Raw genomic sequence first — 72,089 nt, 5'->3', positions numbered from 1 at the left:
AAATTTTCATTATTTGAATCTCCAATATTCGGAGCTGAACTTCTGAAGATCAAACATCTTTGACCAAGAAATAATGTCATGTCAAGTCACATGAGAGTACCCTTGTAAGTTGGCTATTCTACGGACGAACAAAAGATGAAGATTACATGCATAAGCATGGCCAGTGTACATCTTCCATGTCACTTCATTTCTTCAATTTCACGATTCTTCCAGGAGAAGAACAAGTCATTGTCTCCCTGTCCTGCTTCTAATTCATGATATAATCATACAGACTGTCAACATATGTCTGTACGGTCGTGTTCTACACAGAAGATGGCATTCTGGTCAACGGACAACCACGCCAGAGATGACGTCGGGACACCTATAAAACAGGGTAGCGTACACTGAATAGTTCCGCATCTACAATTGCTGTGTACAGAGTCACAAACAGTGCAGTATGGCATAGAGAAGACGCCTACCACACTCTGCGGTGGAGGGCCATAGGAAGAATGGAAGCAGAACAGTCCAAAACTGAAATGGCGCGACGGATTAATCTTCTGTTGTTTCTCGGACGTGGCGACAGTTTATAGAGACCTAAACTACATCCCGGAGATCAGGGCAGGACCGACCAAGTGTGACGTCAGAAAGAGAGGACCGTTATTTGGCTGTAAGGGCACGACGGTACTGCCTTAGTACTGCACAGCAACTACTATGTGAGCATCCTCTGAAGGCGTTGTATTGAGGCAAACGGTGTGCAGAAGGCTTTGGCAGAGTGGCCTTTACTGTCGAAGACCTGCTGTATGTCTACCTCTGACTCGTCTTCACAAAAGGGAGCGACTAGAGGGGAGTCGTCAACATACCACCCCCCTCCCCCCCGTCTGCGAATGGCCGATCACTGCGTCGCTAGTGATTGGTAAGGCGATCTGTGGCAAAGTCGATGTAACTTTGTGAAACATTCAAGAGTTGCTGTTTGTGACGTAGTGCGGTGGAGAGAGTGGGCAATTTCCTACTTTCTCTTCATTTTGCAGCCCTTTGAAGGAGAAAAGTGCATAACCACTATTTGGGGACTTATCCTCTCTCACATTTATAACCACCACCCCCTGCCTGTTACATCCCCAGAAGACAATTTAACACGGCTGTACTGCACTTACACGTGCTATATAAATATTAATATTTGTTTGTAACCCATTCCGTTTAACAGTAAGCATTAATTTTGTACTTCAAAAACCAAACTCCGTCTGAACCGGCATTGGAGGCCCAATCCTACCTACTTACCGCCGTATCATCCTAAGCCGACAGGCGTCACTGGGTGCGGATGTGGAGGGGGATGTGGTCAGCACAACCCTCTCCCGGCCGTTGTCAGTTTTTGTGACCTGAGCCGCTACTTTCCAATCAAGTAGTTCCTGAATTGGCGTCATAAGGGCTGAGTGCACCCCGCTTGCCAACAGCGTTTGACAGATCTGACGGTCACCCACCGCAGTGCTAGTCAAGCCCGACAGCGCTTAACTTCGGTGATCTGACGGGAACCCGTATCACCACTGCGGCAAGGCCGTTGGCATCTTTTGAAAACCTATTTTTATTAATATGCGATTTTTCCATCCCCTGTAGCGCGGAAACTATTAGCTCAATAGTCAAGAGAAACATAAGAAAGTGACCTTTAACGTTCCTCCCCCTCCCTCCCCCACCATCACGCTCACACCCCTAACAGTGTACAAAAATTTGATTCTACATTAATTTTTTCCCTAATTTTCCTTTTTCGACTGGACTACATCTGTTATTTCTGTGTGTGTTATGGCTCGGAGCACTATGGGACTAAACTTCTGAGGTCATCAGTCCCCTAGAACTTAGAACTACTGAAACCTAACTAACCTAAGGACATCACACACGTCCATGCCCAAGGCAGGATTCGAACCTGCGACCGTAGCGGTCTCGCGGTTCCAGACTGTAGCGCCTAGAAACCGCTCGGCCACTCTGGCCGGCTCTGTGTGTGTTAGTAGCATATTTATGTTAGTAAGTTTCATGAACACTGGGGATCCTCTTGAAGGTACTCTGAAGTCAGACGAGAAAAGCAGCTTATAAGTTCAAATGAACGGCATCTCACTGCTTATTGTGGCGTGTAACACCACTTCTCTACTTGGTGAAACAGATTTTTTAATCGCCAAGTTGATTTTTGTTCTGGAATGCCGGGCGTTTGCCTTCTTTTCTCCGGCAGTGTTCCCACAATGAGAACGGCGCGCCCCTTTTAAAGGTTGGGCTGAAGGGCTGCGAAGGACGACTTCTTTCATAAGACGAGTGAAGCCGAGTCCGATATTGCATTCTATTGATCTTTGTCTGGTCACTATTGACGTGGGGCTATATTACGGCCGCGCCTCGTATTGTCTGCACGGTAAATAATGCAGCGCCTCTGCCCGCCAACTTCTCACAACAGCCTCCATGGTGGGCGAATAACTGCACGCTCTCTTGTGACCTCACCCCCAGCAAGTACAATTAACGCCTTTACACTCCGCGATTTTCAACGTGCGCGTAAAGAGTGGACGGATTTGGGTTCGTACTACACGGAAGCGCCAAAGAAACTGGTATACGCATGCGTATTCAAATACAGAGGTATGTAAACGGGCAGAATACGGCGCTGCGGTCGGCGACGCCTGTACAAGACAACAAGTGTCTGGTGCAATTGGTAGGTCGGTTACTGCTGCTACAATGCCGGGTTATCAAGATGTGAGTGAGTCTGAACGTGGTGTTAAAGTCGGCGCACCAGCGATGGGACACAGCGTCTCCAAGGAATGGCTGAAGTGGGGATTTTCCCGTCCAATCATTTCACGAGTGTACCGCGAATAACAGGAATCCGGTGAAACATCAGATCTCGACATCGCTGCTGCCTGAAAAAATACTGCAAGAATGGGACCAACGACGACTAAAGAGAATCGTTCAGAGTGACAAAAGTGCAATTCTTCCGCAAATTGCTGCAGATTTCAATGCTGGGCAATCAACGAGTGTCAGTGTGCGAACTATTCAACGAAACATCATCGATATGGGCTTTCGGAGCCGAAGCCCCAATCATGTACCCTTGATGACTACACGACACAAAGATTTACGCCTGACCTATGCCCGTCAACACCAACGTTGCACTGTTGATGACAGGAAACATGTTGTCTGGTCGAACGAGTCTCGTTTCAAATTGTATTGAACGGATGGCCGTGTATGGGTATGGAGACAACCTCGTGAATCCGTGGACTCAGCATGTCAATAGGGGACTGTTGAAGCTGGTTGAGGGTCTGTAATGGTGAAGGGCGTGTGCAGTTGGAGTGATATGGAACCCGTGACACGTCTAGATACAACTCTAACGGGTAACGCGTACGTAATCATTCTATCAGATTACCTGCATCCATTGATGTCCATAGTGTATTCCGACTGACTTTGGCAATTCCAGTAGGACGATGTGACACCTCACATGTCCAGAATTGCTACAGTGTGGCTCCACGAACACTCGTCTGAGTTTAAACACTTCCGCTGGCCACCAAACTCCGCAGACATGAACATTATTGAGCATATCTGGGATGTCTTGCTACGTGCTGTTCAGAAGAGATCCCCACCACTCTTTACGTACTATGGTCATCCCTGCAGTATTCATGGTGTCAGTTGCCTCCAACACTACGAGTGCTTGCCACGTTGCGGCACTTCTGCGTGTTCACGGCGGCCCTACACGATATTAGGCAGGTGTACCAGTTTCTTTGGCTGAGTCTGTAGTATGCTGAGTATAGATTTTTTTCTTGGGTATTTTGCTACCGTTTATCCACAACATATTTAATCATTGCTTAAAGCATATAATTAGTGCAGCATACGTACTTGAAATTTGATACTTTTACACAGAATATATGGTTTTATTCTATTTCTTTAGGAAGTGGTGTCTAAGTATTTTTTAATATTGAAATATGTTACATTATTTGTAAACACTTAATACTCAGTCATTTGAAAACATCTAGTCCTTGGAAATATTTGATGATATTTAGGGTTCCCATCAGGAATTAGTCATAATGGTCTCTATATGCTATGGCTCTGCAATCTTCCCTGATGTCGTATGCTAGTGAAGACGGAATTTCCAATTTGAAAAGTGAATCTGCACATCATCCACATGCGACGGCACATAACGGTTAGTGCTAGAGTAGTTGCTCTTTCAAACAGTATCGCATACCACCAAAGAAGTTGTGTGTTTAACAGTGGTTACTCTTACCTGAGGTACTAGGGCTATGCCCGGCTTTGTTTAAGAGAACAGTTCGGTGTAGTCATCCCCGTCTGCTTTCACTTTCCGCAACTAATTCTCTGCAAATAATAACCTATACCTGTTTCAGTTAAATAGCCTATTCATTGCCTAGAATTGCGAGCTAATAAAACACACAGAAATAGAAAACAAAATTTAAATGAACAATTAATAAATAAAAAGGATTCTATTTTAACATCCGCAATTGATGTAGACGATGGAAAATGAACATAAATAATATTTTTTCAAGACAGGTCGCCACAAATAAACGGGAAGTGGTAGTACGTTATTCAATTAAAATAGAGATAGAAAAAAACCTTATTAAATACAGTAAAGTTGCGTTGAGAGCAATTAAAGAATGACAGAAAAGTCAGAATAGTCATCAGAGATAAGCGAGAACTAAACCCATTTTGTAATAACAATACACGAAATTTTCACCAGCTGAAAGAAGTTCAGAGTTCAACACGATGATACACAAATTGACACATGCCATACAAAGAATAATAACTCATATGGTGTCCACCATGAGTTTCCTTATAAAAGCAGAAAAATTTAGAGTCGTACACTGAAGCACATTCAGACCTCTGGCAATATAAAATCCCTTCAGAAGCTAAAGTATGGTAGCGGCCGTTCACCGTCCAGAATCAACTGTACATCAGAACAATGCTCGTTACCTCAGGCAGGTCTACTTCCTTTCAGAACTACATTATCTACATCTACATTTATACTCTGCAAGCCACCCAACGGTGTGTGGCGGAGGGCACTTTATGTGCCACTGTCATTACCTCCCTTTCCTGTTCCAGTCGCGTATGGTTCGCGGGAAGAACGACTGCCGGAAAGCCTCCGTGCGCGCTCGAATCTCTCTAATTTTACATTCGTCATCTCCTCGGAAGGTATAAGTAGGGGGAGGCAATATATTCGATACCTCATCCAGAAACGCACCCTCTCGAAACCTGGACAGCAAGCTACACCGCGATGCAGAGCGCCCCTCTTGCAGAGTCTGCCACTTAAGTTTGCTACACATCTCCGTAACGCTATTACGCTTATCAAATAACCCTGTGACGAAACGCCCCGCTCTTCTTAGGATCTTCTCTATCTCCTCCGTCAACCCGACCTGGTACGGATCCCACACTGATGAGCAATACTCAAGTATAGGTCGAACGAGTGTTTTGTAAGCCACCTCCTTTGTTGATGGACTACATTTTCTAAGGACTCTCCCAATAAATCTCAACCTGGCACCCACCTTACCAACAATTAATTTTATATGATCATTACACTTCAAATCGTTCCGTGCGCTTACTCCCAGATATTTTACAGAAGTAACTGCTACCAGTGTTTGTTCCGCTATCACATAATCATACAATAACAGGTCCTTCTTTCTATGTATTCGCAATACATTACATTTGTCTGTGTTAAGGGTCAGTTGCCACTCCCTGCCCCAAGTGCCTATCCGCTGCAGATCTTCCTGCATTTCACCGCAAATTTCTAATGCTGCAACTTCTCTGTGTACTACAGCATCATCCGCGAAAAGCCGCATGGAACTTCCAACACTATCTACTAGGTCATTTATATATATTGTGAAAAGCAATGGTCCTATAATATTCCCCTGTAGCACGCCAGAAGTTACTTTAACGTCTGTAGACGTCTCTCCATTGAGAACAACATGCTGTATTCTGTTTCCTAAAAACTCTTCAATCCAGCCACACAGCTGGTCTGATATTCCGTAGGCTCTTACTTTGTTTATCAGGCGACAGTGCGGAACTGTATCGAACGCCTTCCGGAAGTGAAGGAAAATGGCATCTACCTGGGAGCCTGTATCTAATATTTTCTGGGTCTCATGAACAAATAAAGCGAGTTGGGTCTCACACGGTCGCTGTTTCCGGAATCCATGTTGATTCCTACAGAGTAGATTCCGGGTTTCCAGAAATGACATGATACTCGAGCAAAAAACATGTTCTAAAATTCTACAACAGATCGATGTCAGAGATATAGGCCTATAGTTTTTCGCGTCTGCTCGACGACCCTTCTTGAAAACTGGAATTGGCGTAAAAGTGTCTAGAATCGCACTCTTGAGCTCGTTACTCGGAAAGTCGCAGCCACCACTTGGCTTTTGTAGCGTTCCAGTACTGTTTGCTCTTATATTGGCTGAAGGCCGTACCCAGCAAAAACATATCATTCTTACATTCTACTGTTATCATCTGACTCAACATGATAATTTTCTGGACTAAACTAATGTATGACAACAATATTTAAGTAAGGAAATATTATAAACTTTTGGTCATACTAAGACGATTCACAATAAATATAAATATAGGTTTTCCATAAACGAATAACCCAGTATTCTTGCGCAAATGCGTTCACAATGAATGACAACATACTGTCGTTAAATATTGTTTAAACAATTATATGTGTCTGCTTGTCAGAAGGGTTCTATGGCACTCCTTTAGAAAGGTGGTGTCAACTAGCACGTGCGACAGGCCACTTATTAAATTACCTTGATTTTGGATTATAAATTGTAATTAATATTTATTTAAAGTTACTGGCAAAATAGCAAACTGTTCATTATATAAATACACAAATACGACAAAATGTCAGGTATTCATGCTGTATTCATTTGCTGTGTAAATGTGGAGGATACGATGTTCTGACAAACATTTGAATAATGTAGGGATATAAAAAACATGATAAATCAAGAAATAGAAAGATACAGATACTAATTATGAGGACCGGTCAAATAATACACGCAGCAATCCTTGCAGAACGAGTTGGCTTTCGCCCCAACCTAAGCTGTGCTGAACAAGTCCTAGGTCTCACATCAGATACTGGACGGAGCTTTCAGAGGAATATGGAAACATCTGTGACGACAGCCTCTTGGGACAAGGTCTACTCTGTATACTGATGAAGATAATTAACTGCCAAATGTTAGAAACTGCCAAAAACTCACAAAACTTATTGAGAGCATGACTGGTAACAGACGATTTTAGGTCATTATGGGAATCAAAAGAAATTGGCAGACAGTCTTCTAAAGTGGCTTAGCACAGGGCTCGGTATTAGCCATCTGCTCTTTAGCTTTTACATTGCCAATATGCTAGAAACAGTTCGTAAGAAATTTTATGCTGGTGATAGTGACGTAGCAGATTCTTTCTGAGACTATGAAAGAAATACTGACATCAACTACGTCTGTCCGGCAAAATACTTCCGCAAATGCAGGCTTAGACCTAATGCCGCTAAGAGAAAAGTGACTTGCTTCCATCTTGATAAGAGACAAGTCAATAGAGCTCTGGAAGTCATTGATGTTAGGAATCAACCCATCCGGGGAGATCCGAGGGCATGTCGAATGGTGAAATGGCTCTGAGCGCTATGGGACTCAACTGCTGAGGTCATTAGTCCCCTAGAACTTAGAACTAGTTAAACCTAACTAACCTAAGGACATCACAAACATCCATGCCCGAGGCAGGATTCGAACCTGCGACCGTAGCGGTCTTGCGGTTCCAGACTGCAGCGCCTTTAACCGCACGGCCACTTCGGCCGGCCACGAATGGTGATGCATCTGAATTTTTTATCTCGAAACTCTTAAGTTTTTTAAACTAAAGAAATGTTATTAAAATTCTACATCTTTATTCTTCACGTCTACACATTTATTTCGCAACTTAGTCACCCTGGCGACGGACGCATTTCTGCCAACGAAAGAATCGTTTGTTGATACCCTCACTATAAAATTTTTGAGTGTGATGACAGAGCCAAAATCTCACGTCTGGTTGCACCGCTTTGTCTTTGTCAAAGTGAAGTCCTCGAAGGTGTTCAAGTTTTCGAAACAGATGAAAATTGTTTGGGGTCAAGTCGGGACTGTTTGGAGCATAAACGATGGCAGCGAACCCAAGGCGTCGGATGATTGCAGGTGTGACAACGCTCGTGTGTGGTGTGGTATTGTCATACTGAAGGAGAGAGGACTCCATCAGTGAACTAACTCTTCGAATATTTGAAACTCGATTACAGAACACTGCTTCTCACGCACCTACATAGTTACGTTACACACCGCTATGTTACACGCTACACAATTCGGAGTCCTATATCGCCAGAGGGCTCCAAGCATGTAGACGTGAAGAATAAACACGTAGAATTTTAATAACGCTTGTTGTATTTAAAATACTGTAAGGGTTTTCAAATCAAAAATTTAGAGGCGTTACTTATCAGCCCGCCCTCGTAGAACTCTGCCTTTTTAAACTATACCTCACAAAAACTGCCGCTAAGTCGAGGACAAGAAATAATCTCGTTCAAAAACTTTGTGGAACTGAATGGCGATGAACAGCAACAATTCTACGGATTTCCGTACAGGGCGTGGTATGCTCTCCGGCGGAGTTCTGTGCACACGCATGGTTGAACAGCGCTCATATAAACAAAATCAATGTCCAACTTAATAAAACGTTGCATATTATTTCAGAAAAGATTAAGTCTACTCCCACTATCTGGATGCCTGTCCTGAGCCACATACTGCCCCTAAATCAGTGAAGGACAGAAGTTGTGATCAGGAAGATCTTAAAAAGTTCTAGGATACAAGTGCGTTCTGAGATCCCTCGCTGAAGACACACTTCTCTTCCACTTGCAAACAGTCTCACTGGGTGTAAGACAGCAAGTTCTTACGAGATGACACTCGTTGTAGTAAGGCACGCTGCCTTCTAGTACGCTGCCTGCAGGATGGCTAGGTTTTTTTTCCGCTTTGCTCACAGCACAGCTGACGCTGCCTGCCATGAGAACTGCATAGCGTAACATTCAGTCGATACGATGATTCATACCCTCTACGAATCTAAATCATCCATATTAGTTATTATCCGACTTTGTTCAAATTTGGTTCACAGCCTTTTGTTATTAATGGAATGATGTCAAAATTTCAGATTTATATTTTGTTATAGTTTTGGAGATAAAGAGAATTACCTAAAACTCCTAAAACCTACTCTTACTTTTTAAAACCAAATTAGGAACAATAACAGATTGCCTTTCACCATCATTTGAAGCCATTCCAAAGTTGTCAGTGCATAATAATCAATTAATTAGAATATTCTTTTTAAAACTTTAGTCACTGTGCATTACGTAATACAAAAATCGGTCAAAATTATTTTTTGATTATATTTTGCCATGTGAGCGCCTGAGAATGATTGAGAGAGTGTATGTGGGACACACGTTAAAATTTAATATTTCTTTTTTCGTAAAACCTTGTACGAACGAAACGAGGGAAAGTTATGTTACAACCACGATTCAGGTGACGTATGTCGATGTGTGGCTGCTTTTGTATAAAAGCACCCAGAATGGAAGTTAGAGGCAGAACAAGTTTATTTATCAATTTGTTGCACTTGGTCGGTCAACACAGGGACAGTTATTGCTGTATAAAGATGAAGCTGGAGTTGTCGTCCGATGATGTCCCATATGTGCTCGACTGCTGACAGATCAGGTAATCTAGCAAACGAAGGTAACATGTCGACGTTCTGTAGAGCTTGTTGAGCTACAATGGCAGTAAGTAGGCGAGCGTTATCTTGTTGGAAAACAGTCCCTGGAATGCCTTTCATGAATGGCAGCATGACGGCTCGAACCAGCAGGTTGGCGTACAAACTGCAGTCAGGGTACGTGGGATAACCACAAGAACGCTGCTGTTGTCCATCGAAATCGTACCCCAGACCACAACTCTTGGTGGAGGTCCTGTGTGTCCAGCTCACAGATTGCTTGCAGTCCCTCAACAGTCTCCTAACCAGCACACGGCCATCACTGGTACTGAGGCAGAACCAGCTTTCATCAGAAAACACGACAGACCTCCCTCCTGCCATCCACTGAGCTCCCTCTCGAGACCACTGAAGTCGCAAATGGCAATGGTGGAATGTACACTACAGGGCGTCTAGCTCGGAGCTGTCTTTGAAGTATAGTAATAGTCGTCGTAACAGTTTGTTGTGCCGCTGTGGTGCCAACTGCAGCTCAGATTGCTGCTACAGGTGCAGTACGATGAACCACGTGGCCGTCTGGAGACCAGCCTCTTGCGTTCGTGCGTTCTCGTGACCACTGCAGCCAGCAATGACGTACAACCGGCCGGAGTGGCCGCTCGGTTTAAGGCGCCATGTTACGGATTGCGCGGCGCCTCCCGCCGGAGGTTCGAGTCCTCCCTCTGGCATGGGCGTATATGTTGTTCTTAGTATAAGTTAGTTTAAGTAATGTGTAAGTCTAGGGATCGATGACCTCAGCATTTTGGTCCCTTAGGAATTCACACACATTTTAACATTTGAATCATGCAGATTAGATTAGATTAGTTTTTCGTTCCATAGATCCGTGCTGAGGAGAGCCTCGTGGATGTGGAATATGTCGATTTTTTTAAAGCTGAAATAACAATACTAATAGTATGAGTATATACAATACGTCATTTGTTCTATTTAAAAAATCGTCAGTGGAGTAGAAGGAGTTGGCTACAACTCCTTTCAGGCTCCTTTTAAACCGATCTTTATTTGTAACTAAATTTTTTATGTTTGCTGGCAAATTATTGAAGATGAGTGTTCCTGAGTAGTGGACCCCTTTTTGAACTAAAGTAAGTGCTTTTAAGTCCTTGTGCAGATCATTTATGTTCCTGGTATTGTATGTATGAACTGAGCTGTTTGTTGGGAAAAGAGATATATTATTTAGGACAAATTTCATTAAGGACTAAATATACTGAGAAGCAGTAGTTAGTATACCCAGTTCTTTGAAGAGGTTTCTACAGGAGGTCCGTGAATTTACTCCACAAATAATACGTATTACACGCTTTTGAACTATGAAAACTTTTGTTTGACTTGAAGAGTGGACAGTGGCTACATTCCTGTCTTGTCTTTCTGTAATATCGCAGGAGGAACATCCAGCTTCTCGTAGCCATGTTACACGACCTCGCTTAAACTCCGTGAGGTTTTGATAATGGCATCTTTGTCGCATTAAAGGCATTCTTGACGAACTTCAGCTAAACATTTTCAGTGTCAAACGTAACTATCGCTCACGACCATTACAAAGTGTATTTAAAGCAAACCAGATCTGCATCCGCACAGTGGCGTTACTAACGCCACTCGTGTGCGACTGGCGCAAAATTTGAATAGACATCATTGAGATGTAGAAACACACTGAACAATTTTCTTTTATGTCGCAGAACTCGTTCTTGGTGCTGCGATTTTTTCCGCCAGTGTATGATTACTCCAGAGCATATTCCGGGAGAAAATAAACATCAGATGAATTCTTGGATGGCTCCACCAGAAATTCCGCTAGTGATTTCATCCTTCATCTTTTTTCAGTTGACTTAATGCATTATTTGTATGACTTAGATGTCGACAAGACCTTTTGCCTTTTCTCTCTGTAAATACACTGCTAGACATTAAACCCAAAAACGAATATTTACTAATTAGACAGTATAGTAGATTTATTAGATTTATAAAGTGCCAGTCCTACCAAGAACAGATCATACATTGGAGACTGAATAAGGAACTGTTGTCTAGGTGAGAAGAAAAAGCTTATCGTAACTTTTATAGATTTCAAGAAAGATTACAACCCCATAGGCAGAGAAACGTTCATCAGTCACTCGAAAAAGTTGGCACAGACAACAAAAATGTGGCAATAATTAGTGAAACACTGAAAGAAGCAGAGTTCAAAGTAAAATTCCGTGGAGAAATTTCTCAACCATTTGAAACTGAAACTGCTGTAAGACAAGCTGATGGCCATTCCCAGTTGCTCTTCAGCTGCGTTTTGGAAAAGATGGTAAGAAAATGGAACTTTAGACTGCAAGAAAAAGGAACCCATGAAATCAGATTGGGATATAAAAACCTGAACGTCAAGCTCAACTGTCTAGTCTCTGCAGGTGATTTAGCAATATTTTCGAAAAACTTTAACACAGAAAATGAGTAAATCAACCTTTTGAAAGAGATGGTGGAAAAGGACTGGATTGTAAATTTATTTCGCTAAGACAGAATTCAAAACGAACTTAAAAAATGCTTCAGAATTCAAGAGCACAAGGTGCGGTAGAATCAACACAGAGAATAAATTTAAGTACCTACTGGAAATAATACAGCCAAATGGTCTATACAAAGAAGCAAACAAAAATGGAGCCTAGAAAATGGAGATTGTTCACCAGTTAACGAAGGACATTTACAATAAAAAATGACTCTCGGTAAAAAAAATCCAACACTACAACGTTATCACCAAATAAGAGTGCCTTTATACAGCGAAATCTTTGGTCCTCAAAGGAAATGGAGAGATTGAAAAGTTGGAGATAAAGAAAAGGAAAGTAACACGGAAAATACTCGGGCCAAAAAAAAAGTGGGGAATATGTGGATGAGAAGAAATAAGAAGAAATCTACATGTAAACTAGAAAAGTATCTGATGCTCAGAACACAAATCAGTTGTTGCAGGCCAGTGAAAAAGAACTTAGCGGAAATCAACGTTACTAAAGGGGAAATTCTAGACAGGCAAACTTTTCAGAACACGATTAGGAATTTCGGAGGTTTTCAGGAAAACGCCAGAAAGGGCACTGTTGTGTGGACAGATGAAAGAAGAAAAAGGATGCGGTCAAAGAATGGAGAAATATTGGAAGAACCGAAAACCCAGAAAAAAGACAATATCATGGGGAACATACGTACATACCTACATACAGTAATCCTTGTTCCATACACCATAAATACGACATTTCGTAATGACATGGAACGTGTCTCTCTATCATATGTTTTCATTACACAAAATAATTAATTAATTTTTTTAATGTTGATTGGCTATCTGTCAGACTTTTAATACTATTTGGCAAATGACCAAAGATTTTTGTGGCAGCATAATTCACCCTTTTCTGTGCCAAAGTGAGATTTAATCCAGAACAGTGAATATCATCCTTTCTTCTAATGTTTTAGCTATGCACTTCGCTGTTATTTTTGAATTGGGGTGGTTTATTAATGACAAATTTCAAAAGTGAATATATGTATTGCAAAGGTACTGTGAATATCCCGTGTTCCTTAACTAAATGTCTGTAAAGTGATCTTGGGTGGGCTTCAGTTATTATTCTGATTACATGCTTTTGTACAATGAATACTTTCTCTCTTAATGACGAATTGCCCCAAAATATGATGCCATATGAAAGCAGTGAATGAAAATTGACATAGTAGGCTAATTTACTGATATGTTTACTATCAAAATTTGCAATAACCCTAACAGCATAAGCAGCTGAACCTAGCCGTGTCAGCAGATCATCGATGTGTTTCTTCCAATTCAATTTCTCATCAATGCACACACCCAGAAATTTTGAGTATTCTACGTTAGCAACAGACTTCCGTTCATTGTCTATATTTATCAATGATGTTATGTCATTTACGGTACAGAATTCTATAAACTGTGTTTTCTCAAAATTTAATGAGGGTCCATTCGCAGAGAACCACTAAATAATTTTCTGAAATATGTTATTTGCAATTTCATCAGCTGATTCTTGCTTCTTGTATCATCATCAGCAGAAAGAACTAACTTTGCATCTTCATGAATATAGAGTGGCAAGTCGTTAATATGTACTAAGAACAATAAGGGACCCAAGACTGGACCCTGTGGGACACCATTCTTGATACCTCCCCAGTTAGAGGACTTTACTGGTTTTTGTAGACTATCTGTACTGTTAATTTCAACCTTCTGCAGTCTTCCAGTTTAGTATGAATTAAACCATTTGTGCACTGCCCCACTCATACCACAATAATTAAGCTTAATTAGAAGAATTTCATGATTCACACAATCAAAAGCCTTTGAGAGATCACAAAATGTCCCAATGGGTGATGTTCGGTTATTCATTGCATTTAATATTTGATCAGTGAAAGCATATATAGCATTTTTAGTTGAAAAGCCCTCCTGAAAACTTACCACACGTGGACCATAGACGGATGAAATCTAAGGAAGGAAGAAGACAGTAGAACAAATATATGATTAAATCTGTAGATGATTTGGAGGTGCATCAGGGATGTAATTTATTACACAGGGCCGCCAGACTCCTACAGTAACAATGACTAACTGAGCTCGGATGACATATCAGTACATCATACAGCTCCAACTATGCGCCACATTCCATTGGTCATAGTAGCTGCTGTGTTGGTGAGTGGTGATGTATCAGTGTCTCGGTAAACCATGACTGGACACTTGCAGTGAATGAGAGATGTGGATAATGTGCTGACCAAGACAACATTCGAACAGCCTCCGTATCGAAGTAGATCAGGACCTCAGGGGAAACATGTGGTGTTGCATTACTTTGTTGAAAGATGATGTCACAGAGACTTCAAAGGGGGAGCACGTCTCCCGGCCTTAACACGTCAGAAATATAATGGCTTCTATCCAGATTATCGGTTATGTGAACCAGAGGCGATTGTGTTGTTCCCAAAGACACGCCATTCTATCACAAGAGGCAGCAGGTCCATACGAAGTTGACAGGTACAGTCTGGCAATGTTTTCGTTCCTCAGTGCTTCTACACGTGGATACGTGCATTGTGATTCTGTATGCAGAATAGGAATCTATCTGAAAAGGTAATGTGTCGGTTGCTGCCGTTGGTGCGCCACTTTCGACCCGCCTCTTACTGCTGCTGTCTCAAGGAAAGCTGCAACGGTGGTCGCTATAATAACCGTTCGTTGTCCTCAGACGTCGTCGCACTGTCTATGTGGATAATTGTCTTGCTGTATCATTTTATGACTCAAGATACATGGAGTGGCTGTACGATTCTGCACGAGCATGGAAACGACATGTCGGTGATCTCATGCGCTAGTAGCGGGGGCGGTTGAGATCCTGGATGGCATTGAGTATTATCCTCCTGAAATCCTCGATTCGATATTCACGTAACAGACTTAGGCTTCTGACCAACGTGCGCAGGAATATCACGGAACGATAAACTACAGTCTCGAATTCCGGCAGTTAGTGGAAAATGCTTCTCCTTTTAATACTTACATATTCAAAAACAATGTACAAGAGCTATTTCTGAAATAGAAACCCACTGCACAATGGCGTTACTCCTATATACACTATAAGAAAAAAAGAAAAAAAAACGACGTATCTTGAAAGAATTACCCGAATGGGAGGAAAATCAGCAAATGCGGTGTACATGTACAGATAAAGAAATGATTAGAATTTCAGAAAAAAAATGGATGATTTATTCAAGTGAAAGAACTTCTGATTTGATCCATTATAAATGGTTCTGAATTTATCCATTATAAATGGTTCTTAAGGCCTGCGACTGTGAAAACAATAGGTTTGTTTATATGTAAATAACTCATCTGCTACCAGTCACGATTTTATTTATTTTATTTTGTGCACAACGCTTTTCGGGAAATGATTCCCATTATCAAGTGCATTTTTTGTGTTTGTTTTGTGATGTTGTCGATGTGTGAGATTTTGCTTCATTTTGTTGACTTTACTGCAATATATAAGAAAACACGCGATTTTTAGTTGGTTGTCGATCTTTTTGTGGAGTTAGTGGCGAAATTTAGAAGAATTTGTTCTTAAAGTTTCCTTATGGTCCATTTGTGCCGAGTCTTACACACGCTAAGCATCACACACAACTTGTTGTACACTTTTAAACATCGAAAACATTTTACATAAACAAAACAGTGACACAGATATTCTTATAAGTAGTCAACAGAGATGATATTATAGATCTTGCACAGAGTATGATATGCTTTTGTACAGAGGTTATTTACCTTAACAATTTGGATCATAATTTACTTATGTCTGTTTTACAATTGTGCTTATTTCTATGTGATACTATTTTTATTTAAGTATACTATCGAAACATCTGAAGAAATTCACTTATTCTCTTTTAAGTTTTTCGTTTAATATTTTATCTTCATATTTACTGTAATGTGAATGTATCTCCAGTTCTTCTAACAAATCCATTTTATGTCCTTTATTTAGTCGGTGGAGTACTTTGAAATTTTGCTCTATTTTTCTAAATGGGTGTCCTGTATTGTGTACATGAGTTGCTATGGCTGATGTAGTGTGTCTGTTGTTTGTGTAGACTTTTATGTGCTCTGTATACCTGTTGTTGAAATTTCGGCCTGTTTTTCCTAGGTAGAACATGGAGCATTCCAGGCATATGACCTTGTATATTCCAGAGTCTGAGTATGGATCATGCTTACACTTTATATTGTGTATTAGTTTTTGTTTTAGTTTATTACATGTAGAAAACCCAATTTTTACTTTGAGATTTTTGAAAATATTTTCAATCTTCTGCAATACTTTGCCAATGTATGGGATACTAGATATACATTTGTTTTTCTGTTTTTCTTCTGTAGTGCAGTTTGTACCTGGCTCTTTCTTCACTTTGTCTAGTATTGGGTCAACCATGGAAGCAATGTACCCAATGGCAACTGCAATCTTTTTCACTGTGTTTATTTCTTGTTGCATGTTTTCTTGGTTCAATGGTATGAAAGAGCTTCACAAGTTCAGCAAGTTAATAACGCAACCGGTCGCTGTGACAGAGCGGTTCTAGGCGCTTCAGCCCGGAACCGCGCTGCTGCTACGGTCGCAGGTTCGTATCCTGCCTCAGGCATGGATGTATGTGATGTCCTTAGGTTAATTAGGTTTAAGTAGTTCTAAGTCTAGGGGACTGATGACCTCAGATGTTAAGTCCCATGGTGCTTAGAGCCATTTGAACCATTTCAATAACGCATTAGTCCACCTCTGACTCTTATGCAGGCAGTTATTCGGCTTGGTATTGATTGATAGAGTTGTTCGATGTCTTCCTGACGAATATCGCACCACCTTGTGCCCTCCTGGGGCCTTACATCGCCGAAATCCCGAGATGGTTGGCGGGCCCAGTCCGTAACACTCCAAACGTTCTCAATTGGGGAGAGATCCGGCGACCTCGCTGGCTAAGGTAGGGTTTGACAAGCTGAAATGTAAGCCCTGAATGGCTTGCTATGAAGCGCATCAAAGCGGGGTGTAGAATATCGTCGACATACATCTGTGTTGTAAGGATGCAGCGGGTGACAAGCAAGGGGGAGCTGCTATGAAAAGAAATGCCACCCCAGACCATCAATCCTATTTGTCAGGCAGTATGGTGGGCGACAGTCGCGTTGGTATGCCACCGCGGCCCAGACACGCCTACAGTGGCCACGGCGGCTGAGTTCGAAGTGAGACTCATTACTGAAGACAGTTCTATTCGCCTCAGTGAGATTCCAGGCCGAAGACGTGTCTTGAGATGCCCTCGACAGCAGTGAGATACCGACCTGACTGTCATCCGCCATAATACCCGACAGCCAGGAGTTATGCTCCACGGTTCTGTTTCGTTTCATAGCAGGACCAATTTGGTTGTCATCCACTGCGCCCTTACAGCACAGCGGCACGCCGACGATATTCTACGGCCCGTCCTGTTGTCCTTGATGACCAGTGACCCTGGGCTTACATTTCAGCAAGATGATGCCCGCCCGCACGCTGGAAGAGTTTCTGCTGCTTGTGTTCTTGCTTGCTAAACCCTGCCTTGGCCAACAAGGTCGCCGGATGTCTCCCCAGTTGAGACTAGGACTTTGAAGATCTTACGAGACTATTGGACAGAAATTGGGACGATATCCATCGTGGGGACATAAAACAACTGCATCAATCAATGCCAAGCCAAATTTCCGACCCATTCGGATAATTCCTTCATGGTGCGTCGTTCTTTGTCTCAGAGTGCACTCTGTATAGCTGAGGTGAAACATTAATGATGTGCATATCAAAGGACGTAGTAAGTTTCATGCCGGTTTGAAGTATCTTACACTACTGGCCATTAAAATTGCTACACCACGAAGATGACGTGCTACAGACGCGAAATTTAACGGACAGAAAGAAAATGCTGTGATATGCAAATTATTAGCTTTTCAGAGCATTCACACAACGTTGGCGGAGGTGGCGACACCTACAACGTGCCGACATGAGGAAAGTTTCCAACCGATTTCTCATACGCAAACAGCAGTTGACCGCCGTTGCATGGTGAAACGTTGTTGTGTTGCCTCGTGTAAGGAGGAGAAATACGTACCATCACGTTTCCGACTTTGATAAAGGTCGGATTGTAGCCTCTCACGATTGCGGTTTATCGTATCACGCGTTGGTCGAGATCCAATGACTGTTAGCAGAATATGGAATCGGTGATTCAGGAGGGTAATACGGAACGCCGTGCTGGATCCCAACGGCCTCGTATCACTAGCAGTCGAGATGACAGGCATCTTACCCGCATGGCTATAACGGATCGTGCAGCCACGTCTCGATCCCTGAGCCAACAGATGGGGACGTTTGCAAGACAACAACCATCTGCTCGAACAGTTCGACGACGTTTCCAGCAGCATGGACTATCTGCTCGATTACCATGGCTGCAGTTACCCTTGACGCTGCATCACAGACAGAAGCGCCCGCGATGGTGTACTCAGCGATGAACCTGGGTGCACGAATGGCAAAACGTCATTTTTTCGGATGAATCCAAGTTCTGTTTACAGCATCATGATGGTCGCATCCGTGTTTGGCGACATCGCGGTGAACCCATATTGGAAGCGTGTATTCGTCATCGCCATATTGGCGTATCAACCGGCGTGATGGTATGGGGTTCCATTGGTTACTCGTCTCGGTCACCTCTCGTCTGCAATGACGGCACTTTGAACAGTGGACGTTACATTTCAGATGTGTTACGGTCTGTGGCTCTACCCACATTCTGTCCCTGCGAAACCCTACATTCCAGCAGGATAATGCACGACCGCATGTTGCAGGTCCTGTACGGGCCATTGTGCATACAGAAAATGTTCGACTACTGCCCTGGCCAGCATATTCTCCACATCTCTCACCAATTGAAAACGTCTGGTCAATGGTGGCCGAGTAACTGGCTCGTCACAATCCGCCAGTCACTACTCTTGATGAACTGTGGTATCGTGCTGAAGCTGCATGGGCAGCTGTCCCTTTACACGCTATCCAAGCTCTGTTTGAGTCAATGCCCACGCGTATCGAGGTGGTTGCTCTAGGTACTGATTTCTCAGGATTTATGCACCCAAATTGCGTGAAAATGTAATCACATGTCAGTTCTAGTATAATATATTTGTCCAATGAATACTCATTTATCATCTGCATTTCTTCTTGGTGTAGCAATTTTAATGGCCAGTAGTGTACTTGCTGTCATGATGGCCAGCACTGTAATTGGACCTATAAGATGGTCGGAATCAGAGATCGGTTTCCTGGAAGGCGACAGATATATTTATGGCGTAAACTGTCGTGTTCTTCTCCGCGATCTGGTATAACTTGTTGCCTCGGGTATATCTGTGTCAGGAAAAAAAAAAAAAAAACATCTCGAGGCGGACAGCGAGAGGCGGGTTCCACTGGAAACGGACTGGCACCAGTGGGCGTGTGGCGCCAAATAAAGCCCGGTTTGTTGACAGAGTCGGCCTCGCGCCGGATAATATCGGCGGGGCGTTGTTTATGTGTCGCTGGTAGTGGCCGGCGGGCAGTCCATCCATATCTCCCGATGTTGCGCAGCGCCGGCGCCACTGCGGAACCGGACGCGTAAATTGAAAACCGGTCCCGGTCGTCGGTCGTGATTTGTGCGGTGGGGCGGGCGTTATTAAAGCCGCGCCACGCCGGCCAGATCCGTCACTGTTGTCCGTTCTGGAGCGCCGGCGACCACGACGTCTCAGAGACACTGTGCAAAGTGTCTGTGTCAACAGAGCAGGGAGGGGTGGCTGTTCACGGGACGCTGCAGGGGCGTGGGCCAGCTGGCGTGCTTCCGCGTCTACAGGGGGAGGCTACTACGTTCGGTCAGAACGAGCAGATATGTTGCTCTTACGTGTGACAATGGAAGCGAGACTAAAGAAAAATCAGGACACGTTCATGGGATTTGTCGGCCAGGAAAAAAGTTCGACCATGTCATATGGCGCAAGATGTTCGAAGTACTGTGAAAAAATAGGGGTAAGCTACAGGGAAAGACGGGTAATATACAGTATGTTTAAGAGCCAAGAGGGATCAATAAGAGTGGAAGACCAAGAACGAAGTGCCCGGATTGAAAACGATGTAAGACAGGGGTGCTCAGTTTATACATTGGACAAGCAATGACGGAAATAAAACAAATATTCAAAAGTGGAATTTAAATTAAAGGTGAAATGATATCAATGATAAGATTTCCTGATGACATTGTAGTCCTCGGTGAAAGTGCGACGATATCTTTTAACGATATTTGAATCTCTTTGAATCTCCCACCTACACAGGGAGAGACGATCATCGTAATAAAATCAGATGTATTACGGAATTTATAAAGTGATACGTAGTATAAACCTTATATTTACAACTTCTCTGTGCTGTTACCTTAAGAGACCGAAACTGAGGAAGCGTCTTGTGACAGTGGTAGATCTTAGCACTCCAGAATGAGCGAAAAGTTAGTTTAATATTCTAGTCCTGTGACGCAGGACGTGACATATAAGCAAAGATATTTTTCTACTAGATGAAGGAATAGTTAGAGGGAATATAGCCTATGCCATAGTTCTGTACAGGATTTTCACATCAAGTAAAGATACTTTAGCGACGTGAAAACGTATGTATTGTCCGATTTATTCTACCTTCGAAAATAACTCATATAAGTGGGAGGAATCCACATTTCGTGTGAAATTCGAGGCGTATTGTCAACAAAATCGCTGCCTCGGATTGGGTAAAGTGGGTTTTTAAACTGTGTGGTCTATGTCGGGGTGGAATTGTTTAGAACTGCTGTTGCTTGTTTTGCAGTGCACCGCAGCTAGCTGCAGTGGCGGTAACGAGGAGTTGGCAACCGGAAGCAACGGATTAGCTCAGCCTGTGACAGGTACAAAGAATGGGCCGATCTGTGTCTGATCTTGCCCACGGCAGCGAGGGCTGGTGAAGTGACCAGTGTGCTCGGTGAGCGCGACAGAAGCAGACGTGTGTGTTTTACGTGAGAGAAGATTCAAAATGATGGACATTTACGCTGGAGGTATTGATAACATCCGAATTCCTGCCACTCCAGTCATCCACCGATGTTCTCCATGGCCAGGGGTGGTGCACTCTAGCAAACACACGCGTCCACGGCTGCGGCTGCGACGTCGGCGATAATTTTCACCGACCTCTTTATGGTGCGCTGGCAGTGTACATGGGGACGGGCATGCTGTGTGTAGACCTCGGGACAGGAGCGCAGGGTGCGTGTAAGTGTTTTCAGCTATATCCGACATCTAGTCAGGGCAATTACTGCTGCGGACTGGATCCTGATTTAAGTTCAAAATGGTTCAAATGGCTCTGAGTACTATGGGACTTAACATCTGAGGTCATCAGTCCCCTAGAACTTAGAACTACTTAAACCTAACTAACCTAAGGACACCACACACATCCATGCCCGAGTCAGGATTCGAACCTGCGACTGTAGCGGTTGCGCGGTTCCAGACTGAAGCGCCTAGAACCGCTCGGCCACATCGGGCGGCCCTAATTTAAGTGTGTCCTGTTTAGTGCTTCTCAGTACATTGCAGAGGACTCTGTCTTGCAGTGATGTTTGCTGTTGCTTCTGTCCTATCACCCACTAGAACCTTCCTCCCTCCTTTCGAATGTCGCGGAGAGAACCAACGTAGGAATTCTACAGTACTTTTAAAAACGCTATCGCAACATCAAATTCACAATTGGCCAATTTGTTGTTTCCGATAGTTCTATTGCGTGCATGCATTCGCTCGGGTGAGGGTCTCTCTTTTCGCCAGTGCGGTTGGGGCTACACTGTAGACGGTGAATGGCGCACCTCGCGATCGCTAGTTTGTGTGATCGGCAGGAATTTTTGTTGTTGTTGTTGTTGATCAGATATGTTTAGTGGAATTTTGTGGTGCTGGAGGGTGTTTATGCTCTCAGACATTGGTGTGTACAAGACCTTGGATATATTTAGCGTTACGATCTATTTGTGGTGTAAATTTCATTACTTGACTTGCATAATGTTCGTGTGTGATACTCAAACGTTGAAAATATGTTTTATTACGAAGAAGGATCATAGTCAGGTGCAGGTGAGTGTTTTAAGCTATATATTTGACTCCTGTAATTAATTTTAAATGGTAGTGCACATGGTTTATTTCAATCTATTTTTGATATCGAAATTGCATTATCTCTCCCTTTGTCTCCAGCATTAGCCAATAGAAACCCTGTATTCTGAGGAGAGATGCAAACTTCTTTCTGCATGTTTCGGGACGTTGGTTGACACAGACAATTAGGGAGTGACCTCTCGAGAAAGACAGAAGAAGCGAGTCTGGAATTTCCTGATCAACAGAATGCCACCACTTGAAGCTTGCTTTGGGGGCCTCGAGATCAAAGGAGGCCGATATGAGGTCCACGGTCGGTGGTATTTAGTAACGTGATTTGTAATTAGGACATTGGGCGGCTTTGAACTTCACTGCAGTGCCCTGACGGTAGACACACACACGGGAGACCCCAAACGGTGGCTGCTATACCATACTTCGTTCCATTCATTATCTGTAGACTACTTTTGCAGGGTTTAAAAGTCAGTGCAATATGATTGCTGTATGTTTCTCGACCTGTACAAAATAGTCTGCCTATGAGTTCCTAGTAATTTGTTCGTCTGCAGAAAGTCACGATGGGCTTCGAAATATGTCATCAACTTATAGGTATGTAATTGTTCTGATTTTCCCATCTGTGCTTAAACACCAGTGTGCTTTGAAAAGTGAGGAAAATAAATAATAAAAACCTTAACACCCCTGACTTTGGCAGCAAATATAAGCTAAGCCTACTCAGCGTTTCCAGGCGCTATCAGAATAAAAAAGTCGCAGTTGTTTAAATGTTTCATACTGCAATCGATTTTCTGACAAGTTCTTTAAATAAACTATATACCGTACAACATCTTGTATCCTGCACATTGTTTAAATAACCAGTATTCTATACACTGCAGTCAATTTCCTGACAAATTCTTTAACTAAATAATTAAACTATGTTCCAAACACTGCCTTGTACTTCGACAAATTGTTTAAGCAAACAAAATTCCAGACATTGTCTAAATCGTTTGAACAATATTCCAAACACTGAAATCAATTTCCTGACAAATTCTTTAACTAAATAAATAAACTGTATTCCATATACCACCTAGAAACCCATAAATTGTTTAAATAAACAATATTCCACATATTGTCTAAATTGTTTAAACAATATTTCATGCACTGCAATCGATTTCCCTCCAAATGATTGATCAACTGAGTCCTTTTCCAACCAATTTCTGGGAGGGCTGGGGGTTTTTCCAGATGGTGGATTCAATTAATGATCGATTTAATTAATTACATAATCAAGTTGATATCAAAAGTGTGCTTCTATTGGTGAAGGGATGGGGGAGGAGGAGGTGGAGGGGGAGGAGGAGGAGGGGGAGGTATGGGGGAACCATAGGTTAAGGACCTGTCAGTCAAAGGAGAACAATAGGTTTGCCCCTGAATGTACACTTGCCCTTGATGTAGGCAACCCTCAATGTGTGCTGAAATGAACTTTACACAGCTACTCAAATGCGGATCCCTATCTCAAATTAAAATGTTGGGGATGAGGAGGTAGCCAGTTTTTACAGTCAGATGGCCCCTTTGAAAACATTATCTCCTCATCTGGCAGAAGATTTTTTTCGTAATATGCGTATTTTTCGAGATATTTACTTGTTCCAAGTTAAAACAAACACTCTGTCTATCTAAGCGGTCGTGAAGTAATACATTATTATACAGAATAAATATACCAAGGTGCGGTTTCCTCAGATATGGCGGAGAGTGTGGCTAATTTTCTGATATAGCAAATTTAACACTGACTGTTTTGTTTAAATGGAATTGTATGCTGCTTTCTGTGGCATTGGGAAGATCCTTCGAAGAGGACCTGAAGTGTGGAACTTGATCAAGATCATTGGCTGAAGTGAAGCCCAAAGAAGACGCGATTGCCAAGTATGGCAGTGACCTGGGGATAGGTCCCAAACTCTCAGTGTTATATAGAGGCACAGCTGTGTTACCCCTGGTTCATGGGATGGGAAGACATCGTGTATAATTTCAGGTCACGAATGGTAGTGATGGAGGGAACTCTGACGGCACGCTTGTGTGCCACTGACATTCTGCGTTTTCTTGTGTTACATGCAAGGTGGCAGTATCTTGGTGCCATTTTCCATCAGTACAATGCTCGTCCACAGATGGCAGTTTCGCTATGAAATGGCTACGTGTTGTTGGCTAGTCCTGTGACCAGCAAGAGCCCCTGACATGGCCTCCTTAGTATATGGTACCAGCTCGGACGTCAACTATGCCCTAATGCCAATGTGCAGGGTATTTAGGATCAGTTGCGACATAGTAGGTCGACTTCCCAGAGGAGAGGATACACTTTCCCACCAGAATCAGTGCATGCATTCAGTCCAGGCAGGGCACAAAGTTATTCCAATAAATGGGCTCATACTGCTAAGTTCCTTGCAAATCTGACTTGAAATTGTAATAACTCCACTAACATCACATACTACCTCAACCCATGTGAGCCATGGTGGCTAATGTCGATAGGGGTTGTCCTCTGTTATATCTGACAGCTACGTAGAAATTAGTGTCGTCACGTCCCACCACAGTGTAGACCTATCCGCCAGCCAGCTTTTGTAGAGTTCAGTGCGCGAGTCTGACGCCCATTTATGTTTTGGAGTTCGGGCTGCAGCAGACGAGTGCAAGCTGGCGGCTGGTGATACTTGTCAGCTGGCAGACGAGCAAGTGGAAGGTGACGCTCTGGCTGGATTGTTCTTTACGGAGACATGTGCCAGCCCAATATCACGGGCCGGTGGTAGACAGTGGGTGGACGGACTAAGGAACCTGCTGCTGCCAACTCTATCTCAAGCGCCGACTGCCATCAGCAAGTAAATTTGGTGAGAATATTCCTGAACATCCGTCTTCAACGTTATTGTGCTCTGCAAACAGTGCCTGGTATTCTGAAGAGACTAATCTTGGCTAGTGTTATTTGGTTGCCAAGTTCCACGAGTTTCTGTAAGGACAGAAGACCTTGTCTTAATATTGTTTCTGACATCATAAAGGTGTGACGCGAAGCCTTTCTATTTCTTTCTGGTCATAACAGAGGCCTTATGGAGTTGGGTTTGATAGAAACCTGATTCATGTTTTCGGAGCCTAAGAAAATTATTAATTTCACATTGTATTTTATAAACTTCATACTTGTAACTGCATAAATTTCTGCTCTGTTTTTTCTGTGGCTTAATCACTTTATTCATTTTATTAGTTAATATTGATACTGTTACTGATATTATTAATTTCTGTTCTCCATTCGCAAGTCTTGTTAATATTTTAAATTTGTCAGAGCCCTGATACTTCTGTGTTTCACATATTCTTGGCGGTGTTTACCCTGTATTCAAAGGTGCAAATTTCTTATTGCTAGGTTTTAATAAGTCGTTTTTTGAATGTTGTGGTATGGCCGGTTACTGTGTGAACTGAGCAAAGGCGTCAGGTGGATTGTGTGTCCAGTATTGGCTGGGTGTGGCTGGGTTGTAAAAATAATTAATGTCTGTTTGTCATTAAGTCTGTCTTGTTGTATTTATTGTAAGCTTTTTGGCAGCTAATTAATGAATTTTATTCTGTTAGTGCAGTACTGGCCTGCAAAATAAAACAATTCCCTGTTGGCGAATTTCTTGCCCTGGCAATTCTCACTCCCAGGACCTTGCTCCCCACTTTTCAATGGTAGCAGAGGATGCGTATCTAGGCGCAGACAAAAAAAGCTGTAAAGAACGCTCTTAATAAGTTGTTGTAGGTTAAGAACTGAGATTTATTATATGCAGAATCTGCCCTTTTACATTTTTGGTCTACTCGCTTTTTTACCAGTAATGGAAGAAAGTGGCATATTGGGAATTTTCAGTTTAATAAAGGAGTGTATGCAGTACTAGCTGAGAATATGTGGCCAGCCAAGCGAAGACAGCATCGCCAAGCTGTGTGTGCGACTACGTGGGGCCTTGGGCTGTCTGCTACAAGTCACTGCGGCCAATGTATGCGAGGTAAGTACTGCCATGAGAGTGTTGCGCCGCCCTTGCAGGTGTGAAGGGGAATATCGACTTCCTGGAGTGTAGCAACCCTTTCTGGGCTGAGATCTATCGAGCGCAGGTTCTAATTAATCATTTGTGTTACTGAGTCCATGACTTAAAGTCAATGAATACGAACAAGGAGCAGATCCAGGTAATTGATGAAGTACAGAATAAAGTCATGTAGCTGCAAGTTAGATTCAGTGTATTAGAATGGCAGGGCATATAATTTGATAATAAGAAGAAATCCTCTTCCATGAGTGAAGTTGTAAATGCAGGAATTGGCGGTGATGAGATATCTCAACAATTTAGTAAGTTACCTAACCCCTCTCCACCCATGCTTCAGAGCATTGATAGTTTATCTACTGAGAATGGTCAAGAAATTGTTGAACTCCTGTGGTTCTCCATTCCGTTACAACACCTTGCAGATATATGTAGGAATTATTCTTCGAATGATATATGCTTCAACTCAGGGTTTCTTGATTGAAGTTCTTGTCGCAGTTTTGCATAATGATGGTACGTTGAAGAGTTTATGAGAAAGGGTTGTCCAAGAAAATTTATCTAGTCAAGCCAGGAATGAACTTGTTGATCAGCCTTTCTCTCCAAGGAAATTTATCTAGTCAAGCCAGGAATGAACTTGTTGATCAGTCTTTCTATCAGGTACAGGTTCGTGGTAAGACAGCTGTGCTGTACTGGCGTGAGGAAGTGAAATAATTTTATGTCGGGGAATAATTATTTTCTTGGTCTGGAAACTCCCACTACCAATTCCTAACTCCCTACCTATCACCGTATAGTTTCGTTTCCTATTCCGGTTCTGCACGCTTCACTTCTTGTCAGTCAGTATGTATATCGATGTATACACATACGGTGAAATACATCGCTCGTAATGTAAAGCACGCTGCCTGGTCTGTATCACGATAAGGACCTGCTGAAAACTAGTTAAAAATAAATCTTTCGTAAAATATCTACAGATGTTCTATGAGAGCATAATAATAACTTGTATGTCAGCTAAAGACCCTCATCTTCATTCTGACACCGTACTGGCAAAAAAAAAAAAAAAAAAAAAAAACAACTTGTGTATATACACATATAAAAATAAAAAATGTGATCCATCAGTATCTCTTAACTACCCTACCTGGTCTAGTCAAAGTCCCACGAATGAAAAGGACTCAGTGACCCAATTCCTCAAAAGTGCGCACCACATCTTGACAGACCAAGATCGTATGTTACCCGCTTCTCTCAACCTGTGTGTATTTTCAACTGACCATTTCTGTAAACAGAACGAACATTAAAGAAACTTACAAACTGCAGGGACGGATTTCTGACTGGAATGGAGATAAAAGGTAGATGGTGCTGACGAACGTAAGTTCCTCTGACCACGTGCTGTGTGTTCCTTGTGTGTTGCAGGCTGTGTGATTGACGCAGCGAACTGCAGGCAGCAGAATGGTCCTGTACTCATGTCGGGAACTAGCCGAGATGGTGTTCATGTACGAACAATCAAATGGTTCAAATGGCTCTGAGCACTATGGGACTTAACATCTGAGGTCATCAGTCCCCTAGAACTTAGAACTACTTAAACCTAACTAACCTAAGGACATCGCACACATCCATGACCGGGGCAGGATTCGAACCTGCGACCGTAGCGGTAGTTCGGTTCCAGACTGTAGTGCCTCGCTCGGTCACAACAGCCGGCTACGGACAAACGGATGTAAACGGTCGAGAGGCGCCGCGCGGAGTGGCCGCGCTGTCTAGGCACCTTGCCTCGGATTGCGCGGCCCCTCCCGCCGGAGGTTTGAGCCCTCCCTCGGGCATGGCTGTGTGTGTTCTTAGCTTAAGTTAGTTTAAGCAGTGTGTAAGTCTAGAGACCGATGACCTCAGCAGTTTGGTCCCTTAGGAACTCACACACATTAGAATGTTTTTTGGTCGAGAGGCAGCACGCCTGTATCAAAACAAGTACCCTCGCAAACACCAACCACACCACAAAAAATTTCAAGCCTTTTTTTTGGGCGTTTCTGTGATCATGGGTCCTTTCAGACAGCAGTCAGACGAACGCGCAGGGAGGTGGTGGACTGTACGTACTCTAGATTTAGAGGACCGGGTTCAGCAGGATATTGAGAAGAAACTTTGAACAAGCTCCAGGCAAGTGGCCCGCGAACATGGTGTAACCCGTAATCACCCAAACGCCCAAAATGGTCTAACGAATACGATCTCATCGTCCTAAGCCGCGTCGCTCGGTGGCAATGTAGACATTACTTCTTGAAACACATGTCCACTAAAGTGTGTATGCTAAAGTTAGTGAAAACGGTTCGAAGAGGAGTATTGTGCCGAAACAGGACAGTCGTGAATACACTTTACCTGCAGTCTTCTGGTTCTACATTGGTACATTTAAGTTTTGAGTGCGTCTTCGAGAGGAGTCGCTGGGCTCCCTAATCCCCACTCCATTGATAAGACAGAACACAACATGTGATACAAAAATACCATTGTTCACGTAAGGTTTTGCAAAGCGCAAAAATCTGCTCTCTACGGCGCTTGTATGTCTGGGAACTTGCCGTTCGCTGTGGGATCGTCACACTAACCTTATTCCAAAACACAGAATGCGTTCCGCTCACTGCTTCGCTTGCCTGCTCAAAAATACATCTTCTCGCTGCAGAGTTTCCAAGGTAACTACCAGTTCGCCCTTAACAATGGGACCGGACGCTACAGGTAGGTACGATGGGCGCCCAATAACTAATGCAACGCACTTTGTTCTGAAAGCGGGTTGGTTTTATTCACGATTCCAATACACCATGTTATTCCCTACCTTTTGGTAACAAAACGATTTTTTACCATAATCTCCGTTCAATGCTACGACATTACACCACCTTTCTAGGTGGCCCTGTATGGCCGCATGTTACCAAAATACTCTCACGTTCAAGAAATCTTTCACGCAGGAGAACCGCAAAAACATACCCTCATCTCATAATCGGACACACACCCTTATGGACGACATGGAAATAAAGCGTACCTGGCGTAGAGAAGCAACTTAAAGAATTAAAAACAAATACATTACTAGGTCTGGATGGAATCCCAGTTGGATTTTACAAAGAGTACTCTACGGTATTCCTTGCCTAGCTTCCATTTATAGTGAATCTCTTGACCAGCACAAAGTCCCAAGCGACTGGAAAAAAGCGCAGGTGACTACAATATATAAGAAGCGTAAAAGAACGACCCGCAAAATTACAGACCAATATCACTAACTTCAGTTTGCTGCAGAATCCAGGAACACATTCTCAGTTCGAATAAAACAAACTTTCTTGAGGCTAAGAAGCATATATCCACGAATCAGCATCGTTCGTGCGAAACTCAGCTTGCCCTTTTCTCACATGATATACTGAGAACTATAGATGAACGGCAACAGGCTGATTCCATACATTTCTAGATTTACGGAAAGCATATGACACGGTGCCCCATTGCAGGCTGTGAATGAAGGTATGAGCTAAAGGAGTAAGTTCACAGATATGTGAGTGGCTCGAACCCAGTATGTGGTCCTCGACGGCGAGTGATCATCAGAGACAAGGATATCGACAGGGGTGCCCTAGGGAAGTGTGATAGGACCGCTGTTGTTTGCTAATGAAGCCGTGGTGTACGGTAAGGTGTCGAAGTTGAGTGACTGTAGGAAGATACCAGAGGACTTAGACAAAATTTCCAGTTGGTGTGATGAATAGCAGCTAGCACTTAATGCGGATGAGTAGAAAGAACAAACCTGTAATATTCGGATACAGTACTACTAATGTCCAAGTTGACACAGTCAAGTAGTTTGAACATCTATGTAACGTTGCAAAGCGATATGAGTTGGAACGAGCATGTGAAACCTGTGGTAAGGAAGGCAAATGGTCGACTTCGGTTTGTTGGGAGAATTTTACGAAAGAGTAGTTCAAGTGTAATGGAGAGCGCATATAGGACGCTGGTGCGACCTGTTCTTGAGAACTGCTGGAGTTGTTGGGATCCCTACCCGGTCTGATTCAAGGAGGACATAAAAAAGGGCTGTTAGATTTGTTACTGGTAGGTTCGAACAAAACGTAAGTGTTACAGAGATGCTTCGGGAACTTAAACGGGAATCCCTGGTGGGAAGGTGGCGTTCTTTTCGGAAAACTCTATTGAGAAAATTTAGAGAACCACCGTTTGAAACTAATTGTCGAAAGGTTCTGCTGCCGCCAACAAACATTGCGCGTAAGGACCACGAAGATAAGACACGAGAAATTAGGGCTCATACGGAGTCGCAGAGATAGTCGTTTTTCCCTCGCTCTATTTGCGAGTTGAACAGGAGAGAAAATGGCTAGTAGTGCTTCAGAGTACGCTCTGCCAAGCACTTTACGGTGGCTTGCGGAGTATCTCTGTAGATGTAGATGTAGAATACTGTTCGACATCGGAGCCAGCGTCTTGCTTGATCAATATGCCTCCCATAATACAAGCACTGCTTCCCGCGGAGTGAATCCGTCAATCCGCCAAACAGCTGGAAGTCGTAAGGTGTGAGATCCGAGCTGGAGGGTGGATGTGGAAGGACAGTTCAATGAAGATTTATTACTTCCTTTCGGGTACGCAGACTTGTGTAATGGCTTGCGTTGTAATGGAGAAAAAGTTCGTCAGTATTTTTAGGGTGACGAACATGATGAAGTTGTTTCTTCAATTTCCTGAGGGTAGAAAAAAATGGTTCAAATGGCTCTTAGCACTATGGGACTCAACTTCTGAGGTCATTAGTCCCCTAAAACTTAGAACTAGTTAAACCTAACTAACGCCGGCCGAAGTGGCCGTGCGGTTCTAGGCGCTGCAGTCTGGAACCGCGAGACCGCTACGGTCGCAGGTTCGAATCCTGCCTCGGGCATTGATGTGTGTGATGTCCTTAGGTTAGATAGGTTTAACTAGTTCTAAGTTCTAGGGGACTAATGACCTCAGAAGTTGGGTCCCATAGTGCTCAGAGCCATTTTTGAACCTAACTAACCTAAGGACATCACGACTGCACGAGCGCTGACTTCCCCGTGCATAGACGAACCTGCTACAGTCACTAGCTCTTCCTGAACTGTCTCAGCAGCATTAAGCCTTGTGCTCGGTCAGCCACTACGGGGTCTATCGTCTAAACAACCCATGGCTTCGAACATCGAAATAATTCTCCCCACAGCTGCATTTGTCAACGGACCTTTACCCGTTCGAATCCCCTTCCTATGGCGATAGGATCGTAACGCTGAACTAGTACGTTCCCCATTCTGATAATACAGCTTCACTAAAAGCGCCTTTTCAGGTAACGTCAACATGCTGCGACTGCTGGCGCATCTGATTCTCTCTCTCATTGCAGCTCCTTTTATACACGATTGTCATGCGCAGTAACTGACGTTTTGCTGTCCAGCGCCATCTGTCGGACATTTTGTCGGACATTTTGTGAACTTTGTTGTTTTTTTCGTTCTAATGAAACCCCATGTCATTCCAAGCATGTGTGTCAATTTTTACCTCTATATCTTCCTTATTCCGTGATTTATTAAATTTGCAAATTTTTTTACTGACTTTTTGATCACCCGGTAAAATGCATTCAGTTCACTGCAGCGCTTGGCTGGCTGAGACGCACATCTGCTTGCTGCCGTCTCTCCAAGCTAACTATTTGCTCACGCTTAACAAAGGTACCGTATGCTCAGATGGAAGCTCCCAAAATTGTTATCAGGTTCCCGACAGGGAGTTGGCTACACTGGGCATACTTGCTTGTGCAATTATGAAGACTACGTCAGATGTCATTACAAGCAGCAAAATTGAGTGAGAGAACTCAACAGTGTCATGGGAACGATAAGAAAGCTGAGATGACAAACATTGAAACAAAGGTGTGTTTCGTTATGGCTAGATCTTTCGACGAATTGCAGTAGCCGGCCGAAGTGGCCGTGCGGTTAAAGGCGCTGCAGTCTGGAACCGCAAGACCGCTACGGTCGCAGGTTCGAATCCTGCCTCGGGCATGGATGTTTGTGATGTCCTTAGGTTAGTTAGGTTTAACTAGTTCTAAGTTCTAGGGGACTGATGACCTCAGCAGTTGAGTCCCATAGTGCTCAGAGCCATATGAACCATATGAATTGCAGTAGCCAAGTTGCTCCTTTGAACCTCAAACACTTTTGGACTCCAACCTGCACAGGGAGCAGAGACTACCGTGATAAAATAAGAGGAATGAGAACTTGTACCGAAAGATTTAAGTGTTCCTTTTTCCCCATGCGTTGTTCAAGAGTAGAACGGTTGAAAAGTAGTGTGAAACTGATTCTAGGCACCATCTGCCGACTACTTAAGAATGAATTGTGCAGTAATCATTTAGATGTAGATGAGAACGTGAACCGTATAGGAATGTAGTTGACTCGTGTCTATATGCTGGTACAACCTGACAATGCATTAAAATTCGAAACCGGCCTCGAGCGCATCATAACGAATTTCTAATTTTGAAACAAGATTGCAGTTTCCGTGGGTCTATAATTTAACCTTCCATGTTTTCTCATTAAGTTCGTTTCCGCTTCTACTTCGTATCTCTGTGATTTGTTTTCTGAATACAATAATGCTCCTGTCACCTTATTACTTTAAGAGTGAACTGTATGTATAATTTTCTGAGCCTAGTAATAATAACGATGTTTTTTTCAAACCTAAACTGTTGCCGTTTAATCACTGTATGAGATTTTCTGATCACATGTGTCATTTATTCTCTTTTGAGCCCCGATACGAAATTTTTGTTGAACTATACGTGATTTCCCATAATTTTGATTGTTGTATTCAAGATATTCTGAGCCACAAAGGTCATCTTTTATAAGCTGACATAAATCAAAAACCCACTAACAACGCTGAAAGCATGGCGCTTTATAGAGCACTATGATTCTCGTATCTGTATTCGTCAGATGTATGTACTCAGCGCTTGGTCTAGTGTGAGTTTTTATTTCATATCTGTAACGGCAACACGACGGGACACAGAGTCTGCTGTTGTGGAGAACCATTACTTTCATAGTGAACGACACAGTGGCCAGACAGCGACTAGCTGCATGGGACACTAGCGTTCGATTCCAGGCAGGAGCTCCAGCTACGCGAATGTGGGCTCTCACCACAGGAAATTTGGAGCAAAATCAAGCATAAATTTCCTTCAAATGTTAGCCATTTGTGTAGGTTAGAGAGACAGAGCTGGGATAACTTTGTTGAGCGTAGAGATACTGTACTTCGCCGGCCGGAGTGGCCGAGCGGTTCTAGGCGCTACAGTCTGGAACCGCGTGACCGCTACGGTCGCAGGTTCGAATCCTGCCTCGGGCATGGATGTGTGTGATGTCCTTAGGTTTAAGTAGTTCTAAGTTCTAGGGGACTGATGACCACTGCAGTTAAGTCCCATAGTGCTCAGAGCCTTTTCAACCATTTAGATACTGTACTTCAGCGAACAAGGTGCTTTCGGTACTTGAGCTGCAGTGTACGAGGAGGTATGGCATGGTTTTCTTAATTTACTTGCACCAAAAAACGTGGACTGGATGGGGATCGAGTAACTTAAGAGGATGCAAGTCGAGGACGCTCCATCTCGTCACGGTCCAGTGCAATTTAATCATGATCATGGAGCTTTCATTCAGATCGTGTGAGAAATATACATAAACTGTGTAGCGTGTGAAGAAGTATTTACCACGTGTGCGACTATGGCTGTGGCGATAACGTACAATATCTTTACGTAGCACACTGGAGTCGCACTTGGGAGGACGACGGTTGAAACCCGCATCCGGCCCTTCTGATGTAGGTTTTCCGTGATTTACCTAAATCGCTTCAGGCAAATTCCGGGATGGTTCCTTTGAAAGGGCACGGCCGTTGTCCTTTCCCATCCTTCCCTAATCTGATAGGACTGATGACCTTGCTATTTGGTCCTCTACCCCCAAATCAACCAGCCAACCAATATCTTTACGCAACATTGTGACAAAGCGATGAATACTAAAGAATTCTCGCTACAAAAAGTGAATCTCAAATCGTCCTATTTGCTGATTCACGTGTTGAAATAAATTTTGACTCAATGTAATTCAACCCCAAGTGTTCGTGTCTGATTTAAATTAACTTTACATTTAAATAACTTTTTGCTTTTTTTGTGACAGTGTCCCTGGATCGTAGATACATTAAATAAAATTGATGACCCTGTAATTATAAATAATTATCGTGCATCATGATTTCCGCCTTTGGAATAACATTAATAACAACAGCCCAGCATTACTATATAGTTATCAATTGGCACAGACCAAATGCATTTCTCACTTAAAAAACAAGTAAATCAGTAAAATGGTCGGTAGCTCGGAAGAGCGGTTGCAAGCGATATATATCTAAAGTGCGACTATTACGGAGCCAGGTATCGACTGTGAGAATCGACACTTAATGTTCAAATGGTTCTGAGCATCATGGACTGTGCGGCTGATCCCGGCGGATGTTCGAATCCTCCCTCGGGCATGGGTGTGTGTGTTTGTCTTTAGGATAATTTAGGTTAAGTAGTGTGTAAGCTTAAGGACTGATGACCTTAGCAGTTTTAAGTCCCATAAGATTTCACACACATTTGAACATTTTTGTTCTGAGCACTATGGAACTTAACATCTGAGGTGATCAGTCCCCTAGAACTTAGAACTACTTAAACCTAACTAACCTAAGGACATCACACACATCCATTCCCGAGGCAGGATTCGAACCTGCGACCGTAGCGGTCGCGCGGTTCCAGACTGTAGCGCCTAGAACCGCTCGGCCACTCCAGCCGGCGACACTTAATGTGCGGCGAAGGTAGCGATTTTTCCACTACATGAAACTAATATCTCGTATTATGTTAACATCAAAATACAATAATAATTGCGTCGATCTGATATATTTAAAAATACACTCCTGGAAATGGAAAAAAGAACACATTGACACCGGTGTGTCAGACCCACCATACTTGCTCCGGACACTGCGAGAGGGCTGTACAAGCAATGATCACACGCACGGCACAGCGGACACACCAGGAACCGCGGTGTTGGCCGTCGAATGGCGCTAGCTGCGCAGCATTTGTGCACCGCCCCCGTCAGTGTCAGCCAGTTTGCCGTGGCATACGGAGCTCCATCGCAGTCTTTAACACTGATAGCATGCCGCGACAGCGTGGACGTGAACCGTATGTGCAGTTGACGGACTTTGAGCGAGGGCGTATAGTGGGCATGCGGGAGGCCGGGTGGACGTACCGCCGAATTGCTCAACACGTGGGGCGTGAGGTCTCCACAGTACATCGATGTTGTCGCCAGTGGTCGGCGGAAGGTGCACGTGCCCGTCGACCTGGGACCGGACCGCAGCGACGCACGGATGCACGCCAAGACCGTAGGATCCTACGCAGTGCCGTAGGGGACCGCACCGCCACTTCCCAACAAATTAGGGACACTGTTGCTCCTGGGGTATCGGCGAGGACCATTCGCAACCGTCTCCATGAAGCTGGGCTACGGTCCCGCACACCGTTAGGCCGTCTTCCGCTCACGCCCCAACATCGTGCAGCCCGCCTCCAGTGGTGTCGCGACAGGCGTGAATGGAGGGACGAATGGAGACGTGTCGTCTTCAGCGATGAGAGTCGCTTCTGCCTTGGTGCCAATGATGGTCGTATGCGTGTTTGGCGCCGTGCAGGTGAGCGCCACAATCAGGACTGCATACGACCGAGGCACACAGGGCCAACACCCGGCATCATGGTGTGGGGAGCGATCTCCTACACTGGCCGTACACCACTGGTGATCGTCGAGGGGACACTGAATAGTGCACGGTACATCCAAACCGTCATCGAACCCATCGTTCTACCATTCCTAGACCGGCAAGGGAACTTGCTGTTCCAACAGGACAATGCACGTCCGCATGTATCCCGTGCCACCCAACGTGCTCTAGAAGGTGTAAGTCAACTACCCTGGCCAGCAAGATCTCCGGATCTGTCCCCCATTGAGCATGTTTGGGACTGGATGAAGCGTCGTCTCACGGGGTCTGCACGTCCAGCACGAACGCTGGTCCAACTGAGGCGCCAGGTGGAAATGGCATGGCAAGCCGTTCCACAGGACTACATCCAGCATCTCTACGATCGTCTCCATGGGAGAATAGCAGCCTGCATTGCTGCGAAAGGTGGATATACACTGTACTAGTGCCGACATTGTGCATGCTCTGTTGCCTGTGTCTATGTGCCTGTGGTTCTGTCAGTGTGATCATGTGATGTATCTGACCCCAGGAATGTGTCAATAAAGTTTCCCCTTCCTGGGACAATGAATTCACGGTGTTCTTATTTCAATTTCCAGTAGTGTAGACATGGCTTTTTCAATGTTGGAGGTATTTTTAATTGCTTCTACAAAGTACAGTGACGTAATTAACTCCGAAAGAAGACCTCATTAATAAGCCTCTATACCGCATACATACAAAGAAGACCACGCAGCCGTCGTGCCAGTGAATCTCGTTTGAAATGTTCGATCTTTCAAATGATTTTCTGTTTTTTTTTATTTTTTAATTAAGTCATGAGCCTAGGTAGGAGCATGGGTGAAGGTAAGTGGATCAGTTTTTATTGTCAAAATTAATAACACCGGAGGAGAAGAAAGACTATAAATATGATTACTGCTCATTTCAGTCGCAGCAATTAAAGCTGTGCTATTAGATTCCTGCCTTAACCGCGTCCTCGAAGATGGTGACATACTGTTGTGACTGAATACAACAGTAATCATATTTACAGTCTTGTTTCTCCCCTTGAATGTATTATTACTTTTGACAATAAAAACCGATACACTTAGCCGGCCGGTGTGGCCGTGCGTTTCTAGGCGCTTCAGTCTGGAATCGCGTGACCGCTACGGTCGCAGGTTCGAATCTTGCCTCGGGCATGGATGTGTGTGATGTCCTTAGGTTAGTTAGGTTTAAGTAGTTCTAAGTTCTAGGGAACTGATGACCACAGATGTCAAGTCCCATAGTGCTCAGAGCCATTTGAACCATTTTCTTTTTTTTTTTTTCATGCACTTACCTAACCAACCACCTACTCCCATGATTTACTTTAAAAAAATTTGAAACATTGATCATTTGGAAACGGAGATTGCTTGGCAGGCGATATCGTTCACCTTTTGTCGTTGCAACTGCCATCGCTGTAAATAAAATCGATATCTGGTTCCGTAACAGTCTCATCTTCGACATATTTCGCTTGCAAGCATTCTTCCAAATTATCAATTTGTCCCCATAGAAGCGTGGATGGTGAATCACGTTTAATGAAGATGCCAAAGCAGAGGTACTTCACCTAAAAGTAAGCGAAGTGGAGTTACATTACGCCTTGAACATCTGTAGATTTGTGCACTTTCTTAACCTCCTTGTCACCTGTTTACGCAGATTTGAGATAGGGACGTAATTACAAAGGCGCACTCGGACAGTGAAGCGTCTTACAATGGCTGGAGACAAGTCGCTCAGTTGTCCCGCGACTGCTGCTTCCGTCGCCCTCGGAGCAGATTCGCGCTGTCACAGCTGCCGCGTAATTTTCGATAACTTTTAACGGTCTTTAATTTTCTCTGAAATAATGTTCCGCCAACTTTGGAAATAACTCATCCGCCGCGGAGAGGGGTCGCAGCTGCTGGCGTCGGGCGAACTCGACTGGCGCCAGTTGTCGGACAGAGCTTCCGCCCCAGGGCATCTGTGGCCGCTCCGCTGTGCTGGTTCCCGCTGCTGCTTCTGCCCGTGCTGTGCGTAGAGGAAGCAGTAGCCTGTACACTAAACGATCAGAAGTATGCAGAGTCCCCCATGTAATACAGAACTGAAGAATAGATTCACGAGAAGCGGACCCGCCAGTATCAAAAAAAAAAAAAAAAAAAAAAAAAAAAAAATGCAGGGAGTTTTGTGTTGTCTCAGTTAATAAAAGTTCAGGGCTATTATGCCGTGGCGGAATGGATTTCACCTTAAAACCCACCATTTCGTCCCCATCTGCGGTGGTCATTTTCAAGGGTCATCGTAACTTCTTTGAATGTCCGATTCCCACCATGGCTGACTACTGACTGCAAGAAAATTCTGCCCCGCACAGTGAGTAAACGTCACATGTTTTGAATAGGTGAGCGCAACTGGCCGTTGTCGACTGCTGTCGTCCGCTGTTGTTATCACCCCATCGTGGAAGACCTGTACACATCTTATTCAGCACTAGAATCCATATGCCATTCATTTCACACCCTCCTTGCAACCTCTCCCTTCTTAACCGGCCTGCTGGATTGCGATCCGCCGCGCAGGATTAGCCGAGCGGACGCCGGCACGGTAACCGAGCGTGTTCGGTCCGAGGGTGAGCTGCCCTCAGTAATAAAAAAACTGAGTTAACGGATCAACGACGAACTGAAACGGGTGTCTTGCGACGTCCGCCCCGAGCAGATACAACGAACAAAATGAGATTAATTAAAAAAAAAAAAAGCGGTCTAAGGTGCTGCAGTCATGGACTGTGCGGCTGGTCCCGGCGGAGGTTCGAGTCCTCCCTCGGGCATGGGTGTGTGTTTGTCCTTAGAATAATTTAGGTTAAGTAGTGTGTAAAATTATGGACTGATGACCTAAGCAGTTAAGTCCCATAAGATTTCACACAATTTTTTAATTTTTTTTTTTTTTGGATTGCGATCTAATTGACCGTGATCGAGTATGCCTAGTGAAATATTACATTAAGGCTATTGTTACCGAAGGAAAATGATACCGGTTACTGGGAGGAAAGCGTACAACAGACTCTTCTGAAGGAAGAATCTATTCTAAACATAATCTAAATAATGATGATAATTTTGAAATGGCTGGAATTTTAGTGCAATCACTCACGACCCACACAGTGGGGAAAAGGGTACCACGTAATATTTAATACAAAAAATCTGATTAACGAAGAAGGGATAATCATACTGTCACCAGCCCACTAGGGCAATGAATACCCAAATACTAAGAAAGGTAATGGCAAAGGAAATTAAGCAAATAATCACTGGGATGGCAACATAACGTTGCTACATTTTTCCACAACAGAGCGGTTCACGAGAAAATAAATGAATCAGAAAGCAATGAGTTTGCAGTTACTTATTCTGAAATACTCAATTTTGAAAGTAAAGTTACATGAAGTTGCCGGTTAAATAAATGACTGGCTGTAACAGAAACTTTGTTACGTAAAAGAATGACTTTCAGTAGCCTCAGCTTAACGTAATGCAAAATAAAAAAAAGGTAAGCAATTTATTTATGGTTACTGAAAGATTGAATTGAGTTTACTTTAAGCAAATGAGCAACTGATTTTGCATTTAACATAACAACAAAAACATATATAATAAGCCAGGAGAAGTCACTCGCTAAGCTAAATGAGGACAAAATGAAATTGCGCGCTCTTAATTTTTGCTGAATCTTTAGTTATTAGTTTTGTCTGTGAAGTTTTACGTTAATTTAAGCGACTGAAGTTAATACTCAAAACTGCAAATTAGTCAAGTCCCTCTTATGAAATACAGGATTGAGACAGAAATATTTAGACGAACTGGTAATTAGCAGACAAACAGAACTGGCAGTAAGTAGTTAAACTATTTTTATAGTTTTACAACACTCTGTGACTACATGGAAAGGACAGGGATGCTACTTGGTAATAATGACTGAGGACAATGACAACACAGGTTTAAACTATTGCAAGTTATTATTCAGGTTAGTCATACTTTGTGAATGAAGTGCTACTGGGTAAAGACACTACATTACTATATCTGTCAGTTAACAGACTTACGATGTTGCAGCTGCGCGCACGACGAAGAATTAGGCGACGACAATGCTGAGCTGCTACTGTTACTACTGCTGGTTGAGTATCACGAGTCGTCTCCACAGTCACGGATGATTGTGGGAAATATAATGGAAATGCAGCTTCCTCCGCCTGTCCACTCCGAACGTGCTCTCAATACTCGCAGGTTAACGAATCAGGTGCGCCTACAGTGGCGCGATCATAGCTCCCGTGGCTGCGGGAAGGCCCAACAAAGACTTGTGCACTCTTTCATGACTCAAGCTGCTCTGCCTCCCCTCTGCTTGCAGCGCCACGGAGACTCTCCACGCGTTAAGATAAACAACGGCACAGCTCCCGCATTTCGTCGTTGCTATCGATACATTTAAATAAAGTTCCCTTGGCTATAACCCAGCAATTTACAATATTTACATTATAATTGCAATCAGGGTGTTACAAAAAGGTACGACCAAACTTTCAGGAAACATTCCTCACACACAAAGAAAGAAAATATGTTATGTGGACATGTGTCCGGAAACGCTCACTTTCCATGTTAGAGCTCATTTTATTACTTCTCTTCAAATGGCTCTGAGCACTATGGGACTTAACATCTGTGGTCATCAGTCCCCTAGAACTTAGAACTACTTACACCTAACTAACCTAAGGACATCACACACATCCATGCCCGAGGCAGGATTCGAACCTGCGACCGTAGCAGTCCCGCGGTTCCGGACTGAGCGCCTAGAACCGCTAGACCACCGCGGCCGGCACTTCTCTTCAAATCACATTAATCATGGAATGGAATCACAAAGCAACAGAACGTACCAGCGTGACTTCAAACACTTTGTTACAGGAAATGTTCAAAATGTCCTCTGTTAGCGAGGATACGTGCATCCACCCACCGTCGCATGGAATCCCTTATGCGCTGATGCAGCCTTGGAGAATGGCGTATTGTATCACAGCCATCCTCAATACGGGCACGAAGAGTCTCTACATTTGGTACCGGGGTTGCGTAGACAAGAGCTTTCAAATGCCCAATAAATGAAAGTCAAGAGGGTTGAGGTCAGGAGAGCGTGGAGGCCATGGAATTGGTCCGCCTCTACCAATCCATCGGTCACCGAATCTGTTGTTGAGAAGCGTACGAACACTTCGACTGAAATGTGCGGGAGCTCCATCGTGCATGAACCACATGTTGTGTCGTACTTGTAAAGGCACATGTTCTAGCAGCACAGGTAGAGTATCCCGTATGAAATCATGATAACGTGCTCCATTGAGCGTAGGTGGAAGAACATGGGGCCCAATTAAGACATCACCAGCAATGCCTGCCCATACGTTCACAGAAAATCTGTGTTGATGACGTGATTGCACAATTGCATGCGGATTCTCGTCAGCCCACACATGTTGATTGTGAAAATTTACAGTTTGATCACGTTGGAATGAAGGCTCACCCGTAAAGAGAGCATTTGCACTGAAATGAGGACTGACACATTGTTGGATGAACCATTCGCAAAAGTGTACCCGTGGATGCCAATCAGCTGCTGATAGTGCCTGCACACGCTGTACATGGTACGGAAACAACTGGTTCTCCTGTAACACTCTCCATACAGTGACGTGGTCAACGTTACCTTGTACAGCAGCAACTTCTTTGACGCTGACATTAGGGTTATCGTCTACTGCACGAAGAATTGCCTCGTCCATTGCAGGTGTCCTCGTCGTTTTAGGTCTTCCCCAGTCGTGAGTCATAGGCTGGAATGTTGCGTGCTCCCTAAGACGCCGATCAATTGCTTCGAACGTCTTCCTGTCGGGACACCTTTGTTCTGGAAATTTGTCTCGATACAAACATACCGCGCCACGGCTATTGCCCCGTGCTAATCCATACATCAAATGGGCATCTGCAAACTCCGCATTTGTAAACTTGCAGTGACTGCAAAACCACGTTCGTGATGAACACTAACCCGTTGATGCTACGTACTGATGTGCTTGATGCTAGTACTGTAGAGCAATGAGTCGCATGTCAACACAAGCACCGAAGTCAACATTACCTTCCTTCAATTGGGCCAACTGGCGGTGAATCGAGGAACTGCAGTACATACCAACGAAACTAAAAGGAGCTCTAACATGGAAATTAAGCGTTTCCGGACACATGTCCACATAACATCTTTTTTTATTTGTGTGTGAGGAATGTTTCCTGAAAGTTTGGCTGTACCTTTTTGTAACACCCTGTATATATATTGACAAATAAATGCACTCTTACATCCATTACATACTAACTATAGTTTCTGTGATAGTTTATAGATTCACATTTAGCAGTGAAGTTCAAGTTATTAAACAGCGGAAAATTTTTGATGGTGCAGAAGATATTTTATCTGAATTTTCGGTGTTACATCCTCATTCTGGGATGTTTTACAATCTCTATGGGATCACTATATAACTTTTCATGGTATTCGCTTGTGGCTGCCAGTACTTGAATCCTATCAAAATGAATGTGGTGGTCTCCCAGCTCTAAAAAAAGTTCAACAACTGATCTGTCAATCTCCCTTCCTCTGCAGTTGCCCTTGTGCTCGTCGACTCATTTTTTGACAGTTCTTCTGGTACCCCCGTGCACCTCCGTACAACTATACGGAATCCTATAAGTTCCTGCTTTTTCCAGCGGTTCGCGAGCGCCCTTGGCCGATTTTAGGTGATTCATATCTTATAAACACACAAGAATTTCAACAGCAAGAGGAGGGCGTCAAACTGAATGACATATGGATTCCGGTGGTGAAGAAAATGTGTGCCAATCTTCTTCTATCATGGGTGACTGCAACAGCGGACGACGACAGTCGACAACGGCCAACTGCGCTCTTGCATTCGAAACATCTGACGTCACGCCACTGCGCGGAAGCACACGGAAGCGGAATTCTGCTGCAGTCAGTAGTGAGCCAGGGTGTCACTCGGATATTCGAAGAAGCTACGATCCCCCTTGAAAATGTCCTTCGGAGATGGAGACGAAACGTTGGGTTTTAAGGGGAAATACACTCATGCTCATGAATTAAGGATAATTGCAGAATGTGGTACCACACAACGTGGCACTACACAAACCTGGCGCTAATAGCATAGACACATAGGGAACACACATGACACGGTATTGGTGGTAAGTTGAGAAAACCGTCCCGAAAAACATGTGATACAAAACGCCACTGTTTCTTGCGCATGTACCCCGACATCAGTATGGGATATGATCACCATGCACACGTACACAGGCCACACAATGAGTTGGCATACTCTGGATTATGTGGTCGAGCAGCTGCTGGGTTACAGTCACACATTCTTGCACCAGTGCTTGTCGGAGCTCCTGAAGTGTCCTAGCGGTTTGAAGACGTGCTGCGATACGTCGACCGAGAGCATCCCAGACGTGCTCGCTGGGGTTTAGGTCTCGAGAACAGGCAGGCCACTCCATTCGCCTGATATCTTCTGTTCCAAGGTACTCCTCCACGTTGGCAGCTCGGTGGCGCTGTGCGTTGTCATCCATCAGGAGGAAGGTGGGACCCACTGCACCCCTGAAAAGGCGGACATACTGGTGGAAAATGACGTCCCGATACACCTGAACTGTTACAGTTCCTCTGTCAAAGACATGCAGGGGTGTACGTGCACCAATCATAATCCAACACCACATCATCAAACCACGACCTCCATACAGGCCAATTTCAAAGGCATTAAGGGGTTGGTATCTGGTTACTGGTTCACGCCATATGAAATACCGGCGAGAATCACTGTTCAGACTATACCTGGACTCGTCCGTGAACATAACCTGGGACCACTGTCCCAGTGACCATGTACTGTGTTCTTGACCCCAGGCTTTACGGGCTCTCCTGTGACCAGGGGTCAGTGGAATGCACCTTGCAGGTCTCCGGGCGAATAAACCATGTTTGTTCAGTCGTCTGTAGACTGTGTGTCTGGAGACAACAGTTCCAGTGGCTGCGGTGAGGTCCCGAGCAAGGCTGCCTGCAGTACTCCGTGGCCGTCTGCGGGCACTGATGGTGAGATATCGATCTTCTTATGGAATTGTACACTGTGGACGTCCCGTACTGTAGCGCGTTGACACGTTTCCCGTCTGCTGGAATCGTTGACATAATCTTGAGATCACACTTTGTGAGACACAAGGGGCTCGTGCTACGACCTGCTGTGTTTGACCAGTGTCCAGTCGCCCTAGTATTCTACCCCTCATAACGTGTTCAAAATGTGTTCTTTGAGCCATTTTCAAAACACAGTCACCATTAGCTCGTCTGAAAACGTCTCCACACTTACTCGCTGCACTGTACTCTGAGATGTACAACACACCTCTGCGGATGTGGACTGCTGCCAGCGCCCCGCGCGACGACCGCAGGGCAAATGCACCACATGGTGATACCCCGAAGTGATTTAAACCCGTAAACCGCTCACCAGAGCGTTGTTTCACCATGTATCAGCATTATCCTTAATTTATGAGCATATGTGTACATTCGACCATGACATAATAACCAGAAACATTTTAGTAATTGTGACATTTCCTGCCGTGAAAGTTTACATTTTACATTGCGTTGTCTATAGACAAGGGGTAACAGCAGAATGAGTCGATCGGGAGAGTTCAGTGATTTCGGACGTGGACTAGTCACCGGATGTCAGCTGAGTAACAAATCCATCAGCGACATCTCAACTTTTCTATAGGCGCCCAGATCGACTGTTCGGGAGGCGATTCTGAAGTGGAAAGGCGAAGCAACAGTCACAGCCAAACCAGTGCGAGGCAGGCCTCCTGTACCGACGTACAGCGACCTCGAGCACTGCCGAGAGACGTCGAAACAAAATCGCGTGAAATCAGTGGGAGGAATCTCTCGTCAGTTCCAAAGTGTTTCTAGCAGTCAAGCTAACACCGTGGGCAGACAGAGTTAAAAATGATGATGTACAATGGTGGAGCAGCTCCCCGAATAACCCACACATTTCTGTGGTCAATGCTAAGCGACACTTGAGGAGGTGTAAAGAGAGACGCCGTTAACCAGTGAATGACTGGAAACGATTCATTTGGAGTAATGAATCAGCCTATACTCTCTGCCTATCCAGAGAAAGCGACCGAGTTGGCGAATTCCTGGAGAACGTTGTGTAACGGTCATGTGTAGTGCCAACAGTGAAGTACAAAGGAGGTGATCGTACGGTATGGGGGTATTTGTAGTGATTAAGAAGTTGTCACCATATAGCGCTTAAGAGAAATAAATGGGGAAGAATTTGTTCAGATATATAGCTTACTGTACTCTACACAGTAGAGGAGCAGTTCGGAAACGATGATTGCGTCGGCATGGCAAAGCACATTGTCATAAATCAGCATCTTGTCCTATGTAAAATCGCCAAGCGGGTCTAGGGCTTCCATTCGGTCCCTTGTTCACCAGTCTCGGGTGGCAGTTGAAAATAGCAACACGGAATCCGAAGTTTTAAATTTCATGTTCAAGAAATCGTTCACGCAGAAGAATCCTGCAAACATACCATCATTTGACCATCGGACAGACTCCCATATGGGCGACATAGTAATTAGCGTCCCTGGCATAGAGAAACAATTGAAAGAGTTGAAAGCAAATAAATCGCCAGGTCCAGATGGAATCCCAGTTCGGTTTTACAAAGGGTACTCTACGGCACTGGCCCCTTACCTAGCTTCCATATATCGTAAACCTCTCGTCCAGCACAAAGTTCCAAGCGACTGGAAAAAAGCGCAGGTGACTCCAGTATATAAGAAGGGTAAAACAACGGACCTGCAAAATTACAAACCAATATCACTAACTTCTGTTTGCTGCAGAATCCCTGAACAAACTCTCATTTCGAATATAATAAACTTTCTTGAAGCCAAGAAACATATGTTCACGAATCGGCATGGTTTTAGAAAGCATCGCTCGTGCGAAACTCAGCTTGCCCTTTTCTCACATGATATACTGAGAACTATAGACGAAGGGCAACAGGCAGATTCCATACATTTCTAGATTTACGGAAATCGTATGACACGGTGCCCCATTGCAGGCTGTGAAAGATGGTACGAGCTTATGGAATAAGTTCACAGATATATGAGTGGCTCGAGGACCTCTTAAATAATACAACCCAGTATTTTGGCCTCGACGGCGAGTGTTCATCAGAGACAAGGATATCGACAGAGGCGCCCTAGGGAAGTGTGATAGGACTGTTGTTGTTCTCTATAAACATAAATGATTTGGCGGACAGAGTGGGCAGTGATCTGCGGTTGTTTGCTCATGATGCTATGGCCTACGGTAAGGTGTCGAAGTTGAGTGGCTGTAGGAAGATACAGGACGACTTAGACAAAATTTCCAGTTGGTGTGATGAATAGCAGTTAGCCCTAAATGTGGAAAAACGTAAGTTAGTGCGAAGGACTAGGAAGAACAAGCATGCAATGTTCATTTACAGTATTACTTGCGTCCTGCTTCACGCAGTCACGTCGTTCATATATCTGGGTGAAATGTTGAAAAGGGATAGGAATGGAACGAGCATGTGAAAACTGTGGTAGGGAAGGCGAATGTTCGAATTAGGTTTAATGAAAGAATTTTAGGGAAGGATGGTTCAACAGTAAAGGAGAAAGCATATAGGGCGCTGGCGAGGCCTATTCTTGGGTAGTGCCTGGGTGTTTGGTATCCGTACCGGGTCGGATTAAAGGAAGACATGGAAGCAATTCAGAGGCGAGTTACTAGATTTGTCACCGGTAGGTTCGAACAACACGTGTTACAAAGATTCTTCGGGGACTCAAATGAGAATCCCTGGAGGTAAGGTAAAGTTCTTTTCGAGAAACACTATTGAAAAAATTTAGAAAATCGGCATCTGAAGCTGACTTCCGAACGATTCTATTGCCGCCAACATACATTACGCGTAAGAACCATGAAGATAAGATTCGAGAAATTAGGGCTTATAAAAAGGCATATAGATAGTTGTTTTTCCCTCGCTGTATTTGTAGGTAGAACAGGAAAAGAAATGACAAGTAGTGGTACAGGGTACCCTCCGCCACACAGTGTAAGGTGGCTAGCGGGGTGTCTATGTAGATGTAGATGCAGATCTGTGAGGCAGTGAATTGCGGACAGTAACATTCCTGTAATGAACTAGCCTGCCCAGAGTCCCGACCTAAAGCCAGTGGAACACCTTTGGTATGAGTTAGAACACTTCGCACCAGACCCCAGAGTCCAACATTACTACCTTCTCTGATTTGGGCTCTCGAGGAAGAATGGGATGTCATTCCTCCACAGACATTTAGTCATTTGACTGAAAGCGTTCCCAGAAGAGTTCAGACCGTCAAAAAGGGCGAAGGGAGGACACAACCCATAATAATGCAGGTGTTCGGAAATTTTTGATCAGGTAGTGTACATGAAGGATAACCCCTGCTTCAGATTCTAACAAGGCAAACGTCGCATCACATCACACTAATATTTAATGATAAGATAGCGTATTGGATACCTCGTCAAAAACTGGACACAGACCAAGCATGAAAACAGGAAAAGATGTACTGAACTGTGAAAAAAGAAGCAGCGAACGGTCCAAGTTCAAGATGTGCAACATTGAGCGAATGTAAATAGCTACAGCGTCCTGGTTATAATCCCTTCTTCAGACTGTACGTCTAAAAAGGGAAACTTCCCACAACACCACAGTCATATTTAGTTCAGTCGATAGCCCCTCAAAAACTGAACACAGACCAAGCATGAAAACGGGAAGAAGGTGTACTGAACTGTGTAAAAAGAAGCAAAATGGAAGCAGTGAACGCTCCAAGCTCAAGACGTGCAACACTGAGTGAATTTTAATAGCCCAATGTCGTGGTTGTGTGGTAACGCTGTTTGGACTGCGAAGGAGGAGATCTCCCTTGCGCGCTATTGTTTTTTTTTCATTCACAGAATAATGAACTCTTCGTCAGGTCATTGACCTGTCTGTTATGGAAGGAAAGTCAATAATTTTATTTAAAAAAATTGGGCACGAGTGAGATTTGAATATGGATCTCTCGCTTTGCAGTTTGGCGCGAACAGTCCGGTCGAGACGGTCCCATCGATTCTCGATTTGGTTTAAATCCAGGGAGTCTGGTGACCAGTGGAACGCCGTGATATTCTTCAAATCACGCACGTACACTGCCAGCTATGTGACACGTTGCGTTGTCCTGCTGATAGATGCCATCGCGCTGAGGAAAAACAAACTGTGTGTAGGGATGAACACGATCCCTAAGGATAGATGCATACTTGTGTTGATCCATTGGGCCCTCCAGAACATTCTCCAATCCATAACGCTTCTTCCTACCACCTTGACCCCTACGACGATTGTTGTAGGATCGTAAACGCCAACGGCCGTATGTCGGATAGAGCAGAAGCGTGATTCATCTGAAAACGCCACCTGTCGCCATTCAGTGGACGTCCAGTTGCACTACTGGCGTGCAAATTCCAACCTTAGTCGTCAATGAACAGCAGTCAGGATGAATGCACGAATAAGGCGCCTGCTGCGGAGCCCCATACGCAGAAATGCTCACTGAGCGGTCTTGAGGAGACTCCGTTGGTAGCGCCTTGGTTCATATGGGCGGTCAGTTGCTCAACAGTTGCACATCTATACGCCCTTATGCATCTCTGCAGCTGTCGTTCAGCACTGTCATCTATGATCCGTGATACCGCAGAGTTGTCTCAGTGCCCATGTTAGATAACGCCATTTTGTCATGCACAGTATACTTTAACCACAGTGGCAAGTGAACAATTTACCAACTTAGCCGTTTCGGAAATACTTCGAGCCTTCACCGGAAAGCTAATGATGATGCCTTTTGGACGTCACATAAATCGCTCCATTTCCGAGTTACTGCAATGTTTCCACTAGGTTCCACATAACCCCCCCCCCCCCCCCCCCATAACCACTGCCCCCCTTCCCGACATGCTTTATATACACTACTGGCCATTAAAATTGCTACACCACGATGACGTGCTACAGACACGAAATTTAACCTACAGGAAGAAGATGCTGTGATATGCAAATGAGTAGCTTTTCAGAGCATTCACACAAGGATGGCGCCGGTGGCGACACATACAACGTGCTGACTTGAGGAAAGTTTCAACTGATTTTTCATACACAAACAACAGTTGACCGGCGTTGCCTGGTGAAACGTTGTTGTGATGCCTCGTGTAAGGAGGAGAAATGCGTACCATCACGTTTCCGACTTTAATAAAGGTCAGATTGTAGCCTATCGCAATTGCGGTTTATCGTATCGCGACATTGCTGCTCGCGTTGGTCGAGATCCAATGAATGTTAGCAGAATATGGAATCGGTGCTACATCCCAATGGCCGTGCTGGATCCCAACGGCCTCGTATCACTAGCAGTCGAGATGACAGGCATCTTATCCGCATGGCTGTAACGGATCGTGCAGCCACGTCTCGATCCCTGAGCCAACAGATGGGGACGTTTGCAAGACAACAACCGTCTGCACGAACAGTTCGACGACGTTTGCTGCAGCGTGGACTATCAGCTCGGAGACCACGGCTGCATCACAGACACGAGCGCCTAACGGTGAACTTGGGTGCACGAATGGCAAAACGTCATTTTTCGGATGGATCCAGGTTCTGTTTACAGCATCATGATGGTCGCATGCGTGTTTGGCGACATCGCGCAGAACGCACATTGGAAGCGTGTATTCGTCATCGCCATACTGGCGTATCACCCGGCGTGATGGTATGGGGTGCCATTGGTTGCACGTCTCGGTCACCTCTTGTTCGCATTGACGGCACTTTGAACAGTGGACGTTACATTTCAGATGTGTTACGACCCGTGTCTCTACCCTTCATCCGATCCCTGGGAATCCCTACATTTCAGCAGGATAATGCACGACCGTATATTGCATGTCCTGTACGGGCCTTTCTGTATACAAAAAATGTTCGACTGCTGCCCTGGCCAGCACATTCTCCACATCTCTCACCAATTGAAAACGTCTGATCAATGGTGGCCGAGCAACTGGCTCGTCACAATACGCCAGTCACTACTCTTGAGGAACTGTGGTATCGTGTTGAATTTGAATGGACCGTTGTACCTGTACACGCCATCCAAGCTCTCACTCAATGCCCAGGCGTATCAAGGCCGTTATTACGGGGTACTGATTTCTCAGGATCTATGCACCCAAATTGCGTGAAAATGTATTCACATGTCAGTTCTAGTGTAATATATTTGTCCAATGAATACCCGTTTATCATCTGCATTTCTTCTTGGTGTAGCAATTTTATTGGCCAGTAGTGTATTTTCCAGTGTTAGTGCTGCCACCTGCCATCTGCGAGTGGTTATTGCACATTCAGATATAAGATAGGCGGTGGTCATATTATTGTGACAATACAGTGTATAATCCCAGAAGATGGATGAATAAATTACTGTAAATGAATTTAATTTCACCAATATGAGCGCTAACAGATAGTATGTACTTCGATTTTTGAACTCGGCATTATGATGGCCATTTGTTAAAACAGTAAAATAACCCATCGCAGTCGACTATGAGTATTATGAATTCTTTTCATATAATAGGAAAATTTACTGTTTTACGAACAGTAAGTCTCTTCGTCATGAAATTAAGTTTTTTGTACCGTGAGCTGTGTGTGCATTGAAATTAATCTATGATCCAGGGTGATTTCACTCTTGCCGTTGCAGAAATTATTGGGAAGCTGAACTGACAGTTGCTCGCCATTGCAGACGCCGTATTGAGCAAAATATATCTAAAGCCATTAGAAATTATTAGAGCTCAAATTAAAATGTAAAATGCATCGTACTATAAAATTATAAAGTAAAAAATTTAAATTTGACACACTGGACAAAGCCGCACAGTGTAACCTCATGACATACCGCTTGAAAAGCTTGGTCTACCTCGTGTTTAACGGTTCAAACTGCAAACATGATACTGCCACATTCGGTGGGAGAGTGCTCTGTCATTTATGAGTGGGTTAAACAAAGTATCAATGGAAACTGTAGGTGGATGCGTCGAAACTGGGATCATAAAAAAAAAGAAAAGCTACAATTTTCGTTTCAATGGTTTAGGTGTGTACATATTCTCTGCTTGTGTGAGCACAACGCACAGAAAATTCTGTAGCGTATCGACCACATTCAGTCAAAAACTACTCGAGAACGAAAGTGCGTTGCAAGAAAGTAAGCTAAGGCAGGCAAGAGAGTTATACATTGCGAAGCAAAACACTACCGTCAGGCATTGTGCGGCAGAGCCAGTCGGGCGTGGTATATCAACAGCCTACACTGCAATATGCTAGTGGAAAGTGGAAGCCTTTCCTCATTTGCCAGCATGGAAGAGTTTAGAGTACTTTCCTTAAGCCCTAAACGAACATAGTCTGGAGTGTATAAGTACTCAGCTATTAGTGTACTAAATTATTCCCATCTCAGGATCACAGCCTACACCATGAGTCTGTGACACCCTGAGTGACATCCTCGAATGCAGTACAGGGTCACCGTTAGACCATGGGACGGGGCAGCCTGCCCTGACTTACGAGACAGTCGCTTCCAGTGCAGAGAGCAGCCAACTCGCTGGAGGGAGGTCACGGTCATTGCCAGCTGCACCACCACGCTGTCATGATGGTCGCAGTCAGAGACATCGCTGATGTAAGATCATGCTTGGCCTTGCTCTTTGTGCTGTCAGCAATGCGGGATGTCTATTGTTTCGAGTGAGAGGCAACTGGATGCCTCCACCAAGCTGTTCCTAATGTACTAAGGCAGAAGGCCTGAATAAAAAACCTAAGTTAAAAAAATACATTGTCGTCCTGTTGTCTTATTTGACTCCCCATGGATGACAATCAAAGGCTCATCGAACGATTCGTACAACAGAATGAAAGTGTAAGAAAGGTCCTTCTTTGGGATGTTGTTTAATTCGCACATCACAATGGCTTGATTGTCGGTCATGCCGTCAAGACGTTGAACCTTCACGGGAATTTGTGCGCTTTGACGTTTCGAGGTAGGTTCATGGAGATAACACCAAGTCTCGTAACTCGTGTTGGTTTCTTTCCAGAAAAGAATTGCCTGTGTTTTTTATTTCAGTTGAGCCACCACAGACGCCCAAGTGTCGTTGTCTTGTTTGGACGTCAACATACGGTTTTGTCTCCTTGAAAACATTTTGGAGAACGCATTGAACACTTGTTTTGTAGATCCTTAAGTCTCCACTCCATTGTGATTTTGACACATCAAAGGTGATACATTATAGTCGCACGTCCACTACTTAACACTGCCTGCTCGCAACAGAATGGCCGATTACACATATCTTATTTACAGGTGTTAGTTCAACCTGCTGTCGTCGCTTATACGTCAGGAATAAAATCAGGCTCGGTATTTTTTGAGTGAGTGGTGTATTGTAAAGACACATGGCGGCTGAACTTAACATTAGTGTAAGGCATCTAAGAAAGAGTCGCAAAAACAGCATTGAGTAAGCTATATTATCACTACGCTTAATAGAAACAAATCAGTCAGGATTCGAGAGTAGTCTGGCTGTCAACAGTTTCGTTGAAAGGCCTACGATATTGTGGCGAGATTTGTCAATACTGTAATGCAAATCGTCCCTGTCGACAATACAGAGGGGTCCAAAAAAATGTATCCACTGTTTAAAAGTCCATAACTTGTTAACTAATTGACAGAGTTATCTCATTTTTGGTGAAAGTGTAGCGTAAAGTCCAACTTAAAGATATCACTGTAGGTGTTCAAAATGGTCGCCATTAACATCTTACACACAAACGATGCCGCCGAACTGAAGCAAAAACTACTGACTGCAACGTGTTCGGTTCAATATTTGCACATGAATGTACGATGGATTCTCGAAGTTCATCCAATGTGCGTGGCTTTTGTCGATAAACGACGTCCTTTAGTGTTCCCCACGGGTAAAAGTCCAGAGGAGTTAGGTCTGGAGAACGTGGTGGATACTCCACGGCACCTCTGCGGCATATCCATCTTCCTGGAAGATTTTCGTCGAGATACGCCCTAACACGATTTTGGTAGTGGGCTGGGGCACAATCTAGTTGAATGTAAACTCTTCCGTCTCCATACAAGTCTCGGATGACAGGTAAAATGGATGTCTGAAGCTTCTGAAGGTACAAATTGCCGGTAACTGTGCCGTCAAAGAAGAATGGCCCAATCAAGCCCCGGTAAGACAACCCACACCACACATTTACTCCTGGCAAATTCACGGCTTTGTCTACATGGACGTTCGGATTTTCGGCGGCCCAGTAGATGCAATTGTGGCAATTTACTGTACCATTGAGTTTGAACTGTGCCTCATCAGATCACACAATCATCTCTGCAAACTCTTCATCGTTGCTCACCATGTTAATAAACCACTCGCAGTACTCCATTCTGCAATCTGGGTCGTCTTCGTTCATTGCGTGCAGCAATCGTGGGATGTACCACTTCCACTTTGCTGTCTTCAAAATTCGCCGAACACTTGAGCGACTCACTCCAGTTTCACGGGCACACTGTCTCACAGACTTCTGTGTTGAGAGAGTGAATTGTTGTAACACACTACGGGAGATAGCTGGACTTTTTACAGTTATAGGTCGTCCAGATCGTTGTTTGCGTACATCTTTAACACAGCCTTCGGCTTCAAATTTGTCTGGAATGCGACGAATCGTTAAACGTATCGGTGGCTCTGTTTGATACTCATTTCACCACTGCCGTTGAACCTCATTAATGTTTTCGTACTTAAAATACCACTTCAAAACTGACTTCCTTTCATCGTATGTAAGCCTTGCGCCAGCCATGTTTACTCGAGTAACTAGGTGCAATAAGAACAAAACACTATCTGGCGACTGTCATCTAACAAAACAAAACAACGCAATACAACGCTTGTGTGGCGATTGCCGGAACTAGAAACTATTACACTACCAAAGATGAGACAACTCCGTCAATTACTCGTACTTTGCCAGTTATGGACTTTTAAACAGTGGCTACATTTTTTTGGACCCCTCTGTATTATGCGTCAACATCGTAATAATCCGCAACTTGCCACAGAGAAATAGATAAATCTTTAGTGCCAATGTGTAATATTTAAAATGTGATTTGATAAAATTACGTCGAGAGCACCTTCAGCTGTTAAGTAATACACACGCTTCTATGTTAGTGGTGTTACATTTCCAGTGTTTTAAGAAATAATGTACGATCATGGGCACATAATTCTAGACACTTATTATTTTCAATTTAAAACGGCTAAAGGTTAATTTAGTTCCGAGAAATAGCCAGTGGGGTGGGGGAATCCTCAAAGTGCAGGGCCCATACCATGTGCCACATGTGCTCTGTCTGGCTCGGGAAGACAAAACATTGATGCTAGAAAATCTTTTTTTAAAAGAAGGAAATGCATGAATTCAGAATCAGTGTTCATTTAGCACTGCATTACTTGTCACGAATTGTGACGACTATGATACTGTTTGTTTGAATTGTTATAGGGTGGAAAAACAACTAGGCTCATCCGCGCCCATGTAGAACACGAAGACATAGAGGAGCTATAAACGACTACACGTGAATCCCAATCGACGGAAGCGAAGATAGCTAAAAACAGGGACGTGGAGAAAGGTCTATAAAATGAGACATAGAGAAACGGATGTCCAGAACTAAAAATTAAATGGCCTTCGCCACATTGCTACGACGGATAAAAAGTAAAACGCGTTCGACAGCCCGCGCGTCGTTCGCTAAAACGGCCGATAACTCATAGCGCAAACACAAACGAGAACGTAAGCGGTAAAAAATGGCATTCCGTCAGGAAAAGGTGGACCGTCAAAAGTTGAGCGCAATGTGTGCAAAGTGGTGGGGGAACACAACTTAAGAAATGGCGATGGCTAAGAAGGCAGTGCCCAATACGCAACCCAGCTATAATGATCTCCTTACGGCGAGAGAGCCGATAGGAGGTCGTCGAAGCCGCTGGGAGAGGCTTAATAACCCGGAGCTTGTTCCCCTGGAGGTAGGACCATTGGTGATGCCAAATGACACCACCGGCTGGCAGACGGCAACACAGAGATCATCGGAATGTAAGAACTAGCGGGATGATGTACGAGGACTGCAGCCTTGGCAGCAGCGTCAGCGGCCTCGTTTCCATTCAGACCGACGTGACCAGGAACCCACATGAACATCACAGTGACTCCATCAAGAGACAGCCAATGGCAGCTTTCCTGGACCCGTTGCACTAAGGGATGGAAGGTGTACAGCAACTAGCGAATGCAAAGCAATAGCCCCAACGTGACGTCATCTTCATACGACGTAAGGCAATTCACGTCATTGTGAACCGCCAGTGATAGCCGTAATGACCAGGAATGCTGTCGTTTCCAGTTAGGGGTATCATTGTCTCCTTATTCTTCATTATCAGTTGATTCTGGACTCGCGATTAAATTTGATAGATTATTTCTTTGTAGCTTCCCTGAATAATCTTAGAGTGTGACATCAATGCACGCCCAGAAAAATGGAAAAAAACCGTAGAAAGTACGCCGCAAACAGCGACTACAATAGTAAATCCACGCTGTGAAATATAGTGAGTAACATATTATGAAATTATTCACAGAAAACAATGTTTGGAACCAAACAGAACACATGTAATAATGTTTTACAATACAGGGTGATTATAATTAAAGTTAAACTTTCAAACCGCTGTAGAAATAACACTACTGGTCAGAATGACGTCAAATTGCAACAGAATATTATCGGAGAAGGGGGAAAACGTATGGCAGGAGGACAATAAATAGTTACAAAATGTAGCAATAGATTGCGCTGTAAGCATCATAATTTAATAGTGGTCGACTACAAATCACAAATGAATCACACAACAATGCCTAAGGTGTACGTCTGACGTTAAACAAACTGTACTACTCAGTGTGCATGGCTGTACAGGCGTGATGCTGTTGTTACGTAAGCCCATCCACCACGGCAAGGTCATACCGCATCGGATGGGAAAAATCTGTTTTTAATTGTCCTGAGCCCAAAACCGCATCAAACGCATCAATCACATCTGTCTTTAATTGCCATGAGGCCACAAACTGCATAAAAAGCATCAATCAAAATCATATCGGATTATTAACTTCCGTGTGACTGGCGCAAAACATGTTCAATATATTGTCCACCGTTTTCTGCAACAAGCTGAACTCCAGAAACAGCATGTTCCACAACTGATCGAATTATTTCCGGGATCAACTTCAGAATGTGTTGCGCAATGCGTGCTTTGAATGCAGCTAATTTTGAAATCGGAGCACTGAACACAACATCTTTCAGATAGCCCCACGGCCAGAAGTAACACTGATAAGATGAGGTGTTCGGGACGGACAGTCTGTAGGGAAATGGCGGCTGATAATTCTAACATATCAAAAATGCAGCTTAACTGGATCTGCAATTTGCGGAGGTGCGCCATCTCGCATAAAAATAATCCCATCCAGACATCCACGCTGCTGGAGAGCTGGAATGACGTGATTGCGCAAAATACACTCATAGCGCTAACCAGTGGTACAGGTAACAGGACCGGAAGCACCTGTCTCTTCGAAAAAATATGTCCCTATGATAAATGATGCCATGAACCCGCTCCACGCAGTGGCCTTTTCAGGTTGATTTGCGTGTGGATTTTTCGTTGCCCATATTCGACAATTCTGTGTATTGACATATCCTGTCAGATGGAGGTGGGCTTCCTCTGTCCACGAAATCTTCCACGGCCAATCATTGTCCACTCCCATGCGAGCAAGAAATTCTAAAGCAAAGGTGTCTCTTGCTAGCAGGTCAACAGGAAGTAACTCGTACACGTGGGTAGTTTTGAATGGATAGCAAAGAAGGATGTTTCGTAGGATTTTACGCACCGTGCTCACGGGTATGTCCAGAGTTCAGGCAATTCTCAGTGCACTACACGTTTGCACACCACCACTCGTCTCCTCCTGCATTGCTGTGGCTACTGCTTCTATTTACGTCGAATCAATTCGTTTCCTCCCTCTACTAGGTAGCGTACCAAAAGGATCCGTCTTTTCGAATTTCCGAATCATTTTCTCCGTAAGCACGGCAGTCATCGGACCAACGCCTTTTTTCAAACCTTTCAGTGTCCGGAACTTCTGCAGAACGACGTGCGCACAGTCATCATTCTTGTAATACAGCTTTACAAGAGCGCGATCCTGCATTGAGACAGTCATGGCGAACGTCGCAGACGGGAAAGGAGGAAAAGCCGTGTACCCAGAGTGTTTATATCAACTTCAATGGGTTGTGCGCATGACAGATGTTTTTATTTATGTACTTTGACACATACGGTGCCATCTATTGATCGTTTTTCACACTATTTTGTTTATTCTGCCATACGTTTTCCCCTCTCCGATAATATTCCGTTGCAATTTGACGTCATTCTGACTAGTGGTGTTATTTCTACAGGGTTTTGAAAGTTTAATTATAATCACCTTGCATATAATTGACTGTAATTATAAGGTAAATATTGTAAATTGCTCGGTAATAGCTAAGGGACCTTTATTTTAATGTATCGATAGCAACGACGAAATGGCAGTAGCTGTCCCGCTGTTTATCTTTGCGTATGGAGAGTCTGTGTCGCGCTGCGAGCATGGAGGAAGGAGAGCAACTTGAGTCATTAAGAATCAGAAAGTGCTTGTTGGGCACTCCCGCTGGAGTGGTGTGCAGCTATGATCGCTTCAGTGTAGGCACATCTAATTCGTTAATGAGAGCGCGGTAGGAGTGAACAGGCGGAAGAAGCTGCAATTTTAACTGTTGCCTGTCCCATAATTGTCTGTAGCTGTGGAGACGACTCGTGGTTCTGAACCAGCAACACTAACTACAATGGCAGCTCAGCATTGTCGTCGGCTACATTCTCCGTCGTCCACAAAGCTGTAGCATCGTGAGGCTTTTAACTAATGTTGTACAGGCATTGCCCAGTGGCATTTCTTACACATAGTTTAACTTTCTTAAATAATAACCTGCAATAGTTAAAACTTGTAGGCCACCTGTGTTGTCATTGTCCTCAGACATTAGTACCAAGGAGGGTACGTTTTCTTTCAATGCAATCACTGAATGTCGTAAAAGTATCAAAAGTGATTAACTATTTTCTAACAGTTTTGATTTGTTTGCTAATGGCCAGTTTCAGTCTAAATTTTCTGCCTCAGTAACTGTTGATTCTTGTATTGCACAACAGAAGCTTAACTAATTTGGAATTCTGAGTTAACTTCTCTCACTTACAATAACGTAAAATTTCATAGGTAAAATTGATAACTAAAGAGACTGCACAAATTAAGAGTGCGTAATTTCATTTACTCTGTATTTAGCTTAGCGAGTGACTATTGTTGACTTGGTACATACAGTACCTTATTGTTATGTTAAAAGTAAATCAATTACTCATTTTCTGAAAGCAAATTCAGTTTAATCTTTCAATAATTAAAAGTAAATTGCTAGCCTTTTTCCAAATTTTGCATTACGTTATGCTGAGATTACTGAAAGTCACATTTTTACGAAACGAAGTTTCAGTTACAGTCATTTATTTAACCAGCAGCTTCATTTCACTTTGCTTTCAAAATTTAGTATTTCAGATTAATTAACTGCAAACTCAGTGCTTTCTGATTTATTTATTTCCTCGTGAACTGCTGTATTGAGCGAAAGCACGCCAACCTTCTGTTGCCACACTAGTGATTACTTGCTCAATTTTCTTTCACATCACTTTCCTTAGGACTTTGAATTTTCATTGCCCTAGTGGGCTGGCAACCGTTTAACTATCCCTTTTTTGTTAATCAATACTTTTTGTATTATCAGTATTTTTTGTATTAAAATATTGCGTGGTACCCTTATCCACCTGTGTGTTTCGTGAGCGATTGCACTAAATTCCACCGATTTCAAAATTATTATCAATACTTAGAATAGATTCTTCCTTCAGAAGGATCTGTTATACACTTTCCTACAACTGACCGGTATTATTTTCCTTCGGTAACGATAGCCTTACTCACTTAAAATTTCATTAGGCATACGCGATCACGGTCATGTGACAGTCCACTAGCTAGATTAGGAAGAGGGAAATTACACGGTGAGCGTACCGTGTTCAAAATTTAGAGGTCAGTAATATCATGCAACATTATGACTCCCCACACCACAACACCCCGAACATCCAAACGATGATGTTTGACAATGTCAGGTGTATCCTCATGTGACGAGGTAGGGGAACACGTGGTACACCTAGGACCATTGTAGATTAGATTAGATTTACTTTATTCCAATTGATCCACACTGAAGAGGTCCTCCAGGATGTAGAACACGTCAGAAAAACAATAATACATGACAAATATTTACAACTGGAACAAATAAGCTAATGTACCTTCCACAGGTCCCAAGTGGAATGATCGTCATTTTTTTTTTAAATGAACACGGTATGAAAGAATCATTTTAAAAACACTCATTTACTAAGATCGCATTAATGCACTGAATTTAAAACTAAAATAAAAGTGTTTTTCATATATAAGGTAATAAACATATAATGGAACTATTACAATACTTATTTACAATGAACACATTACTGCACTGAAATGGCGCAGAAGTTAGATTATATATAGACACAGAAATCAGTTGGTTCTACTGAGAAATTCATCAATGGAGTAGAAGGAGTTGGCCACCAATAAATCCTTTAGGCTTCTCTTAAACTGAATTTCATTGGTTATTAAGCTTTTTATGGCTGCTGGCAAGTTACTGAAAATGCGTGTTCCTGAATAATGCACATCTTTTTGTACAAGAGTAAGGGACTTTAAATACTTGTGAAGATTATTATTATTTCTAGTTTGATTCTATGAATTGAGCTGTTGGTTTGAAAAGTGATATATTTTTAATGACAAATTTCATTAAGGAATACATACACTACTGGCCATTAAAATTGTTATAGCACGAAGATGACGTGCTACAGACGTGAAATTTAACAGACAGGAAGAAGATGCTGTGATATACAAATGATTAGTTTTTCAGAGCATTCACACAAGGTTGGCGCCGGTAGCGACACATACAACGTGCTGACATGAGGAAAGTTCCCAACCGATTTCTCATACACAAACAGCAGTTGACCGGCGTTGCCTGGTGAAACGTTGTTGTGATGCCTCGTGTAAGGAGGTGAAATGCGTACCATCACGTTTCCGACTTTGATAAAGGTCAGATTGTAGCCTATCGCGATTGCGGTTTATCGTATCGCGACATTGCTGCTCGCGTTGGTTGAGATCCGATGACTGTTAGCAGAATATGGAATTGGTGGGTTCAGGAGACGACGTTTGCAGCAGCGTGGACTATCAGCTCGGAGACCATGGCTGCGGTTACCCTTGACGCTGCGTCACAGACAGGACCCCCTGCGATGGTGTACTCAACGACGAACCTGGGTGCACGAATGGAAAAACGTCATTTCTTCAGATGAATCGAGGTTCTGTTTACAGCATCATCATGGTCGCATCCGTGTTTGGCGACATCGCGGTGAACGCGCATTGGAAGCGTGTATTCGTCATCGGCATACTGGCGTATCACCCGGCGTGATGGTATGGGGTGCCATTGGTTACACGTCTCGGTCACCTCTTGTTCGCATTGACGGCACTTTGAACAGTGGACGTTACCTTTCAGATGTGTTACGACCCGTGGCTCTTCCCTTCATTCGAACCCTGCGAAACCCTACATTTCAGCAGGATAATGCACAACCGCATGTTGCAGGTCATGTAAGGGCCTTTCTGGATACAGAAAATGTTCGACTGCTGCCCCGGCTAGCACATTCTCCAGATCTCTCACCAACTAAAAACGTCTGGTCAATGGGATGTTCTTAAGTTCAGACCACATATTGCACGTTTTTGTGCCCGGAAAACTTTAGCTTGGCTTGATGAATTACCCCAAAAAGTAAACCCATGTGACGTTATGGAATGAAAGCAAGCATAGTATGCCATCATGATTGTCTTGCTGGTCCGTATATTATGCTGTGGGGAGGCATAATTTTGTATGGGCGTGTTACCAACCAAATCTTTCAGCACTCACGAGTCAACATTATTGTGACGTCGTAGTCCTTCTTCAAGCGCGTCTTTTCAGGGGAGCATTCGGTCCTGATTTAATTCTTAAGGATAACAACGGGCGACCGATTTAAACGGCGCAGGTGGAGGAGCTCTTGGGAAGAGAGGGTATTCAGTGAATGGGTCAGCCTACTCGTTTTCCCGACTGCAGTCACCTCCAGGAAGTGCGGGATGCTTTGGGCCGATATATTGCAGGACGTTCACATGCACCAAGGACCATCCAGCAGTTGTCAAACCGCGCTGGTGGATGGGTGGAATGCCTTACCACACCACCGCCTTACCCACGTTGTGACCAGCATGTGAGCACGTTGCACACCATGCAGTTCTGTCTGTGGTGATCGCACATCCTATCATCTCCTGCCTTTTGTAATGTCCTGGGGGCGACCACAAATCGCGGGGACTTCAGTGTAATTAAAGTGTCGTTTCTGTCCGTCTCATTGCGTATTTTTTCCAGTTATCTTCTGTACTTCACTGTAGCAGTTCTTTCTGCGTGTGGTCCAAGTTGCATCGAGCTGTTTTACCTAGCATTAACACATCATGCGAAATTTACTTTCGTAGTTGAGGTTTGCACGCCATTATAGTTCTAGAAGCATGTATCATTTTACTTATCATTTAATTCTATACCTGGAAAATTAACAACATATTTCAAACAGTTTCAAGATTTTGTAAACCAGTTCAGTGTGATGAACGCAAAATATTTACCAATGCTACGCAAATACAATTTAATGCCTAACAACAACAAATACAATAAAAAATGTAAGAAAAAACTTTTTTTGCGGTCTCTAGCACGCATTACTTCATGTTATTCTAAGATCTGTCTCTAGACTGAAGTACCGACCGGAAAACGTCGTGTGTTCCTAGGTATACTTTCCTCTAAGTTCAACACTCTCCCTTACTTTGCAGTAATGTTGAGAGCTTGCGTATTGTAGTTGAAGCCATTTGATAGACGCAATACGAAAGAAAAAAACCAGTTGAAAAAAATGCTTGGAGAAATGGAGACAGTGGAAACTGCAGTATTATTTGCAGAATACGTACGTAAGAGAGTGGTATTTGGAACACAACCACAGGAGTATGGATTTTCAAGTCAAGGAACGGAGAAGTGTAAAGAAACCTTATATAATTGTCAGAGATGTACAGAATGTTAGACAGAAAACAGTTACTATAAAAGATGACAAAATCGTTTTATAGCCACTTGTAGCGCCGTGGACCAGCTATAAATTGTTACCAAGGTTATAGCAAACACAGAATGAAATATGTATCAAAATATGACTTATTAATTGCGAAAAGTATATTATGATACGTTACTAAAAGTCTAGATAAAGCCTTTGAGAAATATTCATATATTATGTGAGATAGATAAGATGATGCCACGTAAACAAAAGTATGTCATGTAAACCTGGAACAGGTCATAAAATTAGTGGGCTGGTGTTAATAGGTGGAGAACCTAGAAATGGATCTTACACGGACCATGTCTGTATTGCAAACAAGTGTGAAAGAGTATGGATGAAAACAGAGAAAGCGTGGAAGTACTCTTGAAACGTAATTGGTTCAAATGGCTCTGAGCACAATGGGACTTAACATCTGTGGTCATCAGTCCCCTAGAACTTAGAACTACTTAAACCTAACCAACCTAAGGACATCACACAACACCCAGTCATCACAAGGCGGAGAAAATCCCTGACCCCGCCGGGAATCGAACCCGGGAACCCGGGCGCGGGAAGCGAGAACGCTACCGCACGAAACGTAATTAAAATAAGTACAGAATGAAGTATAACAGTGTCCGCCAGTAAGCTTGTGCTACCTGTGATGCTGCGTCAGTTACCAGGCACTGCCACATGAGCGTGAAGACTGCGTCATCTCCCAGCATTCAAACGTAACTAAAAGCAGACGGTGATATAAAGAGGCGGGGACCACACATTCTCTGTAAATATTCCGTTCTGTGACGCGGCTGAGCAGAGCGTCTTTAAATGTAGAGTTATTGTAATAACCTAAATTGGTTTACTGCGTTGGTACCCTATAGGGGTGTGAGTTGTCGATTACCTGTTCAAAGAATATTTAAAAATAGTATTCACACCTTCGTCGTTCTAAAAGATAGATTTCCTACAGTTTAGTTTGCATATTCTTTCATTGAGATACTGTAGCCAGGACTGAGACGTAAGTTCCACAAAGAAAGTCGTAGGAGGAACTGTTTTGGGACAGAGAGCATCAACTTGCAAGTGATATTCAGAATACTTTGATCTGACGATTAGCTGTGAGGTCAACAACTGCGTCAGCCCCCGCCAGCTGTGTTCAGTTTCCGTCCCATCTGCTGGTGGGGCTTCAAATCGTTTGGGAAAATGAATGTTGGACTGAGAAGTCTATAACCTGTGTATACTACTAAGTTTTAACACACTACAGTCAGGCAAGTACGTAAAATGTGTACGCCAACCAGCCATTTGGAGTTGGTCAGGGACAATAAAAAGAGCCTGCTGAGAATGATGACGTAGGTCACGAAGATAAATAAGTGGGTTATAGAAAAGGTATCAGTCTGTGATGCCCAATGGGGGTGCCCTGGCGCTAATGTATTTATCAGTCCTTGGTAACGTCACATACACAGAATGATCAGAATATAGTAGGAATGTTATAGATTATGAATGCTTCTAAATTATGATTCACGCTGAAACTGCTTATGATAAGGCAGAAAAAATAACTGTTATGAAAAACCAATAGTTTCAAATCAATTAATATAAATTTGTCAGTTAGGACTGCACCAGCGGTTTTATTGGCCGCTACCGGCGCGGATAATGCGCGACCTAATATGTTGGCTTTACTCGTTATGACATTATAGGGATTGGTCATGCACTTATATTTACTACGGAATTGATCCTTAGCCTTTTAAAATAGCTTAAATGGCTCATATGGCTCTAACCACTATGGGACTTAACATCTGAGGTCATCAGATCCTTAGACTTAGAACTACTTAAACCTAACTAACCTAAGGACATCACACACATCCATGCCAGAGGCAGGATTCGACCCTGCGAACGTAGCAGCAGGGCGGTTCCGAACAACAGCGTTTAGAACCGCTCGGTCACAGCAACCAGCTTTTAAAATAGTAGGCAAGTTCGTGAATAAAATGTATCAGAAATCACTGAAGAAATCTCGTAAGATCAATAACGATGACAAAACCGGAGGGTTGTAATTTAAAACAGATAAATGCTTATTGAATGATATGCACGTATGTATGAACGGTGCCCTCACAAGAGTGGCAGATTCAAACGAAAAACAATTAAGGAATAATGTTTGTATTGCGAATGTAGTAACATTTGTGAGCAAACAAAGTCAAATAATCTACGTCCAGTCAAAAGTCGAAGTACAGAGCTGCACTCACTCTAACTATTCTAAATCCAAATGAAAAGTTAAACCACGGAACTCTGGCTCACAAAATTATTCAAAGCCCGGCGAAAAGTTAAAGCACATCCTTAGGGCACGCAGTCCTCTCAACAGCCTCACAATCAACGAGTGACCACAGCACAACGGCCACCAATCATCGAAAGACTACTTGCGCCCTACAGCTGGTCCTTAAATGCTGTCCGTGGCTTCACACGCTACTGAATCACGTTAGACAAATAATAATCACGATTCTTATCAAAATTTAGTTACTCATACAAACAAGATATCAGAATACAATTAAAATTATTACGGCCACTTTCCGACATGTCATTGGAAAGAGAACACAGTATTAAATAAATCATAAACGAAATTCTCAATACCTGCCTACATGTGGTTTTACAGTTTTTACTAGAAATTACGTAAAATTATAAATGCATATGGCCATCTGGAGGAGCAAGTGCCCTTCTATTCTTTAGTTTGTAACGTCACAATAGGTGCCGTTCCACGATTAAAATTAGTGCTCCAATATATGTTCATGCTGATACACAAAAATCAGAATAAATTCATCTTTTGCGTAATTAATTAACTGCGGAGTAATCTCAATCTCAACTACCGCATGCCGGTGGAATAATTATGGGTCGACGTACTTTCTTTCCATTCCACTGTGGACGTCCTGTGTCTTCCTTTGCCTTTTTCACCCCTCCTTAAAGTGTGTGGTCATGTATGAATGTTTTGAACGTCGTAGCAGACGAACCAGAGAACTGGTGGGTTTCTGAATCTTCTACCAACTTAAATTCTGTCAGTGGGAGGAAAAGAGCAGGAACAGGAGGGTGTGTAAAAGCTAAAAAGTTTTCCCAGCAGAGGTTGGTCATGCCCCCCCCCCCCTCCCCCACCGCCACCGCCACCTCAGGCTGCTCTGAAAGATCTCCGCGCGGCCCTTGGTAGTGGGGAGTGTGACAGGGAAGCGACCGGACGTTCCCTCAGAACGGCTGTATCGAATACGGTACTTGAATTTTACTTATTTGTTAAATTCAACAATTTCCTTTTGATAGATGTTTCAGTGGTGACTATTTAGGTACCGGTTATGATTTTTAGTCGAATTAATCGGATACACAGTAATCTGAGAATGGGATTTCCGTTAGGTGCGACGACGCGGTCCATAAATTCGAATCTAAAGCTCCATTAAACTTAGTAATAAATGTTCCTTTTATTATTGATGAACATTTTTAAAATATCTTGTGTCTATTTTGAAATGTTTTATACAAAATTTGTACCGATTGCGCTTTTTGTGAGACGAGTCCGTTTCTTTACAAGAGCTTCAAGCTAGCAAAACGTCGCCACAAATTCCTGTATTAAAAAAAATCTTCTCACCATAACGCTGTCGATATTTGCCTGCCCGTGTTGAATATTTAGTGCATGTAAATATCTATCGTTCAAATAGAATAGTGACCACGTACTCTCCAAAACTTTCTCTTCCCCACAGGGCTATGCAAATTGAAGCCAACGTGGCTTGTAACTCGCAGGTGAGATAATGTGAAATAGACTCTCGAATCTGACCCCCTGTAAATAATATCATGAATATTTGTCAAACTTTTAAATGCAAAAAGATTATCAGAAGTAAAAAATAACTTGTAATTTGAAAGCAACTTCCGTTTATCACTACCTTATTTCTAACCATGGCTGAAAAGAGTGTCACGTTAATAGCATTTATGATTAGGCTACAGATCCATTGCACGCAATTCCCTCCCACCATCACCCCGCTCAATGTTCATGTCTTCCTACCAGCCTCTCTGGAGGTGTGGAGTGTTGCTTTTTATGGTAATTTCCAAGAATGATTGCCTATCGAAATCGCGGGATCCAAACGAAACATATCGAACGCGCATATTGTTAATCGATCATGCGAGTCTTGTGGCAGGCGTTATGATCAATTATTTGTGATCGTCATTTTTATCTGTTTTCCGTCGTTCCTTTAGTCACTCTAAATGACATTCCTCCGCGAATTATTTGTAAGTTGCTTGGAAAACGCAGACGATTTCTGTCGATAGTGAGTGTGATGTCTGGTGTTCCTGACGTTTCTTCGGCGGATTCTCTCACATGGAAAAATCTAATCCCATGCTTATCCAACGTAGAAAATTGTTTGACTTATTGCCGCATATATGGAGTACTACCGGACCACGTAAGGAGGGACTGTGTAGTTAGCGTCTTCGGATGACCCGTGTCCACACGCAGAATATCGAGCACCTATGGAAATCTGTCAAGTCTTCCATTAAAAGAGAAGGGCGTCCAGAACAAAGAGACGAACTGTACTTCTCTCAGTACCTCTATTTCCACAACTTGCGTTTGCAGGGAAAAGTTAACGCATGTGACACAATGCCGATATTCTTGCGTGATATTGGCAGAGGTTACCCAGACTATGACAAAAAGGGAATTGTCCCTGTAGCGTACACATTACATGGACTTTCTTATGATGACAACACCGACGACGAGTAACGTAAGTCGTCTCCTTTGGAATTACAAGAATTTTTTAACGGTCTTCTTTTGTCGTTGCTGTAGTGACCACCGTAAAACCTACTCATAACGTCCGCCACGAGACTCGTATGATCGATTTACAGTCGCACGTTCGATATGTGTCGTTTGGACCCCGCAACCTCCATAGGCAAGTTTTAATGAAATAATCTGTAACGTCCTTTCAGTGGTATATAGAGAAACCGTTATTCACAAGAAATCCAGACCGCAGCGTAGAAACTTATTATTACCTCAGACGTAATCCTGTTGTAAGACGAATACCGACGGGTGCGGTGTGCAGTATGCCGGTGCTCGCTCGCCTACCTCGCGACGTAACTGTGCCGACTTTGTGAGCGTGTCTACGGAAACGTCGCAGTGTTGCTGGTGCTATGTTGACGTTTCTATGGAAACGCCTGAGTGCAGGCAGTGCTAAGGTTTTGATTCTGCTGTCGACAGTGTTTCGCAGTTGAGAGCTGACCGAAGCGTTCCCAGCTGTCAGCACTTTCCTTGCGCTGTATTGACTATTGGGGTGTTACATCGCCACGGTGTATGTGTCGATGCTCCATTTTATACGAGTACCATGTGGCTGCCCATGTCCTCCACCCATGTTTCCCTGTCTGTCTGCTGCTCCACCGTCTCTCTGCCTGTATCCTACTCACCATCTCTCTGTGTCCATATGCCCTGTCTCTGTCCACCTCGTCCTCATTCCTCTCCGTCCATCTCTTCCTGCTTCCCCTCTCTGTCCATCACATCCTCCCCACTCTACACAGGATGGTTCTCTTAAGAGTCCTGAGGTCCGTTCTCTTTGGTTCGCTGGAGTCAACTCTAACAAGTATTGCTCATCACCTCATGTAACGGAAATCGTCGGTTTGTCTCCCGTTACAAGCGAAAACATTTTTAAAGCATAACTTTAAGTACCCATTCGATGGAGCGGTCCCAGAATAGTCTATTGTGATATTTGTTGTACCGATATGTTACGACAGAGAAAATAAAACTGCATGAATAACCAGTACTGCAGCAGCGACACCACCGCCCTGGCCCCAGCTGACTACTACCGCCAGACGTACAGCGCTCCTGCGTCGCTACTGGACTGCTCTTCGAGTTTAACTGACCCCACATACCCATAAAGGAATAACACTCTAATCTGGAACCGCTATATAGAATAAACACCTAAAATTCCTCTTTAAAAATCATTTTGTTTGTAAGGGGAAACAAAATGACGCTTTCCATCGACACTGGGCGTCGCATAAAAGGCATGGTGACCAGTATTTATTTGGTCTGCCTCCAACTGCGTGATTATAAATGAAACTGCAAATATCTGCTGACACACAGAGAAAATGCTCCTTACCACTCTTTGAACTGATGCCCTGTACATCTCGAACTCTCCCTCATCCTCCATCTCTCTGTGTCTCTTCCACCCAGTCTCTCTGTGTAACTCCTCCTTCCTCCGCCGTCCATCTGCTCCTCTCCTTCCCCCTCTCTCTGAGCATCTCCTCCTCATCACTCTATCTGCCAACCCCCTCCTCCACGGTCTCTCACATCATCTCGTCCTCCACTTCTCTATGTTCTCCTCCCACAATATCTGCCAATTTCCTCCTTTGCTTGTCTCTGTGCATCCCATCCCCCACCCTCTCTTTACTCATATCCTCCGCCCCCTCTCATGCTGTTCAGTGCCTCCTCCTCCTCCTGTCTGCCCAGCATCTTCTACACCATCTGTCAATTCATCTTCTCCTTCTCCCCCCCTCCCTTTTCTCTCATTCTCACCCCCCTCTCACTATCGATCCTCTTCTCTCTCTGCTCAGCTGTGCCAAATGGCACATGCAGTCCCTGCAAGGCATGCTGTTACTACCTGCACCATGCGACTTTTCAAATGGCACTCTGGATGTAAGGGGTTATAAAAAAAATTGACCACTTCTCCACTCGTGTGGGAGCTAGATCATTCTAATCCCCACCGTTCTTATTTTCATTTAACAAGCACCATGTGTACCAAATTTGGTTGAAATCTATCTAATGGTTTATTAGGTCATACACACACAAACACACACACACACACACACACACACACACACACACACACACACACATTATTTACTATAGTACTTCATGTATGTACTGTAAACATAACAGGAAGAGTAGCTTCTTCAGTATTACTGATGCTGTCAGCTTTGATAGTGAAAGATGGCTGGTCCATTTGGACTGCAGCTCTTTCATAATTATTATCATTTTGGGGTTGCTTAGCAATACTGTGATGAGGTATGCTGGATCTAGCACTGATTGTGCAGTGAGAGGGTTGGCATTTAGTTGATGTGGTTAATCAGGGGCTTACAGATCGTTGCTTCATTTGACTGTTATTACCTTAGTCTGATTCGCTGCTGCCATATGCAGAGGGAAGTGGGCTGCTGCAAGGTCTTTTCAGAATGGGACAATCGTGCAAGTACTCGCAGAAGGACTGGTCGTCCGCACAGCAGGTGGGGACTGGGTGGCTCTTTCACTGAAAGTGGACCTCTTGTAAGGGGGGAGAGCCAGTAGCTTGGGCAAATGGGGCCTGGTGGTGACTGTGAGCGCCGGCTGACAGCCTTCTCCGACAGCTGGCCAGTATGTGTAGCAAGCCACAGGGGTCACGCCCAATGCCTGGGAGGAACCTTACAAAACGTTTCATGCTGGAAAACAACTGTTTTCAGACTCTCCCAGCATTTCGGGAATGAATGGACAAATGCCTGGCTTCAGAGATTTGTATCTGCAGGCATTGTGAAATTTCCGTTTCCAAGCAAAACCCCGACCCTCACAGTGGGTTTGCTGACAGTGTGTCTCCTATGTAGATAGCATATTTTTCTATTTTCGTTTTGGTCCTCATGCCAGTAGTAGAACAAAGTATGTTCTACCCCACTCTTTATTTATTCAAGATGGCGGATCCAAGATATGGGCAACAGATATGGCAACATCGCAATGGCGTCATGGTGGGTAGTTCGAATTTTGGTGGAAAGATAGGTCAATTTGGTTACCTCCACTAACCCAAACCCCTCCAGTCGCCTCCCATAGAAAATGGCGGGAAGTTCAAATTCCATTGGGACAAGGCAACACATTACAGCTACCTCCACTAACCTAAGAAAAGGCAGGAAAATAGGTCAATTGGGCTACCTCAACTAACCTAAGTCACCTGACAGTCACCTCTTCCTAGGAATTGGTGGGAAAAGGACTCAACCTGTGCTGGATAGGATGGACATTAGTCTCTATTTAAACAGACTTTATTTAAAAAGTTTGAGGCAGTACCTCCATCCAGTGTGTTCACCATTAGGTCCGGAGTCCAACTGACCTAGTACACAGTACTGCCACCAGAGGCAGTTTCCTGTGACGTAATCCAAGATGGCAGTCTGGATGGGAAAAATGGCGAGTGAAGGACTCAGCCTGTGCAGGTCTGCTGGAGAGAGTAAGGAGTGTACTTTATTTATTTTGGAACAATTTATTTAGGGACAGATTTCGCGTAGTTAATTTATTACACTGATACAAAACACTCACTCTGACATACTTGAGGTGGCAATACACAGTTTACAGACCTACAAACTACTTGTAAATCACCGAACTAATGCAGTATGCTGTTGTGCAGACATGCTAACTAATTATAAACTGTCGAAATAATGCACAGAATTTATTTAGGGACGGAGTTCATGTAGTTTATTTATTGCACTGGTACAAAACAAAAACCCTCGTTTGCTTGAGGTCACCGTAAATAGTCTACAGACCTGCAAAATACTCGTAAATCATGGAATTAATGCATTATACTGATGTGCAGAGACTGAAACAACTCCTAATTTGTCAAAATAATGCATGTAAAAGGCTCTCCAAACACTCTTGCTAATTGTCAACTGTCAAAATCATGCCTTGCACAGCCTGTGCACCTGTTCAGAAAACAAAGCAACAGACACGAAAACAAACTGTAAATTGTCAAAAAATAATGCATGTGTAACGCTATTAAAAAATGCTCACATTGCTTAAACACCCGAAAATAATGTAGTGCACAAACACTCAGGGCACGTAGAAAACGCAATGTATCAGCGAACTGTTGCATCACTCACACGTGCTTTGCAGGGCCAGCCAGACACAAGCCAGTGCCAGAGCATGAGCCATTGCTATCGCTCTGCTGCCGACGGCAAGTCAAATTAGTGTCTATTTTTGGGTATTCAGTTACAGTTCTTCAAGTGTTATAGTGATGTCACATCTCTGTGTAAATAAGCGCCAAGTCACCCTCTGGACCACACACACATGTTCACCATTGCTGGCATGATTCCTCTCTCTACCTGTGGTCCAGCGAATACCTAATTGCCGAGTGACTCATCCTCGCAGGCGCTGCTGAAATCTGGTCCATTGCTTCCCAGAATAGCACAGGCTACATTGTTCCTAGCAATCCTAATGGGACATTCGAGTGGCTTCTAACTGTGCACGATTGCTTATCTGCCCAGTGTGGCTGACACATGGCTGCAAAATGCTCACGTAGCTGCACACCATTGGAAGCGCATAGTTAACAGTCGCTGTTTGTAGGAGCTTTCATGATTTCTCAGCTTGTCTGTGTGGTGTCACCGCCAGACACCACACTTGCTAGGTGGTAGCTTTAAATCGGCCGCGGTCCATTAGTACATGTCGGACCCACGTGTCGCCACTGTCAGTGATCGCAGACCGAGCGCCACCACACGGCAGGTCTCGAGAGACTTACTAGCACTCGCCCCAGTTGTACGGACGACTTAGCTAGCGATGCAACACTGACAAAGCCTCGTTTATTTGCAGAGAAGATAGTTAGAATAGCCTTCAGCAAGGCGCCATAGCAATTAATAGTTATCGTATGAAGCATGTCTCATCAAGAACGATGTATACAAATGATGGATTAAAGTTAAGTATTCCAGAAGCTACGTACTTTTCTTTATAGCATTCATTACGTATCCTGTTTCAGACCTCAAGCCATCCTGCGTGAGCTTATAGCGTGCATTTCGGCCTTCTCTAGCAATATAACAGTCTGCATGAGAAGTCTTGTCCTAACAGAAACTGTTTACAATAATAGTGCAGAATAACACTGAATGCTTTCCTCCTGATGGTCTCCAACGATAGCTGTAAGAATGATGTAAAAGGGCGATTTTGTATGGTGCAGGATACAAATTGTATGTTTACTACATCAACACAGTATGTAGTGGTATATTGCCAGGTTGGAGATCGGTTTCACGCTCTAATATTCAAGTTCTCATCCTCAGTGGCAGAGCAGTGTAATTGAGTAAGAGTCTTTCCGCATTTG

Source organism: Schistocerca americana, chromosome 3 (assembly GCF_021461395.2).
Source record: "Schistocerca americana isolate TAMUIC-IGC-003095 chromosome 3, iqSchAmer2.1, whole genome shotgun sequence".
NCBI classification, from domain to species: domain Eukaryota; kingdom Metazoa; phylum Arthropoda; class Insecta; order Orthoptera; family Acrididae; genus Schistocerca; species Schistocerca americana.
The sequence above is the reverse complement of the archived record's forward strand: the minus strand, read 5'-3'. Positions refer to the sequence as shown.